Genomic DNA, 72,089 nt, shown 5'->3' with positions numbered 1-72,089 from the left:
GTTGGTTTTGTATATATGTTCTCCCTATCTATCCTTGTCCCTTACCCTTGTGAACCCTTCCTGTTATTTTATATATAGTTTAAAGAAAATTTTACCTCTCTGCTTCCAAACTGACTCCAAATTATTTCTCGGTAGATTTACCTTCTCCTTTTTTTAACTTATCCCACTTTTTTTCCCTTTTTTTTTTTTTTTTTTTTTGAGGAGGAGGAGGGGGAAGTGGGGGACAGATTCTCAGCCTTTCCCCACCCCCATCTGAGCTCTTAAATCCTAGTTAAGGCTCAAACCAACAGCGTAGGGCTTTGCACTTGGCCTTGTTGAACCTCATAAGGTTCACAAAGGCTCATTTCTCAAGCTTATCCAGGTTCTTCTGAATGGCATCCCATCCCTCAGGTGTGCCAACAGCACCACTCAGCTTGATGTCAGCTGCAATCTCACTATATCTTAGATGAAGATACCAAACAACACTGGTCCCTGTACAGCCACATGAGGGACATCACTTGTCAGCAATCCTATCCGGACATCAAGCCCTCTGAAGAATTGCCCAGCCAATTCTTTATTGACACAGCAGTCCACCCATCAAAACCATATCACTCCGGCTTAGAGAGAAGGATGTTGCAGGGGACTACAACAGGGGCTGTGCAGAAATCCAGATAGATGACAACTGTAGCTCTTCCACTCTCCGCTGAGGTACTCTTTCCATCATGGAAGGCCTCTACTATGTTGGTCAGGCAGGATTTGCCCATGATGAAGCCATGCTGGCTTTCTAAAATCACCTCCCTGACCTCCATGTGCTGTTACAGCTTTTAGGAGGATCTGTTGCAAGACATTCCTAGACATAGAGGTGAGGTTGTCAGGCTGGTAGCTCCCAGGAACCTTGAAAGTTTTTCTCTTAAATTCTTGCATTTTTTCCCATTTTCCAGTAACTAGGGACTTCACCTGACTGCCAGAACTTTTCAAATATCATGGAGAGTGGCTTAGGAACTACAACAGGCAGTTCCCTGAGGATTATGGCTTTAGCAGTGAGTAGATTTGGGAATACATTTACAAAGAGCATTTGTAATTATAAATAGAGTCTGTAAAGTAAAACACAGAGATTCCTAAACTGCCTACCTATTTATTCCAACTGTAATCATTGGCTTGTTCAAAGTCACTCCATTGGCACCAGTTTATTCTGACTGAATTAATTTCTTGCCAAAATAAGCCTACATGACATCTTTCTATGTTCTGAAGTTTGATGTTAAGAAGACGGACACAAACGTCACAAATATAGTAAGCATATTTTAGTATGTTTTCTTGTGTGTCTTTGAGGGTTATTTTCCAGACATTCTAGCATATATAGCTAGAATAAGATCAGTAAGGCTGATCTTGTATTACTGTGCAAGCAAAACTCACCATCAAAGTCTGAGGGACTAGGAATACAGTCCAAGTGTGAAGAGTAATTTCTAAGAGCCACAATTCCTAAGTGCAAGATTACAAAAGAACAAAAAAAAAAAAAATCATGGTAAAAGGAAATAGTAGAAACTTGTCCTCTCTTTTTTGCTATAAAGTCTTAAATATAGCATAGGTGAAATGTGCTGCACGTGTTTGTAGATACATCTATTTTAAATCTGTTCTACTGTATATTGTATCTACTGTAGATACATGTCAAGAATGCCCCAGAAGAGTCAAATATACCCTGCAGGATTAGGGGGATTTATAGATTATATCACTATTCTGGAAACTTCTGAATTTTTTGTAATCTCTAGATATTCCTATACAAAGTACAAAGCATTTGCTTGAACAAAAAATCTGCTCATATACACATGCACAGTGTTTCCATTGATTTCTGTGCTGCTCACTTCAGTGGAAGCTGAATATGTGTATTGGAGGGCAATAGGTAGTTATTTGTAGTCTAACCTTCCTAGACAAAACAAGCAAACTGGGTGTCCTTCATCCTCTCATCTATAGTAACCTTAACATTTTCTGAATCATCTTTTACCATTTAATCTAATTCATTACAAATGATCTATAGCAGAAGATACCCTCTAATAAATAAGTGCAACAAAAGAAAAACAGAAAACAAAGTATTAATCAACTAGTTTTGAAGCACATAAACACTATAAGCTTTTTGTTTGTTTGTTTCTAAATAATCTATCTGCAAGTACTCCTAATTTATAAAAAAAAAATGTGCTGTCTAGCTCTCTGCCAGGTATGTCTCAGAATTTCAAAAATTAGAGAAAATCAAAATGATACAAGCAATTTAAAAATGAGAGAGAAGATTCATTTGGGGAAAAAAAGTAAAAGAAAAAGAGCAAGAAAGAAAAACATCAGCACTGTTAATACTTTGAAAGACTTGCACAATAACGTTTTGGGTTTGAACATTCAAAACCAGAGATCCTTTCATTTCCTGTGTGTGAAATTTTGCTTCACTTTGTTTTCCAATCAAAAGGATCCCATGCCTCAGAATTAGAAATTAGGAAGCATCTATGAAAAAATACCTGTATTTTTTTTTCCCCCTGCTTCAATTTTGCAGAGAGAGAATGAATCTGAACTAGGCTTAGGCCACATCAGTAACTTTGTCCTTTCACATAAGGAAAAGGGAAGAAGCAAATTCATCTTGATCACGAGCTTGAGTAAGAACATAGGGGTTCATAAAATGGTAAATGTAAGCAAATGCAAAACAAGGCCAAAGCCCAATTCATCCTGATTTTATCACTTTCAAGGTGACTCAGTTTTATTTTCTTTTAAACCATGAATACTATTGCCATAACAGTTTAGAAACAAGCTGAAAATTTTCACTTACCTAATTTTTATAATATGGTAGCAACAAAGGAACAACTTCTAGCAGGTAGAAAAGCAAAGCCAAGCTATGAGACAGGTGCTCTCTCCAGGTCCTTCACACCTGTCTGAAGTAGCTCTGTGTAAGCCTCTTATATGAATCTTGGATTTTAAAAAAAACGACAAAACTATAAGAATTACTGGAGTCTGCTACCATTTGGCAGAATGAACAGTATTCCTTAGTCCCAACATTAGCCCTAAAAGCAGGAAAAAGCAGTTCTATTAATCTTCTCTCACAAAATGGAAAAGTGGATAGGAATTATGTTCCATGGCCCTTGCTGGAATTATTTACTAAGCTCTCATATTCTCCACCATTATCATCTGATTCCTTCAGCAAAGAAAAGCTAAAGTCCACTGTCTAGTACCAGCACAGTGGTAGGTAATATCCCAGTACCTAAAGCTTGTCCAGATTCTCGCTTGTTTACAAATGCTACAGTATTTCTCTACAACATTTCTCGGTTATCTGTGTTCTGTTGCTAAAACATGTTTTCCTCTACTTGGAATATCAAATATTCATATACCGCATTTGGTACCAAAATGTGTCAGTTTAAAACCTACAATGAAATAATCTTGTCTCACCTCACCTTCCCTGTGCTTGCCCTGCCCTTAGCTGAAAGAGTTTAATTTCAGATTGTTGTACAACTACACTGCGCCCAAAGGAAGAATCCCAGAGGAATCTACAGTGCATGAACCCTGAGAACCCTGAGAGCCCTGAGTCAACTGAGAGTCCCTGTGTTCCTGTTTCCCTTTTCTTTGCTTTGTCTGCAGAGAGACAAGCTGTTTTCCATTTTCTTATTTCCTGACTTTTCTGGACTTCTGAATACACTACATCTGAGTATAGCCAGAATTGACTATGAACTTAACTCAGGAATTGTAAATATTGTTTCCGATTGGATGGACAGTACAAACGACCAATGAAATTGTTTAGAAGGGGTGGACTGTGACCGTTTGAGGCTGTGCCTTTAAGGAAGGGGCACACTGGCTAAATGTTTATAAAATATTTTGTATTCTGAACGAATTTAATTGGCCAATTAAGGGGGGAGGTGAGATTGTTGGACCCAGCGTGGCTGGGACTTTCAGTTTTCCTTCCTTTGCTGTTCCTTTCAGCTGGACTGCTTCTGGGCTTCTTGCCAAGAGATAAGAACGAACTCCTGTACCAGGCCTTCTCTTCCTGTCTCGTTAACCACCCTTTTCTCTCTTTTTCTACCTCTTTGGGGGAGAAGGGAGGTAGGGGGGGTGAAGGGGGCACAGGGGGAAGCCCCCTCTGTTGGGGGGTCTGGTTTCTGACTGTGTTTATTTGCTGTATATTTCTGTACATATTGTAAAATACCTGTATTTGTGGTATTACATATAATCTGCTTCCTATATATGCTTGAAATATAGTCTGCTTTTTTTTTCCTCCAACTGAGTTAGCCGCAGTTTCTTTCTCAGTGGGGGAGGGAAAGCGGAGCCTTTCCTTTCAACCCACCACACCTTGCCTTGCCATTATTTAAGGTAGATGGGGTAAGGAAGCAGATGGAGAATTTTTCTAAGTCAGGCAGTCCTGCAGTTTGGTTTAGGCATGAGGGCAACACTGTAATGTTGGTTTTCTTATTACTGCTGTGTTCAACAGTAAGAATTGCAAGAAAAAGCACAGTGGAACCAAACCATATTTCAGATTTACTTGATATTTTATTAGTCTGTGTGGGGTTTTACATGTTGATTGCAGTTCAGTTTTCTCTTTCTATGATTTCCTCATAGGTTCCTGAGTCATCTTCTAGCCTGGTCACTGAGTTTTGGTATAGACCTAAAAGTTATTTTTCCTTCTTCTCTTTGTCTCAGCTGCTACGTGTGTATTACAAAAGAAACCTCAAAAATCAACAAACACACCAGAAATTACTTCATCTTTTTCACATATATTTTGAAACAAAAAAGCTTTGGAAAAGATTACTTGCTGTTCTTCCCTTTATGAGAGACTCTTTGAGTAAGTATGTTTTTTTAATAGTGAGAACACACAACTGAGTTTTTTTCAGGTTCTGGGTTAGACATGTTTTTCCTATGATTCTCTAATTCGTTCTAAGCTTGAACAGAAAATAATTTTCTTTGGAGGTTCAACTCTCAACTTTGATTATAGGATGCTGCTCTACATGAAATAACACAACATCCAGAGTACAGGTCAGAGTACAGAGTTATCAGTCATCACAGAGAGGGGCAAGATGAAGGATGTTTTAGGTTTAGTTTTATTTGACGTTTGGTGTTTTTTAAATTATTTAATTTTTAATCTTAAAAGGGAGAATATAGTTGGATTCTGAAAATAACATCTGCTTTCTGTGTTACAGAAAGACAAATGTAAGTGGTGAGAAAGAGCCTCACTAGAAAACTCTGGCTCTTTATCACAATGTTAATCGTTGAAGATGAACCAATGTAGAAAATCTCAGACAGACCTCTTAGGATGTCCATGGAGCCTGGCTGATGTCGGGACATTGGAGAACATCCAAGAAAACTTATGTAGGCTCATGGGAGAGAGGGAGTAGATAAGGATGGTGCAATTCATTACTTCAAACTGTAAAACCAGAAGAGCAGGTTGCAGTTTACAATTACACTTTCCACTTTTGGAATAATTCATATGTACATGTTTTCTAGATTCACAAGCCTCCTTCTTCAATAAGTATTAGTAAGTAGGCTCAAACTTGTAATACCAAATAGCAACCAAAAAAAAAAAAAATTGCTGAAATATTCTTTCTCTTCTAATCATGTATGCTACTAGTTATGCTGATTTAGAATAGAATAGGATAGGATAGGATAGGATAGGATAGGATAGGATAGGATAGGATAGGATAGAATAGAATAGACCAGGTTGGAAGAGACCTTCAAGATCATTGTGTCCAACCTATCATCCAACACCACCCAATCAACTAAACCATGCAAAAAAAGCATCCTGTCAAGCCTCGTCCTGAACACCTCCAGAGACGGCGACCCCACCACCTCCTCGGGCAGCCCATTCCAATGGGCAATCACTCCTTCTGTGTAAAACTTCCTCCTAACCTCCACCCTAAACCTTCCCTGGTGCAGCCTGAGACTGTGTCCTCTTGTTCTGGTACTGGTTGCCTGGGAGAAGAGATCAACCCCTGCCTGACTACAACCCCCCTTCAGGTAGTTGTAGAGAGTAATAAGGTCATCCCTGAGTCTCCTCCTCCAGAAAGTCAACATCCTTCCTAAACTGAGGGGCCCAGAACTGGACACAGGACTCGAGGTGCAGCCTAACCAGTGCAGTGTACAGGGGCAGAATGACCTCCCTGCTCCTGCTGGCCACACTGTTCCCGATGCAGGCCAGGATGCCATTGGCCTTCCTGGCTGCCTGGGCACACTGCAGGCTCATGTTCAGTCTACCATCAACCAGCACCCCTAGGTCCCTCTCCACCTGGCCGCTCTCCAGCCACTCTGACCCCAGCCTGTAGCACTGCATGGGGTTGCTGTGGCCAATGTGCAGAACCCGTCACTTGGATGTGTTAAATCTCATGCCATTAGATTCTGCCCATCTGTTCAGCCTGTCAAGGTCCTTCTGCAGAGCCTCTCTACCCTCCAGCAGATCAACTACTGCCCCCATGTGGTGGTTTAGGTGGCTTGGTGTCATCAGCAAATTTACTGATGATGGAGTCAACGCCCTCAATGGATGCGATGATCTTGAAGGTCTCTTCCAACCTGGTTTAGTCTATGTATATGTATTCTATGTATATTTCTGTTGAACATTTTCAGCTAAGAAGTTAAGATGTTTCCTTAGAGGGGAAAAAAAAAGTTTGAATTCTGCATTTTTGAGAATTTCTCTCTCCTTTTCCTCTTTTTCCCATTGAAAAATGCAGTAGAAAAGTCTAAGGCTTTATAACTTCCCTTCAATAATTCTATTATTCTTCTGTGAAGCAAAATAAAGGGAGAATGGTAGCAAAAAACATTGTGAAAAGGAACTGTGAAAAACAAGTCCATTTTAAGTTTCTCTAATAAAGCTAGACTCAGTCTTGACAAATTGTACTGAAAGTATGTTTTCCTGTTTTGCAGACAGGTTTTTTTGATAACAACTGCACATTTTCTGATGATTTGGAATCATACTGTGGCCATAACAACTCTTCACTGCTGCAAATTTTTTAAATGAAAGCAGAAGCAATTAGAAGTCGTTGGCAAGTTTTCTCATGATTCCTAGCAAACCCCACTAAAATATATGGCTGATGTATACATAAAGAATTCTTATTACATCCTAGATTCATAGAATCGCAAAACTGCTTCAGTTGGAAGTTACTTCTAAGATCATTGAGTCCAATCATCAGCCTAGCACCACCATGGCCATTAAACCATGTTTTGAAGTGCAATGTTTACACACTTTTTAACCCCTCCAGTGACAATGACTCCACCAATGGTCTGGATAGACCACTTCAGTAGATAATTTTTTCTTAATATCCAATCTAAACCTCCCCTGAACTACTTGAGGCCATTTCTTCTCATTCTGTCACCTGATACTAGGGACAAGAGACCAACTCCCACCTAACTACAACCTCCTTTCAGAGCAGTAAGGTCTCCTCTAAGCCTCCTCTTCTCCAGGCTGAACAATCACAGTTCCTTGTAAGACTCGTTCTCCAGACCCTTCAACAGCTTTGCTGACATTATCTGGGCATAATGCAGCAACTCATGTCATTCCTGAAGTGATGAGCTCAAAACTGAAGCCAATATTTGAGGTACAGTATCCCCAGTGCTGAGCACAGGGACACAGCCTCTTTCATGGTCCTGCTGGTCGCATTATTCCTGACACAGGCCAAGATGCTGTTGGCCTTCTTGGCCACACTGTGCTGTCACATGCTTGGGCAGAGAGCAACTATTTCATCACAGCATCATACTCAGGAACTTAAGAAACGGTGGTATAGTTAAAACCATATGTCATATGCTAGAGACAATTAAAAGTAAATGATGCTTACTATGTTGTTCTAAGAAAGAGATGAAAATAGTTATAGTGAGAAGATGACATCAGGAAGATGAAGAGATTATTATTTTATTTTTAAAGACTGCTTCATAGTATTTTGTCAGTATTTCTTCTGACATAACATTGTGGCAGTGGTCATACAAAGAGCAGCATTTTCAAAATGCTCCTTTTCTAATGAGGTATCATCTGGAGGCCAAAAATATGATCTTTGTGTAACCTTTGTTGCATGGGATTTACATATTATCTGGAGACTCCACTCCTAGGTTACAGCAGGCATTATTCCTGACCAGGAACATCCCAGATCTGCACAGTGGTCCTCAGAATGAAACTGTTGAAATGAAATGAAAGCAAATAATTACTACAATAGCACAATAAAATACAGAGAAATGCAGAAATGAAGGGCAAACTGTGGTGAGAGATTGCTTCTATATGGTATTTAGGAAGGCTATAGATTACATTAGCAGCAATTCCTAACAACTATTTTTACAAATATACGTGTACAATTCAGATTGTGACAAGTCCCATAACATAAAATGTCTAACAACCATTATAATCAAAAGCCATTACAATCAGCTGCAAGAATTGGTACGGAGATGATGAAATGCCTTTTCTGCCAGGCTGGCATTCACTAAGACTGACATCAGATCACTTTGTTTCCTTGCTGGTTAGACCATCCTTTATCACAGCCAGAATTCCTATTTGATACAAAAGAATAACAGAGGAGTTCTTTGTTGCTCAAAATTTTTTTGTTGTCTCATCCCTTTATGCATACTTCTAACATTTTGCCAATGTCACATATGTAGATCAAAGATGTTTAGAGTGTTTTAATAGATTTGTGTGTGCTGACTGACTACCACTATCTTTGAGGGTTTTGTGTCATTACAATAACAAACTGAAAAAAAAAGGGACAACCTTGCCTCTAAAAAGACAGTGACATGAACCTTCTACAAAGGCACCTGAAAAACCCCACAACTTCTTCCCTTTAACTCCATCCCAGGTTGTCACATGGCAACCTGCTGCTTTCCTGGTTTGCAGATATTTCTGTTGCTGTGTCTGAAAACAACTTAGTAGTCACAGGCTTATCTATTACTTGCTGATGTATTATGCCACTAACAGATTCTGCAAGCTCTACTATTTAATTTGCTTATGAGCACTCTTACTTTTATCTCTGTGAATAATAGAGATACTTTTATCTCCCACGTAACTTGGTAGAGCACAATACAGTATTCCTCTAAGCACACTACAGAAGGGTAATAACCAAATGAACTTAAATCTGCCACAGACAAGAGTGCAGAACCTGGAGATTTTTTTAGTAACAGCAGAATTATGCAAATAGAATTCTGTTGGCATCAGTAAACTCAGAGGAAGTGGGAACAGAACAGGGAATTTCAGCTTTAAAAACAAAGTTGGCTATTTTACCTCTGCAGACATCACACTGGAGATTTATCTGGTACTTATCTGCTGCGAATTAATTACCGTTATGGCTCATCATTGGATTAGAAAAAACAGCTGGCTTGTAAGAGGAGATGGAATTTGAAATGGTGGGGAATATCCAAATTCAGTATTTCTGTTTTTATTTTTAGTTACTTCAGGGATGCAATCTGTAACATATAGTGTGCTTGTTTTGCACCATTCAGAATTTGGGATATACCCCAGAGGAATAAATCATAACACTTGCACCAAATTTGGAAGTTAAATGAAAAGAATATTTACAAAAGTAGATGTAGCTATTTAACCCTTCTCAGAGCCCAAAATTCCAATGGAACAGAATTTAGGTTGCCTCCCCTCTCTCCTTCTCCCCATGTGGAAAAAGTTAGGCAGGAGAGAAAACATGGGTAAAACAACCAAGAACAACCTTGCACCAATTTGGAAGTCCAAAAGGTAATTTTAACAAAAATAAATAGTAATTAAGGGATAGAAAAGTTACAGAGGCATAAGAGAAGGGACAAATAAAAATACATATACAAACCCAGACACAGTTTGCAATAAATTCTCTCTATGAAGGGCCCCAACACATGGAGGTACGCTGGACATGGCCAAATGAAGCACACCCACACCATGGGGTTAAGAGGAGCAGCAGAGGGTGTGTGGTGGGTTGAGAGAGAAGGCCCAGCTTTCCCTCCCCCACTAAGAAGGAATAAAAAAATACCACAGCTAACTCAGCCAGAAAAGCAAAGGGAATGCTGTATTTTACAAGCAATGTGGAAACGCAGGGTATGTACACACAATATATACAGTATTTACAATATATATACAGAAATATACAGCAAAGAAAGATACAGGAACAGGCCCCCCCTTCTCTCCCCCTACCTCCCTTTTTTTCCCAAAGAGGGTTAGAGAGAGAAAAAGGCAGTTATAAGGAAGGAAAAGTTAGTAGGCCTCCAGGATTAGTGCTTATCTGTTATCTGCAGTCATTCTGGCTAGATGCCCAGAAGCAGACAGGCTGGAAGGGGTGAGCAAAGAGGAACACACACTCACTGAACAAGATTCTAACTGCACTAAAACTTAAAGCTGCATTCTACCAATCTACCAATGAAATTCATTTAGAATATCAATGTTTACAAAATATTCAGCCAGAGTGTCCCAGCACTGTCCCTTTCTTAAAGGCACAGCCTCAGACAGTCACAGGGTGCCACAGAGCCAAAGGCAAGAGCAAGATGCCCAAAGTTAAATGCTACTTAAACAGGGTTATGGACAGGAAGAGGGAGTGGAATAAACTTTGACCTGGGGGACCCTCCCCCTGGGAGGGGCCAGGTCTCCCTGCCCACCTGGGGTCATGTTTGCAGCCCATCCCCCCTGGGCTAGGCTTAACCCCACACAGTAGACTAAATAAAAAGATAATGAACATGTAGGTATACATATACATATATATAACCTTACAATAGGCCAAATCTCTCTGAACAAAGCCCGAAGGCCTCATTGCACAGCTGAAAAAAAAAATTATCTCTTCCTGTCCTCACTGCACTAGGACTTACCTCCTACTCAGCAAAACCCAAGCAATAGTTAAGCCAGGAGTGAGAAAGCAAACAAAGCACAGAACGGCAAAAGGGGGGAATAAGAGAAGGAACAAGCTGTAACCTCAGATTACATAGAGATTTGTAGGGGAATGGGAAGCAATAAAGATATGTCCAAATCCCTGGGGAACATACAGCCCCCTGGACTTTTGAATATTCTGAAAAGTTTTTTTATAATAGGACACTAGGACACTAGTCCTAAACCTATGACAATAGTAATTGGAATAACCAATGCACATGAGCACGTTTAGACATGTTACTAAGGCATCTCAATGCAGTATAGCTCTGCTCATCTTTCAGCTTGTTTATTGGATTTGCCTATTTCGATGTAGGAGCACTACAAACTGCATTGTGAAAATTTATTCTTGATAATGCTTATTAAACAGAAAATGGTACTTTTAGTTCTGGCAAAGAATTATTGTATTTGTGGAAAAATCATTTATAAAAGAAAAAAAAAGTTTGTTTTACTCAGAATGTCTCAACCTTCTTGACACAAGAATCTACCTACAGTACTTGTGTATGGGCAAATGAAACTTCAGATTTGTCAGTCTGACCTCAGTACCAGGGAAGATCATGGAACAAATCATGTCAGGCACCATTACACAACATATAGAAAACAACCAGAGAATCAGGTGCAGTCAGCATGGGCTTATGAAAGGCAGGTCCTGCCTGACCAACCGGATCTCCTTCTATGACAGGATGACCCAACCGGTGGATGAGGGAAAGGCTGTAGATATTATCTACCTAGACTTTCAAAAAGTCTTTGACACTGTTCACCACAGAATTCATATAGATAAACTGGCTGTTTTGGGCTTGATGATCTGGTTGTTCAGGCTGAGTGCCCCCCCCAATGCCACCACACAAGCCACACCTGCGGTGTTCCAAGGGTCCAGCCCAGTGGGTGGACACAGGAACCTATGTGTTTCATCCCATAATGCCCTGCTCCCTTATAAAACCATCAGTGGGGGTCCTGCATTTCCTTTCTTCCCTCACCGCTATCTGGTAATGGGGGGAGCTATCTTGCGGCCTCTTGGGCCTGGCTAGGCCCAAGGCCAGGTGGAAGGGCAATCTCAGATTTGGCCAGCTGAGATTAGCCTAACAGTGGAGGAAGGTGGGGAAGAAAGAGCCCTGGGAGTTTTGGGTGTACCCTCAGGTGGGGATGGGATGCTTTTGGGTATGCTGTGAGATCTCTCTTTTGTCACTGTGCTTGTGGTTCCCTGTAGAATTTTCACTTCTTTTCCTTTTAAACGTTCCACCACTTTTTTGCAATCCATTTGTCTGAGTCTCAATTTTTGCCTGTGGTGGAAGGGTCGGCCTTTCAACCCACTACAGATGAGCACACACACGGCTGGATAAAGCACTGGCTGGACAGACAGGCCCAGAGAATGGTGGTCAATGGAATTAAATCCAGCTGGTGGCTGGTCACAAGTGGTGTTCCTCAGCACTCAGTATTGGGACCACTTCTATTTAATATCTTAATAGATGATCTTGATGAAGACACAGAGTGGGTCATCAGTAAGTTTGCAGATAACACCAAGTTGGGGTAAGGAGTCTCTACAGCTGAACATTAATGGGATGAGCTTCAATAAGGCCAAATGCCAGGTCCTCTACTTGGGTCACAACAACCTCAAACAGTGCTACAGGCTTGGGGAAGTGTGGCTGGAAAGCTGCTTGGCAGAAAGGGACCTGGAGGTTCTAATAACAAGCAGGTGAATATGAGCAAGCCAATAGCATCCTGGCTTGTATAAAAAATGCTGCGTCCAGCAGGAGTAAGGAGGTGATTGCCCCCTTGTACTCAGTGCTGGTGAGGCCACACCTTGAGTATTGTGTCCAGTTTTGGGCACCTCAACACAGGAGAGATGTGGAGATGCTGCAGTGAGTACAGAGGAGGGCGAGGAAGCTGCTGAAAGGCCTGAAGAATAAATCTTATGAGGAACCACTAAAGTAGCTGGGGCTGTTTAGTTTGGAGAAGAGGAGCCTGAGGGGAGATCTCATTGCTCTCTACAACTACCTGAAAGGATGTTGTAGACAGGCTGGTGCTGGTCTCTTCCCACAGGTAATTAGTGATAGAACAAGAGGGAATGGCCTCAAGCTATGACTGGGTAGGTTTAGACTGGATATTAGGAAAAAAAGGATTCACAGAAAGAATGGTCAGAATAGGCTTCCCTATAGGGAGGTGGTTAAGTCACCAGCCCTGGATATGTTTGAAGGTCTTTTGGATGTAGTGATTGGGATATGGTCTAGGGGTGAACTTTGTAGAATAGGGTTTGACTTGGTGATCCTGAGGGTCTTTTGCAATCTGAATGTTTCTGTGATTCTGTGATGAATCTATAATGAACACCAGCAGCCTTGTGCTCTTACTCTTTTTTTTTTTTTTTTTTTCCTGCCTTGTGAGGCATTTAAAAATTTCTGGACATCTCATCTACCTGAATATTCTTGAGTCTAGCAAAAATGAATGTATGTCACCACAAGATATTTGAGACTGTAACAAAGATAGCTTCTGTCCCAAAATTAAAGGGTTAGTCTAGGCTTGTAATTTATGACTGCTGTATAAAAATGGAATGTCTTATATTCTGATATATTCTCCTGATTGAAAGCATTTATAATGATCCATATCTGACAAATTTCATTAAGATTCAGGCTCACCACAGCTGGCTAGACACATGCAACTTTTAGATCAAATCATTTTGTTACTCTACAATATCCCCTGAAAGGTCTATTGAAAGGTATGATGCTGGATGCAGCTGTCCTTCTATTACACTGTGGCAGCTGAAGAGAGATCACACTATCTGCGCCCTACTTGTTTCCACCAGCAGTCCAAAGCATTGACCATGAGTGATACGCATACACATCCAAGAATCCAAATGTATTTGCAAGTGCCATGAAGGAAAGGATTAACTACTCTAGTTCAAGGACCAGAAAAATAGCAATATCATAGTAACATAGTATCGGTCAGGGTTGGAAGGGACCACAAGGATCATCTAGTTCCAACCCCCCTGCCATGGGCAGGGACACCCCACACTAGATCAGGCTGGCCAGAGCCTCATCCAGCTTGGTCTTAAACACCTCCAGGGATGGGGCCTTAGACCTGCAGGCATATTCTGTGTTGTATAGTAACTTGATTACATAAACAGAACAGAACCTATTTCCAGGTTCCATCAACATGGACAGTGGCATCAAATGGATCCTCAGAAAGTTCACTACTGACACCAAGCTGTGTGGTGTGGTGGACACACTGGGGGAAGGAATGACTTCCAGAAGGATCTTGACAGGTTTGAGAAGTGAAAATTGCATGAGTTTCAACAAAATCAGCGTTCAAGGTCATTCATCTGGGTAGGGCCAATACCAGACACAAATATAGGCTGGGAGTAGAATGAGTTGAGACTATCTCTGAAAAGAAGTAAGTGTATTGACCAATAAGAAGCTCAACATGAGCTGGCAGTATGGTCATGCAACCCAGAACTCAAATCATATTCTAGGCTGCATCAAGAAGAATGTGGCCAGCAGGCCAAGAGACCCACCTCAAATACTATGTCCAGTTCTGGTGTCCCCATTATAAGAAGGACACAGAGCTGTTGGAAGTGGGCCACAAAAATTATTTAAAGGCTGGAACACCTCTGCTATGAGAACAGGCTGAGGCAGTTGGGGTTGTTCAATCTGGAGAAGAGAAGACCTTAGAGCTTCCTTCCAGTACCTGAAAGGATTTTACAGGAAGGCTAGAGATGGACTTTTCATAAGAGATAGGACAAGAGGGAATGCTTCCAAGCTGAGGGATAGTAAGTCACAGTATCACAGTCCAGACTGGGCCTTAGGAAGAAGTTCTCCAGTATGAGGGAATAGGCTGCTCAGAGAAGTTGTGGATTCCCCCTCCTTGAGGGTATTTAAGGCCAGGTCAGATGAAGCCTTGAGCCATGGAGAGGAGGTTGAAGTAGATGATTTCTAAAGCACCCTCCAACATAAGCCATTCTATGATATGACATTTGAAAGGGGAAAACAAACAAACAGAAACCCCCAAGCTTCTCTTATGGTACCAATATTCATACAACTTCATACTTCATACAACTACCAATTAGGTATAACAAACCAGATTTAAATTTCTATGATAGCTGCTTTGTTAGCTTAACTGTTTCATTGTAGACTGTGCATAAAGAGAATCCTTGACCTGTGAAAACATGTGAACCAGCTTCTTTATTTGTTTGGAAAAAAAATTAAATCTCATTTCTAGCATACGTGCATGCCAGACTGTATTTGAATAGATGCAACAGACCTATATTTTACAAATTCTATGCATTTGAAAGACTATTTCCACCCAGCATACATAATTTATCTCACTTCTGCATAATTTTACAAGTAGAAATATCTGGAGATTTCTACAATTTGTATGCGTAATACAAGGCTTGGGGGATACACAAAATTCTACCTTATAAAAACCCTTTGTTGGATTCCTATGACTCAGCATCAGCTGAAAGGCTTAGCCCCAATGTATAGCCCACATGTAGAATAGAATAGAATGGAATGGAATGGAATGGTATGGAATGGAATGGAATAGAATAGAATAGAATAGGCCAGGTTGGAAGAGACCTTCAAGATCATCACATCCAACCTATGAACTAATCCAACCCACCTAATCAACTAAACTATGCAACCAAGCAGCCCATCAAGTCTCCTCCTGAACACCTCCAATGACTCCACCACCTCCCTGGGCAGCCCATTCCAAAGGACAATCACTCTCTCTGTGTAGAACTTCTTCCTAACATCCAGCCTAAACCTCCCCTGGTGCAGCCTGAGACTGTGTCCTCTTGTTCTGGTGCTGGCTGCCTGGGAGGAGACCAACATCTGCCTTAAGGTAGTTGTAGAGAGCAATAAGGTCTCCTCTGAGCCTCCTCTTCTCCAGGCTAAGCAACCCCAGCTCCCTCAGTCTCTCCTCACAGGGCTTGTGTTCCAAGCCCCTCACCAATTTTGTTGCCCTTCTCTGGACATGCTCCAGCAAGTCAATATCCTTCCTTAAACTGCGGGGCCCAGAATTGGACACAGTACTCGAGGTGTGGCCTAACCAGTACAGCATACAGGGGCAGAATCACCTCCCTGCTTCTGCTGGCCACACTGTTCCTGATGCAGGCTAGGATGCCATTGGGTCTCCTGGCTGCCTGGGCACACTGCAGGCTCATGTTCAGCCTACCATCAACCAGTACTCCCAGGTCCCTCTCTGCCTGGCCGCTCTCCAGCCACTCTGACCCCAGCCTGTAGCTCTGCATGGAGTTGCTGTGGCCAATGTGCAGAACCAGGCATTTGGATGTGTTAAATCTCATGCCATTAGATTCTGCCCTTCTGTCCAGCCTGTCGAGGTCCCTCTGCAAAGCCTCTCTTCTCTCCAGCAAATCAGCTCCTGCCCCCAGCTTGGTGTCATCAGCAAATTTACTGATGATGGACTCAATGCCCTCAATGGATGCGATGATCATCAATAAGATGTTAAAGAGCATGGGGCCCAGCACTGATCCTTGGGGCACACCATTAGTGACTGGCCGCCAGAAAAAGAAGAGAAAGAAAAAGGAGAGTTTTGAAACAGGTGCAGAATTGCTGTTCATAATAAATTACTAGGCTTTCACTTGAGTGAGCGAACACAGACCTGCAAGACATACAGAGATGACACTAAAGATTTACAAGGGCAAGACCATAAAAGAGTCATCAGCATTGAAGATCAAGCTTTCAGACAGAAAAAGAGAAGACTCCAATGACAAAGAGAGATCCAGAAGTCAATGTCTGAAAGGAAAGATAACACAAATAGAGCAATACAATGTTAACGAAGTAGAGCCAAATGCAGATATGTCTTTCACAACAAGGAAAACATCAGAAGGAATACTGACAGGGGGAAAGAGACTAAGCCAGTGATCCTTCTTTTTGATACAGGGTAGGAGGGAACAGGAGGTGGGTGGATTCTCCACATGCAAATGGCTTCAGAGAAAGTGCTGGACAAAGGAATATAGGACTTTTCTACAGGTAGGGACTGAGAAACAGAAATTACAAAAAACAAACAAACACACCCCCCCCCAAAAAAAAAAAAAAAAACACAAAAAACCCCCAAAGCCAAATGAACTCCAAAAGCCACCCACTGTTGTGAATATGCCCTCAGAAAATGAGCGGCAAATACACCAATGAAAATATATGTTAAATTTATTTATAAACTCTGTAACGTGGTATTTACAGTCACCCTTCACAGGTATCAATATCCGGTTAGTGAAACAGTATTTACAGAATGTTTAAATGTGGGCAATTGAATCAAACAATTCACAGAACCTAAAATCGAAACTAACTCAGAAAGCGGCGGGGGGAGGGGTTGGTCGGTGACCGGCAACCCTCCACTCGGAGAAAATCCAAACGCTACCTCAACTGGAAACTATAAAGAAAGGCTTGACTTACAAGCTGAGGACTTCGTGAGATCTCTCTTTAATAATATTTATAGTCCAGAAACGTGGCACGGATGTGCCGTAAGACGGAGACAGGAAATGGTGCTGGCCGCGTGGCTGCACCACGTGGCTGCTGCTCCTCCCAGGACACAAAGGTCTCCCGCTCGAGGTGCGGCTGTGGCAGGTCAGCGATGCTGGTTCACACGGGCTGCTGGCGCTCCTCCTCCAGCAATGGATCGCGTCGTGGTTGATCCCACGGGATACTGTCCACGGCACCGCACGCAGCTTGGTGACGGTGGCAAAAGAGCGTGAGGTCTCTTGGGGCACTGGCTTGAGTCTCAGGCAAGGTGGACTACGGCAGCACTGGCACGCACACACTCACAGGCTCCAACGTGATGTGGGGGGGGGCTCGTTTCCCAAACGACCCCTATTTACCATTTGCCCCAGTGAATACTGGCCCAATGAGCATTCTGTTGCTAACGCAAGGTTAACCAATGGACTAACACCTACCAAATATGGTGTAAGTATATGCTATGCCCAGGCTGTTTACCTGGACTCAGTGGCGCCAGGATCCCCCCTGTTGCCCCCAGAAAGAAGCGGGAAACAAAAAGGTTTAACACTCAGAAGAGTATGTTCCAGAAATGTTTGGGGCACAATCCTGACCATAAGCATCCTTCACTACACCCACCCAACCAATAAAAAAACACCCAACAAGCAAACAAAACAAAAAACCCAAACAACTCATGAATGAGGGGAGTGAGGGAAGAAGATAGGAGAGAAAGGAAAAAGTAGAGGACAGAGAAGTAGAGGACAGAGGGGAGGGGAGGCAAGACAAGGAGAGGAAAGAGAGGTGAGGTGCGGTGGAGGGAGGAAAGGAGGGGAGGGGAAGGGTGAGGTGAGGCGAGGCAGGGCGAAGCGAGGAGACAATTGTGTTATGCTGACAATGTATGTGCACTACTGGCTGGACTAGGCATTTGCCATCTAATGTCTAGACAAGGTATCAGTGCTTCTATGCAAATCAACTGGGCACAGTGGAGGTTGAGTATCACATATAGATCTAGAAATGTTGATATAGATGAGTTCATGTCACAAGAGCTCCACTAAAAACTACACAGTCACAGAAGCACAAATAAGAACAGGAAATGGGCTCAAGGGACAAGTAGACAAGGCAGAAGATGAGTGTTACATGACAGGTTATTTGTATCTGCAAAGTGTTTATTTTCATTCAGGCAGGAGTGTAGATGCCATTTTTCAACTATTAGTTTTCATGTGTAATGTGATTCATGTTAATAACAAATGAAACACTAACAGTACACTAAACCCAAATCTTCAAACATCTTTACTAGTAATATTCATAGATCTACAAGCACATGTGCTTGTCAACAGTCAATAATGCCCTTCTAGGACTGTCGCTTCATTATATTAATTATTTGTTTGCATTTATCAACTAGAAATGAAAAGTAGTATATAGACCTCTGGCTTCAGGGTTGTTTTTTTTATCCACAGGACATGAATGAGGCCTAACAACCAGGAAAATGAACAACACTGTCTGCTACTATGTTCATCCTTTCTGTCCTCTTCTTAAAGATACATTTTATAATTATGCATTAGAAAAGCAATTAAATACATGCCTGTGAAATACTTCAAAAACTAGTATAGCAGATTGGATATGCTTATAAATTCATTTTATGTGAAAGTGGTAGAACAGAGTATGAAAGACCTCTTATGTGTCACTGAAAACAAAACCTCATTACATATTTTAACTCAGTTTTGCAAGTTTCCCCAAATATATTGTCAACTGCTCACTGAATTCAATAATCTATACAGATTAGTAGAAGGCTTCTAATTTTAGGGATTCATCTGGTATTGTGGTAATTGTGGTAAGTGCAGCTGATTGGATTACTCCTACATCCTAAAATGCACTGATGCTGCAAGAGAAACCTGTGCTACATGGACTCTGGCTACACCAGGCCAATGGCTAGAATCCTGTATACTAATTTCTTTTCCAGAACCATTACTTTAAATTATTTCATGAACACATGTTACACTTTATTGTTTTGTATCACATATAATGGAAGAGGAACTGGCAAATTCATCAACTGTGAAAGGTGTTTCCTAACATTTTAAGCAAAGTCACAGTATGAAGATTTATTTTTTAAAAAAAAATAAATCCAAAACATCACAGAAGACCCCCAGTAAAATACCTGCTTTCGAGGGGTGCAGCAGGGGCAGTGGGGAATAATTGGCAAGTGACTTTCTCCTCTAAATGTCAACAGCTACATCTAGTGTTTCAAAGCGGTACAGACAATTTCTCCTCCAGCCAAAATATGTTAGGAAAATATTTTGCACACTGCATAAATCTTCTCCAATGCAGAGCAATGTAAGTAACAACAGAACTAATTCTTCATTGAAGCACTGAATGTACTTTTTTTGTTGTTTTATTTCTCTTGTGCAAACTAATCTATCGAGGATGGAATTTCTTTGTTGCAAAATTTCAGTTATTATTTGTAAAAGTTTCACATACTGTATTTGTGCATTTTCCTTATTAATAGGCTAAATACATATACAGAAGAAATGAACAAGACAGATTCTAAGATTTGCATTTTGTGTAGTGGGATTAAAGAAGTTCAAATCATTTGCCACAAGTACATTCAACAAAAAGGAAAAACATCTAACTATAGCATTGTTTCCAGACCTAGTTGATTTATGCTTGACTAACCAAACACTCAATTTTCCATAAGACCAAGTATCAAAATTTTCAGTAGTAAGACACGTCTTCAGGACAACTGGCTTCCTGAGCTGGTAGATGGGGTCAGGGAGCAGTATAATTCCCCTGTAATCCAGAAAGGATCCATCCTAGGGTGCTGAGAGAGCTGGCAGATGAGCTGGCCAAGCCTCTTTCCATCATTTTTCAGCAATCCTGGCTCACTGGAGAGGTCCCAGATGACTGGAAGCTGGCCAGCGTGATGCCTATCTACAAAAAGGGCCAGAAGGAGGAGCCTGTCAGCCTCACCTCAATGCCAGGCAAGATTAGGGAACAGATCATCTTGAATACAATTGCATGGCATCTACAGGATGGCCAAGGGACTAGACCCAGTCATCATGGATTTAGGGGAGACATGTCCTGCTTGATGAACCTAACATCCTTTTATGACCAGGTGATCTGCCCGGTGGATGTAGGTTACCTGCATTTCATCAAGGCCTTTGACACCATCCCCTGTAGCAAACTCCTGGCTAAGCTGGCAGCCTGTGGCTTGGACACGTGCAATCTGTGCTGGGTTAGGATCTGGCTGGAGGGCCAGGCCCAGAGAGTGGTAGTGAATGGTGCTACTTCCAGCTGGCAGCCAGTTACAAGTCATGTCCCCCAGGGATCAGTGTTAGACCCAATCCTGATTAACGTCTATTGATGATGTGGATGAGTGGATTGAGTCCGCCATTTGTAAGTTTTCAGGTGACACCAAATTGGGAGCAATTGTCCATCTGCTAGAGGGTAAAAGGACTCTGAAGAGGGACCTTGACAGGCTGGACAGATGGGCTGAGTCAAATGGCAAGAGATTTAACAACTCTAAGTGCTGGGTCACTTTGGCCACAACAGCCCCATACAGATCTACAGGCTAGGGACATAGTGGCTGGAGAGCAGCCAGGCAGAAAGGGACCTGGGGGTACTGGTCAACAGCTGGATGAACATGAGCCAGCAGTGCACACAGGTGGCCAAAAAGGCCAATGGCATCCTGGCCAATATCAGGAATAGTGTGGCTAGCAGGGCCAGGGAAGACATTTTTCCCCTGTACTCAGCACTGGTTAGGCCACACCTTGAGTACTGTGTTCAGTTCTGGGCCCCTCAACTTAAAAAAGATGTTGAGATCCTCAAACATATCCAGATAAGGACAACAAGGCTGGTGAGGGGTTAGGAGTACAAGCCCTGTGAGGAGAGGCTAAGGGAACTGGGGTTGTTTAGCCTGGAGAAGAGGAGGCTCAGAGGAGACCTTATTGCTCTCTACAACTACCTGAAACAAGTTTGTAGCCAGGAAGGGGTTGGTCTCTTCCTCCTGGCATCCAGTGACAGAACAAGAGGATACAGTCTCAAGCTGTGCCAAGGGAAGTTTAGTTTGGCCATTGGAATGGGCTGCCCGGGGAGGTGGTGGAGTCACCATCCCTGGATGTGTTTAAAAAAACACTGGGTGGGGTGCTTGGCGCCATGGTTTAGTTGATTAGATGGTGTTGGGTGATAGGTTGGACTTGTGCTCAAAGGTCCTTTCCAAACTAGCTAATTCCGTGATTCTGTGGGATGACCTCAAAGCTTTTTTAGCTGTTTGTCGGTTTTGAGTGGTTTGTTTTTATTGTGTTTTGTTTGGGTTTTTTGTTTGTTTGCTTCCTTTGCTTTATATATGTAAATATATATTCTGTGATTATATGTGCTTTGAGAAGCCTCTTTGTATCACCTATGAAGAATAGGGTTAGTCAGCTGGACTAGTCAGTTAGTCCTAGTACACATTCCCCTTTCCTTGAAGTCAGAGAAAAAAGAAAAATAAAAAATAAAAAGGTTCTATTTTCTATAATAACATTAACTGTTCTCAGTTATCACCCCAACAGCCTGGTAACCAGTGCCTGGATAAGATCTTCATTTGTCTGAGACTGAATTTCTTCTGTAATACATTTTCTCATTCTTGATCTCAACAAGGTGGCACCACAGCTCAAATTTTTGGAAACATCATTCAGAAACTCCAGATGTGTTTGTTTAGCTTCTTGCTGTTTTGTCATGGCAAAGCCAAAAGGGCCAGAAAAAACATTCACAGTGAAAGAGAAACAGATAAACAGTCCAACTGGAGCAGGGAATGGCTGATCAGAAAGTAACAATATGTAAAAATGACTCTAGCATTTCCAGTTTTAGCTGATTGAAAACTCACTGTCCCTTAAAAAAACTTTTCCTGCCTTGCATCATTGAAGATGAAATATGACTTTTTCTTTTACAGATTTGCTTTGAAGACGTGTTCTCACAGACCTTTTATGCTTATAGGCTACAAGTGCTCAATGATGAAAAACTCACACTGTAATCTTCATAGTGTTTTTTCTGTGACCATTTGTTCACCTCCCTTCCCATCAACTTATATCAATGCAAGGAAGCCTTTTTATGAATTTCACTATGGCCTTTACTGTATCATGTTTATTGACATTTCCTTTCCTCCTGACTACATTCCTCACCTCCCCTTCAGGAGCTTCAAATGGATGGATGGCCATTACCCATTAAGTAAGTGGGCTTCGATTACTCAGAATTCTTAGCTGAATGCAAAATGTCCCACCCTACTGTAACACTCTTCTCTAAAAAGTCTTCAAAACATGATGAGCTGCTTTCTTTTTGTCACCTGTTTACACTTGTTTAAAGGCTTCTATATTTTTGTAGGCTGCTATAAATTACTTCCTCCACCTCAGAAGAGGAAATACAAAATTCATATATATGTCTTACTAAAATATTGGTGAAAATTCCGGCATGCTGACTTATTCCCGAGCAAGCCTTCCTCCAGACAGCCTGAGTGAGTACTGAATGGTTCTTCACAAAGGTTCTGACTTCGGTACGGTGGAACTTTTGTTTGGTTTTGAGGTAAGTTTAGAAAGACCTGGATGTTTTTCCCTCCCTTCATTTTATTTTGTCCCTTAATTTCATTTTTCCTTTTACCAAAGTTTAATTTCTAATATTGATTAGGAAAACAGCTGTAGAAAAGAATGGAAACATTCCTCTTTGGTGTCATGCAAAAGAAGCCAGCTACAGAATTGAGTCTTTAGGGACTTACATTTCAATATAATCCAAATGACCTTTGTTTACTTATTTTCTGTGGTAACCCAGCTTCTCTGATAATATTTTGACTAGAGCGACTTACACAAAGTTTTGCTTACATTGTTCTGTTGATGCCAACCCATTTAACTCTCTCTCTCCCCACTTGATTATGTAGCCTAGCTTGTTAGGACAAGGATTGTCTTTCTTAATGTCAAGAAATCATCTTACTACTTCAGTGTTGCTATAGTTGAAAACCGTATTTATTTTTAGTTTAGAAATATCCTCCCTTTTGACTCAGACCATCAGGAAGGCTTCTGGCAGTGAAACAGATGGTGCACTCACTCTGTTCCGCAAGTATTAACTCAAGATCTACTTTTTGCAATACTTAGAAATATTTCTGGAAATTTCCCACAGGAATAAGGAGTAAGGAGTTGTGTCATAATACATAAGACATTTGCAAAATGGCCATATAAATAGAACTTCTTTTTAGAAACTTCTGGGGTTTTTTATTACATGTGTAAACAAGTACCTCTACCATATAGAAAGGTGCACGTCTCAGAAATCATTTCCTAAGGGGTTTTAGCTGGCTTGCAGTGGTAGTACACCTGTGACTCCTTACCATGACACAGCTCCACCAATCCTTCCTCTTCAAAACAAGCAGCATTTGTATGTGCAGAATCACAGAACCACAGAATTGCAGAACATTAGGGGTTGGAATAAAAACCATCTAGTCCAACCTCCCTGCCAGAGCTGGATCACCTAGAGTAGGTCATACTGAAATGTGTGCAAGAGGGTTCTGAATGTCTCCAGAGAAGGAGATTCTACAGCATCTCTGTGCAGCCCATTCCAGTGCTTTGTCATCCTCACAGTGAAAAGGATTTTCATTATGCTCACATGGAACCTCCTACGCTTCACCTTGCATTCATTCTCCCATGTCCTATCATTGGATTCTTTCAAGCAGTTTCCTGTCCTTCTTGAGCTGAGACACCCAGAACTGGACTCAATATTCCAGATGTGATCTCAACCGGACAGAACACAGAGGGAGGAGAGCCTCTCTCAACCTACTATTTACACCTCTTTTAATATACTCCAGGATACCATTGGCCTTCTTGGTCACAAAGGCACATTGCTGGCTGATGGTCATCCTTCCATCCACCAGGACCCCCAGGTACCTGTCTTCCATGCTGCTATCACGTCAGTTCCCAACCTGTACTGGTCCAGGGGTCTGTTCTCTCCCAGATGCAAGACTCTATGCTCACCCTTTTCATATTTCATTAAATTTCTCCCTGTCCAGCTCTCCAGCCTGCCTAGGTCCTGCTGAATGGCAGCACAGGCTTCCAGTATTGTGTCATTAGCAAAATGAAGTACAATCAAAATGCAGCTACTTTTTGCCTCTACAGGCACAATATTTTACAACAGTGAAATAAGTTAAAATTGGGAGCGCTCTATAGAGTACAGCATTATACAGTAATAATTTCTTCCTGCTGTACAGTCCAGAAAAAGTCATGATCATGTAAGAAAAATTTTTGTATTTAAGAACATGTTTAACTTCAAACCATCTCCTCCTTTATGGCAAATTCTAGTTGGTCTAGTTTCCATTTTTAATTTGAATAATTAGGCTGGGCTTTCACAAAGAACATGCTGCTGTGAGACCCTCTTAAACTCATCCTAAAGGAAAATGACCAGTTCAAATAAACTTAAATTTTCAGTCATCCCTTCAGCTACAATTGGAATAATTATTTTTTTTTATTACTCTAGCGGTTTTATGAATTTTTGGGTACTTTGTTGAGTATACTTCTTGAAAAAAAATATTTTCTATGCTGCATAGCTACAGTGACTCTCAGTTTCACAATGACTGAAATGTTGAAATAAAACCATCACCATTAGTCCTAATAATCTACCAGTTACAAGTTAATTACCTACAGCCTATCCACTGAGCACAGGTTTGTTCTGTGGCTTTCTTATTTCTTTAAAGGTCCTGCCAACAATACAGGTAGTATCTTGAATCCCATTCATTGAAGGTTCTTGACTTTTAAAAGGTTATTAGCCATACCAAAGTTAGCAAAACCCTTCCAACTCATCATATGGACTAAAGGACTGGGGAACTGTATCCTCCTGATATCTGCCTCTTTAAAAAAAAATGCTTATTTTGGTAGTGCCACAATCAAAGCATACAAAGTTGCTTGGTTTTGTTTTCTCTGAAGCTTATAATTAGCTCAAACAGATCCCTTGGCACATGACCTCTGTGTGTACGCCTGCTTATTTATTTGCTTTTTTTATTGATACTTATCATGTATGAGTTCCATAAACTTCTTATATCAGAATCTCTCTTTTCCACTTAGCATAGAATCTTAGAATGCTAGGAGTTGAAAGGGACTTCCAGTGATAATCTTGTCCACCCCCTCTGCAAAACAAGACCACTTAGGGCAAGTTACACATGAGTGTGTCCAGGCTAGTTTTGAAGTTCTCTAGAGAAGGAGACTCCACAACCTCTCTGAGCAGCCTGTTTCAGAGCCTGAACTCCTCCTGCCTTACTGTTGAAAATTGAGGCAAAGAAGGTATTCAGAACCTCAACCTTTTCCTCATCTTAAGTTAGAGTGTTACCCTCCAGGTCCAATAAGGAGTGCAGGTTCTTCTTGCTCCTCTTTTTAGCATTAATATATTTATAAAAATGCTTTTTATTATCTTTCACAGAGGTGGCCAGCTTAAGTTCTAATTGGGCCTTTGCCTCTCTAATTTTTTTCCTACATATTCTAACAACATCCTTAAACATATCACAAGAAGCCTTCCCCTCCTTCCAAAGGTGATACAGCCTCTTTTTTCCCCTTAATTCCTTCAGGAGCTGCTTGCTTATCCAGGCTGGTCACCTTCCCCACTGGTTCATCTTTTGGCACATGGGAACTGCCAGTTCCTGTGCCTTCAAGAGCTCCTGTTTGAAATAGATCCAACCATCCTGGACCCCTTGGTTCTTAAGGACTGCTACCCAGGGAATTCTCCGAATAAGTTTCTGAAATAATTTGAAGTTTGCCCTCCAGAAGTCCAAGGTGAAGGTTCTGTTAGTGCTCCTCCCTATCTCCCTGCATATTGAAAACTTCACTATCTCATGATCACTGCACCCTGGACAGCCTCCCACCATCACATTTCCCACCAGCCCATCTCTATTTGAGAACAGCAAGTCAAGCAGAGCCTGACCCCTGGTAGGCTCACTTAACAGTTGCATCAGGAAGCTGTCCTCCATGCGCTCTAGGAATCTTCTGGACTGCCTCTTCTCTGCTGAATTAAGTTCCCAGCAGATATCTGGTAGGTTATAGTCACCTACAAGGACAAGATCAGATGATCTTGAGACAGCCTCCAATTGCTTATAGAATATTTCATCTGCCTCCTCATCCTGGTTGGGTGGTCTGTAACAGACTCCAACCAGAATGTCAGATTTGTTAGGCTGCCCTCTGATTTTAACCCACAGGCTCTCAATCCTTTCATCCTCCACCTCAAGCTCTGTGGCAAAGAGCGACTCCCTGGTCTACAGAGCCACCCCTCCTCTTCTTCTCCCTTACCTGTCTCTCCTAAAGAGCCTGCAACCCCCCAGTGTAGTATTCCAATCATGTGTATTGTCCCACCACGTTTCTGAAATGGTGACTATATTATAGTCTTCCTGGTGGACCAGCACTTCCAGTTCTTCTTGCTTGTTGCCCATGCTGCATGCATTGGTGTACATGCACTTCAGCTGGGCTCTTGATTTCTCAATTAACCCTGATTTGTGTCCCACTCTCTCCTCTTCAGAGAGACTGGTTTCCTCACCCACCCCCTTCAGACCTAGTTTAAAGCCCTCTTAATGAGCCCTGCCAACTCCAGTGCTAATCTGGAGTGTGTGGCCTTTCCAGCAAATATCTGGGTGATTGAAGTCACCCATAAGCACCAGGGCATAAGCAACCAGAGGTTATCTCCAGTTGTTTGTAGAAGGCTTTGTCTACATCTCCTTCCTGATCTGTTGGTCTGTAGTAAACAACAATTTCTCCCATTTTAGCCTGCCCCTTGGTTCTTACCCATAAGCAGTCAACCAGTTCTTCATCCCCTCCTAGGCAAAGCTCAATAAATTCCAGTTGCTTACATACATGAAGAGTAACACCACTGCCTCACCTGCCTGGTCTATCTTTCCTGAGCAGTACATAGCTGTTCATGACAACATTCCAGTCACATGATGTATCCCTCTGTGTCTCAGTAATTGCAACGAGACCATGGCCTTGTGAACAAACACAGATCTCCAGTTCCTCCTGTTTATTGCCCATGCTGCATTCATTTACAAAATAAACTATGCTAGTGTGGGAAGTATAGAACTTGACAAATAATGGAGGTAGATTAAAATTTGGCCCTGTAGAAAGCACATGGGAATCTTCTCTCAACTCTTCTAATGCCAGTATTTCTTCTAGAAGAAGACTTCTCCTTTTCCAGATACTTTATTTTGTTATCCTAAACCATCACAATATGAAGCAAACTGAGCCTGTAGTGTTTAGTGCAAATTCATCAAGACAACCTCTGATTTCCCAATAGTTTAGCATGCTGTTCACAGAATCACCGCATGTTAGGGGTTGGAAGGAACCTCGAAGGATCATTGAGTCCTAACCCCGCCCCCTCACCACCACTACACCTCTACAACCATTCTGGGCAGCCTGTTCCAGTGCTCCGTCTCCCTCACTGTAAAGAAGCATCTTCACGTGTTGAGGTGCAACCTCCTGTGTTCTAGCTTGCATCCATTTTTCCTCATCACTGGGCACCACTGAAAAGAGTCTTGCACCTTCATCTTGACACCCATTCCCCAGATATTTATAGACATTGATAAGATCCCTTCTCAGCCTTCTCAAGATTAAACAGCTTCAGATCACTCAGTCTTTCTTCATGGGAGAGGTGTTCAAGTCCTTTAATCATCCCTGTGGCTCTCCATTGGACTCTCTCCATCACATCTGTCTCTCTTCAACTGGGGAATGCTGCTGTTCAAGTGAGTAACAACGATCAGCAATGTCTGCATGTAACAAAGAACCAAGGAACATCTAATTCCATCAGCTCACCTAAAGACTATAATGAACTCATTAATACATCACCTGGAACAATCAGGAGGGTAATGCTAAGCATGAACTCTGTTCAAAAACAGAGCTGGTGATATTATTTATTCTTTACTTCAGATATAACAAAAAATTGGCATGATTCATCAGAAGAAAAATGAAAGTCCTGTATGGGCTGAGAAGAGGGGTTTCAGTTATCTTTTATAAGTAGGAAAAAAAATGTAACAGGTTTATGTACTCTGAAATATAAACAAAAATTAACAAGATATATTGTTAACTTTTTGGGGCTTTTAATAGTTATTTTTAGTTCTTTTGATTAGATCTGGTTTACATATGACCTATCTGAAGTTAAATGAAAAGATACACTCTCAACTGTACTGTCTTACATTGCCACATACTTTCTTGATTAGCTGTTTACTGATTTTTCTCTCATGCACTAGAGACAGACAACTTGAAGTGCAGAAAAGCAACAAAAGACAAAGTTCCGCTCAGGTTGCTTTTATTTTTAAAAGTTTATTTGCTCAGCATTGATATAAAATTTACTTTTGTCACAATTAGTCAAGCAAATAGAAACTTGGTGGCATTCTTTGACTTTGGATAAATACTGACAATTAGAGGTATTAAAGCCACTCAGAATAAAGATACTGAAAAAATACATTAGAGATCACAGGTTTTTGATGTCACACACGTGGGCTAAGTACCATTCCAGAGAAATCTTCCTGTTTAAAGCCTTATATAAACAGCTGAGGCAAGTATAAATATCTTCATTGATAGGTCTTGAACACCTCACAGGAACATGAAATTTAGTTATCACTTCCACATAAAGCCACCAGGATATTTTCATAATCTCCTTTGAGTTCATCCTGTTAATTCAAGTACAAAAATGCCACAAGTGTTAGGATAACAGTCTCAAGTGAAATACTTTTCAGAAAGTGTTCAATGTACGTGAACTAAATATCAGTCCTTCATGTAAATAATCACTTGAAGCATTAGCCACAGACTGAGCTTGACCCAAGTACTTTCACTGAAGTTGCTTGTGTGACCTAGAAATAAACATGCATTTCCAGAGTAGAGAAAAGGCAGACAAAGCTGGGTGGTCTCATGACATAAGTAAAGAAGAGAAACAGAAGTTTTCAACCCAGTCAGAAGCTTAAGCTTTTCTTTAGATAAAGTGAAGATGTTTTCTTTGACCAGTGATGTCCATTGTTTATTAATATTAAAACACTATATATATTGTATCTAGGATTATTGCAAACAGAGACTAATAGTACAGTGACTTTTGATTCATCACAGGGTTGCTTATCCAGCTTGGGGGAAAAAAAAAAAAAAAAGAAAGGTAATATGCATTAATTATGCAGTGTCACTACTAACATACTAGATTTTCTCAAATTTCAATCTACTTTGCAGAGACATAGAAATTGTGTAGTCTAACCACACTACACCTCAAGCTGCTTGGGTAGAATCAGCTTTTTGGAACAACATGAGTTGATGTAATTGCATACCAAATCACAGATCACATGTATGTATGAGGGAAGAATAAAAATAATTTTTGGTGCCTAATTGAAAATACAGCAGACACCAGTAAAAATAAAAAAGACATTTTTATACTTGTGGGGAGTATGTTTCTACTCCAACAAATACTTTCTTTTTTTTTAGTGTTGTCTACTAGGCTTCACAAAGCTGCTTTGCAAGCTTAGCTTTCTTAATTCTCTCACTGATTTAAACTTCCTTGAAAATACATTGGTGGGTGGGGGTCTCTCCTTTAAGAAAATATTTTTTGTTAGTTTGATATATTTACTTGAGTCACATGGAAAGCAGGCCAAATAAAACTCAAGCTAACAAGATATTTGCAGATGTACTTCAAACATTATACTCAATAGCCAGTTGCATCAAATAGGTCCCACAGAGCTGTCAGTTCAATCATCTCCATTTTCCTGCAAATATATCTCATATATGCCCAAGTACTGAAACCTGGGGATACTGTAATCTCCATTCAGTTCTTGCCTCTTGCTGTAAGAAGTTATCCTGGCATGTACCACCACTAACAAATTGCTATAGGTTTTGTAACATAAACGTTGCCCCAGAAATCAAATTAGTTACACCAGCATATGGCTCATGGGTAATGTGAGTTACTTGGCTACAATAACTTACTTAGGACAAACTGGTGACTGAGGAGAAAGAGTTAGCAAACCATTACTGGACTTCCCAAACAATTTGGTTGTTTTGCATTTGATGTGTTACCTGAGATAAAACCTACCATAATGGCTTGGCGGAGAGAGATGCCATACATCCTCTTGTAATGGCCTTTGATCTCATTCATATCCACTTCATGGCGAGAAACCATGATTCTGATGAGTTCTTTGTGCCGTGTTCCCATCCCCTGTTAAGAGAAAAAAGAATAAGAAAAAAACAAAAATTGGAAAAAAAAAAAAAAAGAAGAAGAAGAAGAAGAAGAAGGAGAAGAAGCTACTAAGCTAAGAAGCTATTAAGAAATGTTATGGGTTGGAAGGGACCTCTGGAGATCATCTACTCCAACCCCTTTGCTAAACTTACACCAGCTTATGCCTATTTATATAATGGCAACATCTTAAATCAAGATTCTGTATGTTATCTATCAGACCTCATTGTGTTCCTTTAACACCTCTCATGAGGGGCCCCCCTTCTGTTCCTTATGAGCACAAATAATTTCTGACAGGCTACTAGCATGCCTGGATTTTTCTTTATATATTTCTTATAGCTTATTCATAAAATGATGCTTGCTAAACATCAGAGACAGGCTAGACTTCAGTGCCATTTAAAAATTATTTTTAAATAGTGCATTTTCATAGTGTTTTGCTCAAATATTTCATATATTGATCCTAACCTAGCCTCAGGAGTAATGAAAAGACCCACTTACTAAACTCTTTGAGGACCTCACTCAATTCAGGTTCCAAATTTGCTGGAAGGACCATGGATGCCTTGTGAAAGATTAGACTTCTACAGCGTTCTTGTCCAGTGTGACTGTTTGAAGCTCTATTTACTTTTAACTAATATTTATGTGTTTTTGTAAGTACTAAAAGTTGCAGTTAGCTTTCTATAACTGTCTAGAGTAAAAGATGCCTTTGCCTATAGCAAACAGACACCTCCTCCTGTGGAAAAACCCTTAGAGGTTTCAAATGAAGGAATAGGAGAGAAAGATATGCACTGAACTTTCTTCTGAAGTCCTTTTTTATTATATAAATAGCTTAGAGATTGCTGGTTAGCTTGTGATTTTTCAGTTAATAAAACACCCTCCTCCTTAAGAAGATGAGTTCTTTCTTCAGGTTACCTTCATTGCCAAATGGAGTTTCTCAGCAAAGAAAGCTGGCTTGCTTGTGGCACACTTCACTGTAATAAAATGAGATATGATCACATTGTTATATGTGAAACAACACAAACATCTGGAAAGAAAACACTTTAAAAACAGTCTCAGAAATCCTACCAGCATATCCTATTTATCTATTTCCTTGTTATCTGTCTTCAAAACACGGGAGAATAATCAGTTCCTTTCCTCTGTCTATTCAGAAAGTAATTCAGTCAGGGAAGAAAAATGACTGTAAAGATAAGATTGTGCTACTTAGTTTACAACCACAACATTATGAAATATATTGTGGATCACAACAAGAAAAATGTGAAAGCACTTCTGTCCTCTAAAGCAGAGCTGGAGCTTGTAATCTAAGGTTTTGTAAACCAAGTTATACTAAGTACTTGCCCTCAGCTTCTGATACTAAGAGGGGTCTGATAGGACATATTCTTTCATCTAAAGTATGCCTAACTGTAATACAAAATACACGAACAAGGTGGGTGTTTAGTGTTGTAGTGCAGGTTGTTGGGGTCAGCATTTGTGGTAATATAGCATTGTTTGACCATCTAAGCACAGCTTCCCAGACAAGATGTATGCAGGGGAAGACATTTATTACGTTATACAGCAAAGTTATATAGTCTGTCTGAAGGCACATGTCACACTTTAACTGGTTATTTTCTACTGGCATGCATGCAATTAAGGCATACAATAGGCTAAAATAACAAAACAATATTTTAACACATCCAACCAAGCTCTGCCCAGTTTCTTCTCCCCAGTCACAAGATCTTTACATCCTTTTCCGAGTCAAAGACTAAACATAGCCTTTCAAAGCTATCCAGAACCAGCCGTTCTCCTACAGTTTAGCTCTTGATTTCATTCCTGGTCTACTAATAAGGGTAATTTAAGTGAGTCTTCACCTCACCTTATTGTTCATGAGGAACAGTAAGGTTAAGGGTCTGAATATACCTTTGTCACAAATCTTATAAGAATATTTTCTTGAACAAAACATCAAAAGACATTTGTTATCTTTTTTATAATCATAAATGTTTTTGAAAAACAAAATATACTAAAGATTTGGTTTAATTTTGTGTTTTTGAAGACAGATTTAAAACCATTAACTTTTTGATAAAAATTGTGCCTGTTCCGATAGATCTTTTTGACTTACTGGTTTCTTGTAAAGTTCTTCCTACACTGGTTAGACATCTACTCTCCTTAAATCACCCTTTTACATATCAGAAGATTATTTCTACCCATTCATTAACTGATTACAACTAACTCCATCAAATCACTATTCTAGACCTAGAATTTTCCAAAATATTATTTAGCAAGTTTTTCAGTGAATCAGGGTAAACGCAGAATTATCATCTATCAGAACAAACATGACAGAATGAAAACCACATTTTCATATGGTCACATTTTCATATTTAGTAGATTGCAATCTGCAGAACCACTTACCAAGGGCAGTCAGGCAGTTCTCAATATCACCTTTTAGCTCCAAATCTAGTACTTTGTTCATGTCGTGCTTGCTGTATTTGGCGTACTTCTGAAAGACTAAGTAAGTAAAGAAAATTCAGTGAATAGTGATGAAAATACAGTATTCTCCCTACATTGACTCTGCCTTATTCTGCTTTTACTGTTGGCCATGTTTCTTATTTTCTTCATCCAGCACACAGCACAGTAAAGTGCAGTATTGGCACATGGACTGGTGCAGAATGGAACTTTGTTAGGATGGTAGGACTTGTGCCCTTTGATAGGGATAAAGAATGTTCAATGACTTCACTGGAGCCCATAACACCAGGTGATCTCTCTTTACTCATGGCAAACTGGCTGAGAGTTAAGATCACATAGCAAAGCATTCAGAACATCTGCCACACTGATCTTGTGACCACTAGCTATGTGATAACCTCACAGTAATGGTTCTGATAACCATCTTAGCTATAGGCCCCATCAGTAGTATGGAAAGAACAGACAAACTGCCAACTGCATCCTTAATCAGCAAGTATGTGTTCAATTACAAAAATCTTTGCAGCATCAGTCACTTGTTGATAATCTATCTTCTCTGAGTTCATGAACAGGTCATGTTTGAAACATCATTCCAGCAAAGGACAGTGTCATACAACATACCCCTTCGGAGATGTGGGTAGCTTCTTGCAGTAAGAAGAGTAATAAACACATTAATATCTATTCCTTTCCTTTTCTCTCCTGCTTCATACAAGGCCTGTCATGAAGAAAGTAATGTAGTAAAGTTAACCTCAGTATAGCAAAACCCAAACAGAAATACTGTACTTCTGAGACTACTAATCAGAGGCAGGCCATGTCTTGTAATGAACTCTAGCCCTTGATATATCCCCATAATATATCAGCAGTACTGGCGAACTCTGGAGGTCCCAGTTGACTGGAATTGAACAAATGTGACACTCCTCTACAAGAAATACTGGAAGGAGGATCCAGGGCATTACACACCTATTAGTTTGACCTCAGTAACAGGGAAGGTTATAGAAAAATAATCTTCAGTTCTACTATGGAGAATACATAGAATACATAGAATACATAGAATAAACCAGGTTGGAAGAGACCTTCAAGATCATCGCGTCCAACCCATCAACCAATCCAACACCACCCAAACAACTAACCCATGGCACCAAGCAGCCCATCAAGTCTTCTCCTGAAAACCTCCAGTGATGGCGACTCCACCACCTCCCCAGGCAGCCCATTCCAATGTGCAATCACTCTTTCTGTATAGAACTTTTTCCTAACATCCAACCTGAACCTCCCCTGGCGCAGCCTGAGACTGTGTCCTCTTGTTCTGGCACTGGCTGCCTGGGAGAAGAGACCAACATCCGTCTGTCTACAACCTCCCTTCAGGTAGTTGTAGAGAGTAATAAGGTCACCCCTGAGTCTCCTCTTCTCCAGGCTAAGCAACCCCAGTTCCCTCAGCCACTCCTCGTAGGGCTTGTGTTCCAAACCCCTCACCAACTTTGTTGCTCTTCTCTGGACTCGTTCCAGCAAGTCAACATCCTTCCTAAACTGAGGGGCCCAGAACTGGACACAGTACTCAAGGTGTGGCCTAACCAGTGCAGTGTACAGGGGCAGAATGACCTCCCTGCTCCTGCTGGCCACACTGTTCCTGATTGAGGCCAGGATGCCATTGGCCCTCTTGGCTGCCTGGGCACACTGCAGGCTCATGTTCAGTCTACCGTCAACCAGCACCCCCAGGTCCCTCTCTACCTGGCTGGTCTCCAGCCACTCTGACCCCAGCCTGTATCTCTGCATGGGGTTCTTGTGGCCAATGTGCAGAACCCGGCACTTGGATGTGTTAAATCTCATGCTGTTGGAATCTGCCCATCTGTCCAGCCTGTTGAGGTCCCTCTGCAGAGCCTCTCTACCCTCCAGCAGATCAACTCCTGCCCCCAGCTTGGTGTCGTCAGCAAATTTACGGATGATGGACTCAATGCCCTCATCCAGATCATCAAGAAAGATGTTAAAGAGCATGGGGCCCAGTACTGATCCCTGGGGCACACCACTAGTGACTGGCTGCCAGCTGGATGTGGCACCATTCACCACCACTCTCTGGGTTCGGCCCTCCAGCCACTTCCTAACCCATTGCAGTGTGCTCCCATCCAAGCCATGGGCTGACATCTTGGCCAGGAGTTTGCTGCGGGGAACAGTGTCAAAGGCCTTGCTGATGTCCAGGTAGACTACATCCACAGGTCTCCCCACATCCACCAGGCGGGTCACCTGATCATAGAAGGAGATCAGGTTGGTCAGGCAGGACCTGCCCTTCCTAAACTCATGCTGGCTGGGCCTGATCCCTTGGCCATCCTCTAAGTGTTGTGTGATTGCACTCAAGATGACCTGCTCCATATTCTTGCCTGGCACTGAGGTCAGGCTGACAGGCCTGTAATTCCCTGGCTCATCCAACCTGCCCTTCTTGTGAATGGGTACCACGTTGGCCAGCTTCCAGTCATCTGGGATCTCTCCAGTGAGCCAGGACTGTTGAAAAATCATGGAGAGTGGCTTGGCCAGCTCATCTGCCAGCTCTCTCAGCACCCTAGGACAATTGGGCAATCATGCTTATCTCCTCTCTATGACAAGGTAACTTGCAAAGTGATTCAAGGTAAAGCTGTCAATGTTGTTTTACCCAGACTATAGTAAAGACTGTGTCCCACAACATCCACCTGAAGAAACTAGATGTTTATGGTTTGGATGGGTGGACACTGGATTAAAAGTCATGTTTCCCAGGGCTCAGTATTGGGGCCCTTTCTCTTTGATATCTTTATGAATTCTCTGGATGGAGGGATTGAGCACACCCACAGTAAGTTTAAAGACAGCAAGCTGGATGGGAGTGTTGATCTGCTTGAAGATAAGCAGGCTCTACACAGGGATCCGAGCAGGGTGAATCAATGGGTCAAGGCCAACTGTATGAGATTCAGTAAGGCCAAATACTGGGTCCTGCACTTTGGTCACTTCAGTGCTGCTGGCCTGGGGAAGAGTGACTGGTAAACTGCCTAGGAGAAAAAGACCGGGGGTTGTTGATCAATAGATGACTGAGTAGAAGTCAACACTGTGCTCAGGTGGACAAGAAGGCCGATGGCATTCTGGCCTGTACCAGGAATGGTGTGGCCAGCAGAACCAGAGAAGTGATTGTTCCCCTGTGCTCAAAGCTGCTGGGGCCACACCTTAAGCACTCTGTTCAGTTTTGGGCCCCACACAAGAGGAAAGACATCAAGGTGCTAGTGGTCGTCCAGGGATATCAATGAAGCCAGTAAAAGGTCTAGAGAACAAGACCTATAAGGAGAGGCTGAAGCAGCTGGGGTTGTTTAGTCTGGAGAATAGGAAACTGAAGGGAGATCTTAATGCTTTCTACAGCTACCTGAAAGGAGGTTACAGCAAAGCAGATGGGTACCATAATGAGAGAAAATGGTCTTAAGCTGCACCAGAGGAAGTTTGGGTTGGAGATTAGGAAAAACTTCTTCATTGAAAGGGCTGTCAAGTGCTGGAATATGGTGCCTAGGAAAGGGGGTTGGATAGCATCCCTGGAGATAATTAAAAGAAATGTAGATATGGTGGTTAGGGTCATGGTTTAGAAGTCGTCTTGGTCGTGTTGGGATAACGGCTGGACTCTATGATCTTAAAGGCCTTTTCCAGTCTAAATAATTCTATGACTCTAAACCTCAAACTAACTGCAGCTCTACCAATGCTTCACAATTCTCTTATAACACTACCTAGAGATCGCTATGCAGACAGAAAGCACATTTTCAGGTATTTGTGGCCAATGTCAATTTTGTGGGATTGAGAGCCCTTTCCTGGAGGAGTAAGTGATTATCTATCATGCTCTAAGTTTGTAATCGCAGGTGACTAAGTAACATACATGAAATACTTAGTGTGTTTTTTAGGCTGTTATAGCCCATTCTTGCTTTTAAGTTGTGTAATAGCACATTCTTCCATTGTATCTGTGGAAAGCTGCAATAGTGACATATTAGATCTCCAAGTAAAGTTCAGATGTTTGCTTGAGCCTTGAAGTGAAATCTGTAAATGAAGCTTACATAAATTGTTTGCTTGAACATTGTAGTCTAGTCTCTTTACATTGCATGAACTAGAAAAGGTCTTGCAGAAATGTTTCTGAAGCTAGATATTAGGGTGAAAATCTAATTCCCTTCAGATAGTACAGTTTACATGAAATTTGCAGAGTAGTATCCTCAGAGACAATTGCTACATAACATACATATTTCTGTGAGGTCTGCCACACACAAGATTCAAGGGGAATAATCACAGTCAGAATTCATAATCTCAAACTAAATGAAGAAGCTCTGGAAAGTGCCAAGTATGATCTTACCCTGGCATCATTGTCAGCAAGCTCATCATTCACATGAACGTCTTCGCTTCGGTCAGCCTATATAAATAAGCAAATAAGATTGCAATGGTACTCACAATCATTCCATTCAGCAACATTCAGCATTTTAGAGTTCTGCCCCACCATTCTCATGCATAACTTAATACATATTTGAAGTCAGATACAGTTACAACTATCTTTCCACTAATAAAGCTATGGTCTTTGTAATCTATCAGAGCTCATACTTCTAAGGTCTTCAGCAACATAGTTCTGAAGTCCTACATTAAAATCTGTATCACAGTATTGTCTCCTAAGGTGAAGTTACAGGCTTAGAAGCTGCAATTTTCTACCTAATTACCATTTGAGAAACCCTTTTCAAGTTGGTTTCAAACCAAAACCTGAAAATCAAAATTGTGCACATGGACATCATGAAAAAAAACCAAACAAACCAAAACCAAAAAACCCACCAAACTTGTGTGCATGCACAAGCCTCATATGCATGTGCTCAACAATCTCAGAATAAAATATTTCTGTATTTTTAAAGGGTCTTTTTATTAGGCAGCTTCAGTGTTAAACTCATCTGCTATTGAATATAAATCACTATGGTGGGTTGAAAATTTCCTTGCCAACATTAAATTTGCCAGACTAGCTCAGTTGGAAGCAAGTGAAAGCTGTTTTTACAAGCAACCCTACAATCTACAATGAAATGCAATGAATATGCACAAATATACCATATTTACAGATATTTGCAATTAATAAATAGCACAAGAACCCCCCTGGCCAAGGACCAGGAGAAGCTACTAACTTCTCCCTCCCTGCCTCACCCTTACACCCCTGCACAAGAGACAGAAGCAGAGAAGTTAATACCAGTAACAACAGAAGCAAATTAGTATCACCCATCCCGAGAAAGACAGAAGAAAGAAAATTATTACATTACTAGCTTAAGTCTGTTATCTTTCCAATGGGATTGTTTAGAATAGGATAGAAAAATCTTTATTTTCCTTTTTATGCCCAATAGTGATTATTTACATTTTACTGCTTTCTGTTCAAGATCTGTGAAAAATTTTTAAAGGCATAGCCTGAAACTACCACAATCATGAAACACTTTGTCCACTTGATAGCTCCCTAACTCTGCCTCATTATCTAACTACTAGAAATATATCTTAACAGCAAGAAAAAAAACAAACCATTTGTTTCTCTAATTGCAAGCATTCCTTTTTTAAATATTTCCAAACAATTAACATGACACTATGTTTGGTGTTTTTTTCAAGTACTTATAGTTACCACAAAAATTCTTAAAATCATAACTGAGAAAAAATAATAAATACATCTGTTTTTTAAATACAAGTAAAATAAAATATCTTAATCACAGTATCACAGTATGGCCAAGGTTGGAAAAGACCTTGAGGATCATTGAGTCCAACCTGTCACCACAAACCTCATGACCAGAACCATATCATATGGCAGATGACACGTCAAAAAAAAGAAAAAAAAGCAAGGAAATAAATACTGCATAAATCCTTATTATTTTATGTCTTTTTTAAAATAGTCTTGACAGCATTAATTTTTTTTTATGGGTAGTGTCATTCAAAATTCTTAAGCACATCATACCTTTGCTAGAGCAACCAAAGCTTTCTGAAAGTCTCCAGATGTGTCAGAGACAATGTCTTGTGTCAAATCTCTCTTCAGCACTGAAATCAAAATAATTTGAAGTGTTTAGACAACTAAGTTGACGTAATTATCATTAAGGGTCCCTTCTAAATCCAACTGTTCTATGCTTGTATTATTCTTTTTGGGCCATTCTTGACCTTCCTCTCAGGTATGACAACTAAATACACTTATTCTTAGTTTCTGTCATCAGCTGTTGGAGGAGTGTGTTTGTAATATGTCTTACAATCCCTGAGATGTTCTGTGAAATTGGAGGATACACCCCAAATATCCTGGAAAAAAAAAAAATCTTTATCTAAGATTTTGTGGATAGCATTGTCTTGGGCACTTGCTTGTGAACTACAAAAAAGCTTGAAAGTGTTCCTTATCCATTTGTCTTTCATTATTATTTCTGTTCTCATCTGCATTGAAGTCAGTCACAAAACTCATCTGAAAATAACCAAATATACATTTGGGCTTCTAACTAAGACTCTTTCAATGGAAATCTCTGGGAAAAAATAGTCCATAAACTCTTGAAACATGATTTATTTAGACAACATTGATTGACTGCAGTTAATATGTATATATTAACTACACATACAAGAGACGCCACATTGCATATCAGTCACATCCTCAAAGATTTTCCCTATTTAGTTGACTGGTTGTTCCTATTAGTAATGTTATCTGTATTCATAAAACAATAAGCTTCTTTTCTCAAGCCTAGTGAGATCTTAAGAAATCAGTTAAGGTTTAGTTAGAAGAGTAGCAGCTGGATTTTGCTTGCATCCTAGAAAGCATCTAAATGAATGGTCTATTCTGAGATAGATCCAGAGTTCTGCCTGTAATGACATGTCTTCTTTTGTATTGGAATCTTTGTAAGTCAAAAGAAATTATTACAGCCTCCCTTTCCTGCAAATCTTTAACTTTAATGTGAAGCTTTATTTGCCTACTGGAACACCCTTCTTACATTGAGAAAAGCTTTTGTGACTGTAATCTGTCTTCTACAGTATTATGCCATTGGTGTCTCTGTTTTACAACTCAGTTACCTTCTTTGTAGTATCTGCTGGCCTCTTTGATCTCTCTGTTGTTTCTTGAGGCTAGAATCTCGATTAAGGTATCTTCATCAGTTCCAAGTCCCTGATAAAAATGATAGAATTTTTAGGGATGTTCTCTGACACAGGAAATTTAAAATTTAGAAAAGGGTAAGATGAAAATTATGGACTTGACTATAAAAGCCTCATGTGAAACAAGAAAGAAAAAATAAAAACTTTATGCTTCCATGCAATATTATTATTTCATTTTTACCTTCATAGAGGCTCTTAATTCTTCAGCATCAAACTGAGCTGGAGTTTTGAGCAGAGCCACAACGACATCTTCCAGGTGGCTTTTGAGAACTTTTTTCAGGGCTTCTTCTAGACTCTGTGACAGGACGAACAAGAAACATGATAAACTAGTTAATGTAGCTGCTGTTCAGCTACAGTAAAAAAAAAAAAATTAGTCTGATCTCTGATGTTTATTTACATCACTCCTTCATACTAGAAAGAATTATAAAGCCCTACTTTAACTTTTTGATTTACCTCCTTTATGTCAGTCAGTGTCAGAGTTTATCAGCAAGTGTTCAGGAGGGCTTTCACAAATTTCAGTTCAGCTCTATTCATCCTTTTACAGTATCAGAAGATGAGTCAAAATAGGCTGCTTTTTGTTTGAGTTGTTTTTTTGTTTTGTTTTGGTTTTTTTAAGACAAGGTAATCTATTGCTGTTACAACTATAACTGAGTTGCTTATCTGAATAATACCTTACTTCATGCATTAATTGCACAAGGGACACAGAATTTAGAATAGAATAGAATAGAATAGAATAGAATAGAATAGAATAGAATAGAATAGAATAGAATAGAATAGAATAGAATAGAATAGAATAGGACAGGACCAGGTTGGAAGAGACCTTCAAGATCATCGCACCCAACCCATCAACCAATCTAACCCACCTAAACAACTAAACCATGGCACCAGGCACTCCATCAAGTCTCCTCCTGAACACCTCCAATGATAGTAACTCCACCACCTCACCACCATTTGCAGTGGAAACTCTGTGAGCATTCTGTAATATCACCCTTTATGAAATTTCAAGTCCTGAAGCTTAGTATTGGGTTATATTTTAATGTGACCTGCATTTAACTAAAAAAAACAAAAATACAAAACAAACCAAATACACCAAACCAAACCAAACAAACACTCTGACTTTTTTCTGCCTCTTATCTGGAAATGCTCAGTACTCTTGCTCTTCACCAATCATGCATTCAGATTGTGACTGTAAGAGTAAGAAGATCAGCTTGCTTTGACAGGACACCTAAGTCAAAGACATTATTTCAGAAGCAAATAGTATGTCTATAGTTCTGTTCTGGTTTTGATGGTGTACCAGGGTATCTAGCAACCTAAATGCATTATTCATCCTGTGACTTTGAAATTAGACTTTCATTTATGCGTTTAAAAAATATAATTGCAATGCTCGACCTTCCCCTGATGGGGGAGACAGATGTGATAATCACAAGTAAGGTTCCCTGAATAGAAACAGGAAATCTAGGCTCTAAGACTTACTTTCTGAGTTGCTCTTTAAAAGGAATCACTTTCCAAGGAGCAAATGATCAGTAACTCTGGTGTGCTGACTATGGAATTATAATTACAATTTAGAGATAGAAGTTCAACTAGAGAAAATTTTCCAGAAATGTACAGTGATTTTCAGCATTCTTATTTCCAAGGACAAGGAGTCTTTATCACTCAGAGGCAGAACAATACTGCCCTTTGTACACCCATCCCTATACCAGTGTTGGTACATTTATGAAGTATTATTATGGTCCTTTAACTTATTCTCTAGACTTAAATATTCACAGAGATGCCTCTAACTACCTTTCCTCATCTCTACCTTTCTCTCAGCAAACTGTCTCCCAGGTGGTAGTGAAAGATATGCATTCACAGTAATTTAAAGGATATCTGCAACATCCAAAAAGCTGGAAAATGAGAAGTTTTTTGGGTTTTGTTTGGTTGGTTTGTTGTTGTTTTTTTTTTTTTTGGTGTGTGTTTTTTGTGTGGGTTTTTTTTGTTTGATTGGTTGGTTTGGTTTATTTCAAAATAGTGGGCACTGTATTCAAAGGCTCAGAACTGGCAATATAGTTCCAGGACATTTCCATTCTGTCACAATTTTCACAAAGGCAGAAGAATGTAACTTTTGGTTGTATGAAGCTAAAGCTGTATGTGCCATATGAGCCAGAAGCAGCACTGATATTCTGAGCATTAATTTAAGCTTCCATTGAGTGTGTGTGTGTATATATATATATATATATATATATATATATATTACCTTTCCTTTAGCCTGTTGATAGGCAGCTTTGATCTGCTGACGCTGAGCATTTGTTCTTTTAGTCAAGATGTCAATGATGGTGGCTTCATCCACACCTATAAGTCAACAAACAAAGAAATTATCTAATATATTGGAAATACTATACTTGTTTCTAGTGTAAAAACTTCTGTTTGTACAATTTCATATAGGAAGTATTGTGTTCTGAATGCAGAATGTACACTACAGAATAACTGAAAATTAAAATAAAACCCAATAATTATTAGATGGTAGTTGTTTGTTTTTTTAATCTCAATAAAACAAATTGGAAAAAAGGTTTTGATCTACTGACAAAATGCCAATTTTCAATTTCATTATTAAAAGTGAAAAATGCAATAGAACTATATAGCGCATTATCAGCATTTTCTCTGCCTCTTGCAGAGATTTTATGGAGATGAAAAGTACTAGTATTAAACTGTATGTTATAATACTCTTCCATTGTCTAGAAATTATTTTTTTTACCCTTCTGTCAACACATTCAAAGACTTCAAAGTAGTGTTAGGTTCCAAAACTGTAATATAACCTCAACATATCAAAGAGTTTGAGATTCTTTACCAAGTGGTATAATTTTATGCTTTGGTAAGCATGCTATTCTCAGAATTTCCTAAGGAAAATTTCTAATGTAGCACATTATGCATTTACTCCTCTTACCCTTTACAGTAATAGCTTTGTCCAAAGCAACAACATCATCTGATGGATTGAAATTTGGGTATGACTGTACACCAGAACCACCTTTTGAAGTTTTCTGCAGAAGGAAAAAAGAATAATTTAAAGAAGTATTAGGTAATAGGTTGGACTTGATGATCTCTGAGGTCTTTCCGACCTTGTTGATTCTATGATTCCATGATTCTGTGAAAGACAAAAATCATGCTCACTCCACAGAATATTTTTGCAAATAGCTAATACTTAATAAACCCTATATTTTGGATTTACTATTTTAGCACTATCAAGGAACATACAGAGTTTTGTAACTACAAAGAATTACATAGACTCAGTAGTGGATATCCATTAAACCTGTTCCTTTCACAACTCAGAGAGTACTTAATATATTGTTTTAGGTAACTGAAGATTATTCCACAGTGTAGCCTCCATTCCATGAGAAAATACTTAACTGCCCCAATACAAAATTATGTCCACATTTTAAAGACTCTAAACCCACAACCAAATACTACAAGTACTGCCAATATAATGCTAATAATTTCTATGCTACTCTTATGCAAATTGACTGTACATCATATTATATGACTTCTCAGATGACATATGTCTATAGCTCCAAGCACTTCTTACATACAAGATCTTGAAGAAGAATTGAAGCCTAATCTACAAGGAATGATAGAACCCAGCTCTTTGAAACTTGAGGTATAAACCACAATTTCTTCACAGCCATTATCTGTGGGTCACCTTTGATGAATCCACTCTTAGGTGGGCACTCCCTAGTCAATTTCTAAAGGGTTCTGAGAGTACCTACAGGGGAAAAATTTCACTGTACTATAGATTATGTGCCCTACCCTAAATCAGCAACGTGACAAATCAAGTTACTGGTAGGACTTATTACCTAATAGCAATACCTAACAAACTTCTGCTTCTTTCATAGGAGTTCTAACATGCCTTAAGTTTTTTAATTAAACTTGCCACTGATATGATATTAAATGGGATTTCTTATTAAAAACAAAACAAAAACAAAAAAACAGCAGCAATGGTTTAGCTAAACCTTTTGAGAATTGTCTATACTCTTTCTCCTTGAACAACTCACTATTTAAAAAAAGATCTTTTGTTGCCTAAACCATCAAAGAGGAATAGCAAGATTTTATGGATATATATTTTACTCACAGAATTCTGTACAATTAAAAAATCAGATAGTTAAATATTCATTACCTTTCACAATTACAGCACTAGGAATTGAAAGAGAGCAGAAGGACTGCATCCTTAAAGCATTGTCTTTGAATAAAAATTGTTCTGACTTCTATGATAAGTCAGCAGAGGAATGAAACTTATTCCCAGGTGCACTGGGTTAACTTTTGGATACTGGTTTCTATGGTAAACTTAGTTGCTAGCAATTAAAAAAAAAAAAAACGGTCTGCAACCAAAGGACCCTGATAGTGCATTGGGGATAGAATGGTGGCCCTAAAAGTTTACATACAAAATTTTGTGGAGCCAAAATTACAAAATCCACAAATGTCTAGAGCAGGAAAATGTATTTGCTGAAATTTCACCTCTGTGTTAAATTTTTCTCAAGAAGAAAGTTCTGTCTGCATCTCCTAGAACTTCACATCACACTGCTTAATCTTTCCTGACAGTCATTTTAATATCTTAATCAACCTCATTATCACAAATACTTGTAATACTTTGCGTAATAACTCTTGATGTCTCACCACTATAAGCCTCCCTTCTAATCAGTATCCATGACGATCATCTAGGATATTTTATCCAGTGACTCTTTCCACCATAAGCATGAGACATGGCATGATAACTAGGAGATATGCTAGTGACTTTGTTTCCCCCTTTACATTCCTGAGTTCTAAATCATCACTTCCAGTACCTTCAAGCCTCTGGTTTTCTCTTTTATATCATGCAAACATGTTCACACACCTGTGCATCAAACAACTGTCTTAAAGATGACAGCTTGAGTCATTCAGTGATTGGCCTCTTGGAATTACAAGTTCACTAAAGTGACTAGTTCTGCCTAGGAAGAGGAATTGATCACTAGACTGATACATGCAAATAAGAGTAGTTATCCATCTGATAGTAGACGTACTATGTTATTACATTGCAGTAGATTATAAATCACAGTAAAACTGGAATCACTTCTATCCTACTTTCCTTAACATATACATGACATATACATGACAATCTCAAAAGGTAGTAATACTTACAATACATTCCTGCTCCTGATTTTCCATGAACCATGCCTGTTTCAAGAATTCTGATACCATAGCCATGTTGACAGATTTTCTGGGAAGAGATGCATTAAGTTACAAAATTCTTTCATCATATTCATCAACAGTGCAACTTAAGGTTCTCCACTCAAAATCCTTTCTCCTGAACTATGATATGCAAAAGTTAGTTTCCTAAGTAGTAATTGGCTTGTGCTGTTGGAAGCATGTATGCATTAATACATACATGCTTGGACATACATGTTTGTACATGTATACATACATGTTTGGACAGTGATGCAATGCTCCACAACTGCTTGCCCATTCCCACACTCCTAGCTGCTATCAGAAGTTTTAAGGTAGAATTAGAAGAGTAAACTAGTTGGACTATTTGCTTATTTACTATACTTAGGCAATACCTAAATATTATCATTGACTTACAAAAGCACGTTACCAGAAACAAACTAAGCTATGTTGTTACCCATTAATTATATTATCAGTTATGATCATTTAGCTTACCAAATATTTGACCCTATTCAAATACAGGAATAAACAAGAGTTCTTGACTGATTATTTACTGAGGTTGAAACTCTTGTTGATTACATCGGAAAAAAAAAAAAAAAAAAAAAAAAAAAGAGAAGATACTCCCTTCTTAAATACATTCCCATGTAATTTCTTTAAGTAGCCCTATCCTAATGAAGACAAATAAAGTTGAATAGTTTCATCTACATTGTTCCTTATTTATTATATATTTTGTCCATTTTCTACAACAGAATTAAGAATTACTCCTTTAATAAGTATTGGGGGGAAAAAAGCAATTTTTGCTTTTTATCACTCAAAAGGAAAATCCTACCAGCTTTTCATAAGATACCATGCACAATGGAAATAATGACCAATGGTGATGTTGTGTGACACTGAGCACCCAAAAATAATTACTAGATTGCTTCATAACAACCTTTGTGTGAAGAAAATTCAGTTTGTTAATAAAAACAGTGAGGGAACATAGAGAAAATAAAAATATTTTAACAGATAAAGTCTTTTTAGTCTGATCAAAATAGATTTTTTTTTTTTTCCCCAAAACACACTTTCATAGGAGACTTTAGGGAAGGTTTGCTTTTAAAGTGTATCTACAAACAAGTAACTAAAGATAATGTTGCTGGATAAACCATAATATCTTAGAATCTTGTGTAAAGATGCTATTGGTGGTCTTAGGGTATAACTCATGTAAAGCAGATCATATGCATGAGTATACAAAATGATGTAGCTTAAGCTGCGAACACGCCTGCCTTATTTATGCCCTAAAGAGGCATAAGCAGTCTCCATACTAGGTGCACTGACTCACCAACAGTGACATATGCAGGTATGCCTGTTGAGTGGTAGATTAACAGTGTATAACTGTTTAAAACTAAGGAACAATATTCAGTCTTACGGTACCAGATCAGAGAAAAAGTGGGACCAAAACAGTGGGTTTGATTGGTAATGTAGCACTTGTCAGATAATGTTTTCTTTCACATCAAACTGCTAACATACCCATTTCTTCTGCCTGTCCCCACACCTTCCCCCCAGCTCTGGAAGTTTTGCTGTCCTTGAGAATGACTAGATCAGAAGGCTGCTAGCATACACTGAATTGGATTTATTAAACCTCCTAAACCTTTGTGTCTATGCTATTTAAATTAAAGAAATATTGAAATAATTATGTGCCTCAAATCTGCTTTAGTTTTTCCCCTCCTTTTTAAATAAAGACATTTTGGCAGGTCAATCTATCTTTTTCCATCTAGTAAACAAATCATACAATAGCAACAGAAGTCAAAGCAAGCAATGGCTTTTAAGAGGGCTTAAAGACCTTATGTACTTGAATTGGCTCAGAAAATTAAGAAACAGTCTTACATATAAAACTGTAAGAAACTGTAGCTACCAAGACAAAAGAAGACTGGAATCTAGGAAAACAGCCAACCCCTGACTAAGTCAAGGTCTTTCCAACTGCTTTGACTCATGCCACTCTTAAATGCAAACAGCTTGTGTAAAGAATACTTGGATCCAGAAGGGGCAAATTCAGACAAAATATTATTTTAATTTTGTATGAAAATAACTGGGAGAACTGATGTCTTTCTGCCAGAAGTTTTCCTCTGCTTTTGAGTTTAGGACAAAGTGGTACAAACAGAAGATATCATAAAAGAGTGTCACACTTCTTTCTGGTTGCACTTCATCAAATAACAATTTTAGAGTTATTCTATTTAATAAAATAATATCCAGGCTATGTGTCCCAGTTCCCAAATTTGGATTTATAGAACATCCTATTTAAAAAGAAAAAGGATCAAGAACTTAAAATTTCTCATTTTGAAAATCATTGCAATTTTTATGCATTTTATTTTTCTTAGCTAGAAAGATCAACATTGCAACTGGAATTACAAAAAAACCTAACAAACCAGAGATGCAGACTGAAAGCCTTAACCATTGCTTCACAAGAATTACTCCAATGTTGCTTCCCAGTCTGACTCTCAGTCCCAAGAATAATGGACCCTGAACCTGGGAACATGTAAATTTTAAAAAGTTTTGAGAAGACTCAATACACAATATTTATTGAAAATACTTAAAGGCACAAGCTAGACTTTACAGTCTATTTTATATTTTCTCCCAAATGACACAATTTCTCCACGCTTATTTGACAATATAATATATATCATCTTGGATTACCCTCCAAGAATAGTTACCAGGATCTCAATGTAAAATATGGTCATTGCTCTCTATTAGAAAAATAGGCAGTAGATTTCAGTAACAATTTATATGACAGTGGAAAATATACTGATTATGAGTGAAGCCATCAGACAAAAAAATTATCTTATCCTTGGAAAATCCAGTGGAAAATTTTAGCAGAAAAAATTCCAGATGATGCAGTTTATGTAGTTTTGCCTAAGTTCTTTGTCACAAACCCACGCTTTTGCTCTTGTATTTCTAAAGTATTTCCTTGACTCATTTTCATCACTTTTATGAACAAAAATATTTTTACAGTCCTAAAGCCACAAGCAGTTGTTGAAGTAACAACATCTACTTCTTTTTTAAGTTTCCACAGAAAGCACATTAATTTTCCAGGAACAGCAGATTACCACATCAGCCTACTACAACAGCAAAGAAGCAGCATAGGAAACAGTCAAATCTAAGTAAGTTTACTTTAAATCTTTAAAACTTGTTGTTTGTTTTAGTTTCTTGCACACATTAAAGAAAAGCAGTAATTTCCCAAGACCTTTTGTGTACCTGAAAAATCACAAAAAATTTCTCCTGTCCACACCCATTTCTTTCTTACCTTGCCAGCAAACCCAAGCCACAGAAAAAAGGCACCAAGTTACCTGACAAATTTAAAGTGCTTAAACTTTGTCAGGTCTAAAGAGAGCAGAAAACAACTATAAAAATATACCTACCTTGTTTCTCAAAAATACTACTTTCGAGGGTGGCACAGTCAGAAGACAGAGCGCTGAGGGCTCTTGTTGCTTTTATATTTCTCTGCAGGAGACCCCACCTAGCAACCAGTATTTCCACAGCCCAAACAACCATCTGTTCTTTCCAGCAGCTAAATCTGGGTCCTGTCCAAAACCCAGAACCACCGAAAAGAAAAAAAAAAAAAGCAGCCTTGCAAAACTATGTGCTGGAAATAGCAGTAGCATATTTCAAAAGGGAAAACACAATGAGTGCATTGTAATAGCTCTCCTTCTCTGCCATGGCCACATCCCTACATCCCTAACTGAAGCAAATTGCCATAAATTTTTCAGGATAGAATCACAGAATGCACTGGGTAGAAGGGACCTTTAAGGGATCATAAGATTAAAATATTTAAAAATGGAAAATGAAAATCAAATTCCTCCTTTCACTTTTTGTATTTCTTATTCCATTTCAAAGGAAATATATTAAGATGCATTATTTCCTACTGAAACTTTGAGAGAAAAAGGGTGAATAAGACTCAAAGTGGCTTCCACACTTCACTGAACTTAGGTGGTTATAAGGTCTTCTTTTTCACATGAGCCCATGGCAAAAATGCCCCAGGAATCACACATGACTAAAAACTAATCTCAATATTTTTACTTTCATTTTTTTATTTTTGGGAAAGAAACACCTAGACACTGGTAGGCTTAATAGATGGGGAATAACTGGCTCCTACATAATTAGAAATAGGTGAAAGCAATCAGATTAGAGTTCAAATTGAGAGTGGTTTGCACAAAATGACAAGAGTTTATCAACCTGCTAGAAGCAGTGTTCCACAAGCATTTTCTCCAGCAAAACAACTTTTCCAGACTACAACTGGCACAGCACACCACTAATATCACAAATTAGCCCAAAACATGATGCCCACTTCCTGAACAGAAACATTTAAAAATATTCAGAAGCAGCTGATTGTCTTCCTGCTATCTGCTGATCTGGACCTGCTGCTATGCACTGGTACCAACAGAATGAGGAAGTATGTCTGATCTGCCCCTCATAAATGTACATGAAATGCTGGGTAGCATTAGAAGGGACAAGTGCAAGTGTTGGGTTTCATTTGGATTGGTTTATTTCATTATGATGTGTGAAACTCAGATAACTCCTGCCTTCCTGACTCTTTCCATGTCGGTACAACACTTCCACTTCACTGCTGTCAGGTGTTAGCCCAAACTAGTCTACACTCCTTTTCTGAGACAGTTTTCCTTGTCTATTAGTGAGTATGGGTAATTACAGACTTTTTCTACAGAAAAGCTGGAAGTCTATGCATATCCCCAATGCACCTTTTGAAGTAGAGAAATAACCTAGAATGTTGGTTTTAAAAGGCTAGGAGCATCTTTATATGGTTTCATTATTTTCTCAGGAAATAAACCCAAAACACAACCAATCAATCAAACAAACAAAAAAAACCCCAGTATTATTTACTGTAGACCTGTAAGGGTAGGAATCAGTATGTTACAAATATTTACTAATACACACTTAGACATCAACTTTTTTCTTTAGTACATTTTCTCAGCAATTGGACTGTTATCCTATTTTTGTCATAATATTATTTTGTCTGGGGGTTTTTGATGGGTTGTTTGGGGGTTTGGGCATTTTTTGTTTGGTTGGTTGGGGTTTTTTTAATTATATTGTCTTTCAGGCCTGTAATTCTACTTTCAGAATGATCTGACATGAAGGCATTGTGCTAATTGCAGAAGCTGTTTGCGTTGGCATTTTTCTCTCTTAATGGGTGGGGAGATGCTGACTCATCATCTTCCTGAAGCTGGAGTGAGTCATCATCTGAGCCAGATAGTTTTATTGTACAAAATGCTTACAGTTGAAAAATTAATTAAAGGAAGCTTTCGTGCTTATTGTTAAATTTTTAGCTTTAACTCCACCATTTGTTTCATAAAGCTGCAATAGTTTAAGTATTGTTTATTGTTGACCTAGTATTGTTTATTCAGAAGTTGCAAGGCATGTAGCTACTGCTGTATTATGAATGAGGCAGAAAGTATTTGGGATTTTTCCTTTAATACTTAGTGTGAAATCTCTCAGATACTGCTAGTATCACTATTTTGATAAGATAGTCAATGTATTGTGGGATAGATTTGCTGTTGAGAAAAACAGGAATGTTCAGTAAAAATGTAAAACTAAAACAGTTGCTTTTGGTAAACTAATAAATTCAGCCTTGTCAAATATTTTCTTTTGAGGATGGTAATAACAATTCAAGTATGCAGATGAATTTTCCTCAAACAATTAATCCCACACAAGATGACAGCAAAATGAGTCAGGAATTTTGCTGGAAATTAATAGAGTATAGAATCATAGAATCATAGAATGGTTTGGGTTGGAATGGGCCTTACAGTTTATCTGGTTCTGCCACCCCACCCCCACTCCACCCTCCCACCTCCCTCCCCCTTCCACCCCCCACCATGGGCAGGGATGCATTTTATTAGACCAAGTTGCTCAAGGCGCCATCCAATCTGGCTTTGAACTCTTGCATGGTGATATCATCCACAACTTCTCTGGGTAATCTGTTCCAGTGCCTCACCACCCTCATGGGGTTGAATGTCTTCCTAATGTCTAACCTAATTGTGCTTCTTACAGTTTGAAGTAATTAGCTCTCATTCTGTTACTACATGTCTTTGCAAAAAGTCCCTCCCCAGCTGTCCTGTGGGATGCCTTGAAATACTGGAAGGCTGATACAATGTCTGCTTTCACAGAAATATTCAGGTTGGAAAAGACCCTCAGGATCACTAAGTCAAACTGATAACCCCATTCTACAAAGTTCACCCCTAAACCATATCCCCAAGCACCACATCCAAATGACCTTTAAACACATCCAGGGTTGGTGACTCAACCACCTCCTTAGGAAGCATATTCCAATGTCTGCCCACTCTTTCTGTGAAAAACTTCTTCCTAATTTCCTGTCTAAATCTACCCAGTTGTAGCTTGAGGCCATTCCCTCTTGTTCTACCACTAATTACCTGTGGGAGGAGACCAGCCTCAGATTCTCTCAAGGTTCTTTCATGTAGTTGTAGAGAGCAATGAAGTCTTCCCTCAGACTCTTCTTCTCCAAACTAAACAGCTCCAGCTCCGTCAGTCACTCTTCTTAAGATTTATTCTCCAGGCCCTTCACCAGCTTCCTTGCCCTCCTCTGCACTCACTCCAGCTCCTCAACATCTCTCCCGTATTGAGGTGCCCAGAACTGGAGCCAATACTCGAGGTGTGGCCTTACTAGCACTGACTACAAGGGGACAATTGCCTCCCTACTCCTGCTGGACACAGCACTTCTAATCCAAGCCAGGATGCCATTGGTTTTCTTGGACACCTGGGCAGACTGCTTGCTCGTATTCAGCTGTTTTTTGATTAGAACCCCCAGGTCCCTTTCTGCCATACAGCTTTTCAGCCACATTTCCCCAGGGTTTCTCCAGGGCCTTCTCTTCTCCAGAATGAATTAACCAAACTCTTTCAATCTTTCTTCATAGGAGAGATGCTCCAGCACTCTGATCATCTTCATGGCCCTCCTCTGGTCCCGTTACAACAGTACCATGTACTTCTTATGCTGAGCACTCCAGGTGGTGTCTCACAAGAGTGGAGTAGATGGGGAAAATCACCTCCCTCAGTCTTCTGGCCATGCTTCTTGTTATAGATGACTCCAGGTAAAAGTTTCTGGTCACAATTTTATTGGCAATAAAAGACCATAAAAAGGCAATCAAAAGCAGTAAAAGCAAGAAAAGCAACTGGTTGGGCATGCCAGGATACCAAACATCACCCCACAGCAGCTTTACAATAGCTTTCTGCATCTTATATAGTTACATCATCTACATAAACAAACTTATGCTAAATATAAGGCAGGCATTTGATGAGTCTTAGAATAGGTGGTCAGATCCCTGCTCCCATGCACTCTGTGTGGTAAGGGTCAAAGTATCCACTTGCATGCATGCTCAGTCGTCCAGGCTTCTTATCTAAAAAAAACCAAATTCTCAGTTCTTCTCAGCCTTGGTATCTCCAATTAGCAAAACACACTGTCTCTGTTTAAGTCTGTAAAATATGCAGCTTTCCCTTTGTCCTCGAAACAGGCTCTTGTGAGCTCCTGACCCCCAAGTCCCAGTGCACTCTGAATTCTCTACCTTTAACACAAATCACAGAATCACCGATATATTGCAGATGAGCTGGCCAAGCCGCTCTCCAGCATTTTCCTTCAGTCCTGGTTCACCAGTGAGGTCCTGGATGACTGGAAACTGGCCAATGTGATCCCCATCCACAAGAAGGGTTGGATGGAGGAACCCAGAAACTACAGGCCAGTCAGCCTGACCTCAGTGCCAGGGAAAATGATGGAGCAGATTATCTTGGCAGCAATAATTGCGCACCTGAAGGATAGCCAAGGGCTCTGGTCCAGCCAACAGGGATTTAGGAAGGGCAGGTCCTGCCTCTCCAACCTGATCTCCTTCTATGATCAGGTGACCCACCTGGTGGACATGGGGAGGCCTGTGGATGTGGTCTACCTGGACTTCAGCAAGGCCTTTGACACTGTCCCCCACAGCAGACTGCTGGCTAAGCTGTCAGCTCGTGGCTTGGACCACAACACTCTGTGCCGGGTTAGGCAGTGGCTGGAGGGCCAAGCCCAGAGAGTGGTGGTGAATGGTGCCACATCCAGCTGGCAGCCCGTCACCAGCGGCATCCCCCAGGGATCAGCGCTGGGCCCCATGCTCTTTAATATCTTCATTGATGATCTGGATGAGGAGATTGAGACAGTCATCAGCAAATTTACAGATGACACCAAGTTGGGAGCAGATGTTGGTCAGTTAGAGGGTGGAAGGGCTCTGCAGAGGGACCTCGACCAACTGGACAGATGGGCCGAGACCAACTGCATGAGATTTAACACATCCAAGTGCCAGGTGCTGCACTTTGGCCACGGCAACCCCATGCAGAGCTACAGGCTGGGGAGAGCAGCCAGGCAGAAAGGGACCTGAGGGTACTCGTTGATAGCCGCCTAAACATGAGCCAGCAGTGTGCCCAGGTGGCCAAGGTGGCCAACGGCATCCTGGCCTGCATTAGGAGTAGTGTGGCCAGCAGGAGCAGGGAGGTCATTGTGCCCCTGTACTCTGCATTGCTTAGGCTACACCTCGAGTCCTGTGTCCAGTTCTGGGCCCCTCAGTTTAGGAAGGACATCGAGATACTTGTACGTGACCAGAGAAGCGCAACAAGGCTGGTGAGAGGCCTTGAGCACAAGCCCTATGAGGAGAGGCTGAGGGAGCTGGGATTGTTTAGCCTGGAGAAGAGGAGGCTCAGGGGTGACGTCATTGCTCTCTACAACTACCTGAAAGGTGGTTGTAGCCAGGAAGGGGTTGGTCTCTTCTCTCTAGCAACCAGCACCAGAACAAGGGGACACAGTCTCAAGATGCACCAGGGGAGGTTTAGGCTTGAGGTGAGGAGACAGTTCTTCACTGAGCGAGTCGTTCGTCATTGGAATGTGCTGCCCAGGGAGGTGGTGGAGTCACCATCCCTGGAGGTGTTTAAGAGGAGATTGGACATGGCACTTGGTGCCATGGTCTAGTCATGAGGTCTGTGGAGACAGGTTGGACTCGATGATCTTTGAGGTCTCTTCCAACCTTAGTGATACTGTGATACTGTGATATTCATAACAATCCCCCCCCCCCCCCCTTTTTTTTTTTTTGGTCACCATTGATTTGTGTCAAAATTTCCAGATTTTTCAGAACCTCCTTAATTGGATCATAATTAGGTTCCTCTATACTGATCACCTTCAGATCATAACCATCTACTTGTAACTTATTGGCATAAACAATTTTGCCTAAAGATCTTATAATTTTAAAACAAAAATTACAAAGAATTACACAGATCAGTATTACAATTATTCCAACAAGTATTACAAACCAATGTTTAAACCAACTTGTGTTTAATATCCAAGATGTTAACTTATCCCATATTTCTTTAAACCCACAAGAAGTATCATCCAAAGAAATCTGATGTAATATTTGATTGTGATCTACAATCACTTAATATAACTACAGATTAACATAATTACAACAGCTTACGTTTATGACTACACATACAACATGTAAGAAATCCAAAGCTAACCTATTTTGAGTAGATATTTTCAAGACACTATTGCCTTCAAGCTGTTGAGCTTTTATTGCATCTATGCTTACATTCATCATAATTTCAGCTGTAGCAGAAAAATTTACCATCACTTTTTCAAGTACACTAAACCCAAGCCAAGGTAGAAACCTCCTAGCAAAACTATGAAACTTGCTATGCCTGGTTACTAGTGGATTCACTCCCCTCTTGGTTCTTCTTGCAAAGCTCCTGAGTAATCCTTGTGGCTGATTTACTACAAAGATATGAGGATAGACTGGTCCTATAGCACATCTTCCTTGCCATCCTAAGGGTAATACCTTTAAGCATTTTCACCACATATCCAATACCACCCTGATCCAATAGGTATCAGCCATCCTTTAGGTATGTGTCCTTTCTTTCTGGTCTGATCAAGGTTCCACATATTTGCTTCTCCCTAACTAATGAATTGTGAACACTTTGAATACTGCCCTATAAAAAATTACATTCCCACATCCAGGGTCAGTCCTATTTTCCCCTGTATCCTACCTACAGTTGTCTCCCAACATCACTGGATACAAGGCACCAGCATATTTACATCCAAGGGTTCTTCAAATTGTAACTTCCACCTTAACTGAGATTGTGGAATATCCATGTAATCCTCAAGTAGCTGGGCTTTTGGAATGCTTTTTGTATTTCTGTTACATCAGGAAAGTGCACTCTGAATTCTCTATCTTTAACACAAATCACAGAATCACCAGTATATTCATAACACTTCTTTTGCTGCAGCCCAGAGTATGGTTGGTTTCCTAAGCCACAAACACACATTGCTGGCTCATATTGAGATTCTTATCAATCAGCACCCCTAATTCCTCTTCAGAACTGCTCTCTATCTATTCTCTGATTAACCTGTATTGTGTTTTTTATTGCCCCAACCCAGGTGCAGGACCTTGCACTCATCTGTGTTGAACTTAATGAGGATGGCTCTGGCCCACCCCTCTTGTCTGTCTAGGTCCCCATGGATGACATCCCTTCCCTCCACCATGTTGACTGAACCTCACATCTTGGTATTATTGGCAGACTTGCTAAAGGTGCACTGAATTCCACTGACCATGTCACCAACAAAGATGTTAAACAGCACTGGTCCCAGCACCAAACCCTGAGGAACACCACTTGGACATCAAGCCATTGACTACCACTCTTTGATTTGCATTACCAAGTAAATCCCATATCCACTGGGTGATCCAGCCATAAAATTAATGCCTTTCCAATTTAGAGGCCAGGATGACATGGGGGACAGTGTCAAAAGCTTTGCACAAGTCCAGGTACACTATATCAGTTCTTCTGCCCTTGTCCATCACAGCTGTTAGCCCATCATAGAAGGCCATAGCTCAGCAGCCCTTGTATCTTGCAAGTGATACCAAGCTGAGTGGTGCAGTTGATAAGACTGAAGGACAGGATGCTATCCAGAGGGACCTGGACAGGCTGGAGAACTGGGCTGAGGAAAATCTCATGAGCTTCTGTGGTGGTTTGAAAGGAAAGGCTCTGCTTTCCCTCCCCCACTGAGAAAGAGACCATGGCTAAACCCAGTCGGAGAAATGAGATTGTATTTTACAAGGAAACAGATTATATGTAACACAACAAATACAGGTATTTTACAATATATACAGGAATATACAGCAAATAAACTCAATCAGAAACCAGACCCCCCACAGAGGGGGCTTCCCCCTGTGCCCCCTTCACCCCCCTACCTCCCTTCACCCCCAAAAGAGGTAGAAAAGAGATGTGGACGGTTAACAGGGCAGGAAAGGAAAAAAGGCCTGGCACCGAGAGTTTGTTAGTTCTTATCTCTTGGCAAGAAGCCCAGAAGCAGATCCAGCCAAGAGGGACAGTGGAGGAAGGAAGACTGAGAGAAAGTTCCCAACTCCCCTGGGTCCAATCTCTCCTCCCACAATTCTACCAATGAAATTCGTTTAAAATACCACAATATTTTACAAACATTTAGCCAGTGTGCCCCTTTCTTAAAGGCACAGCGTCAAACGGTCACAGCTTCAATAAGGAAAAGTGCAAGGTCCTGCACCTAGGTCAGGGCAGCATTTGATATCAACACAGGCTGAGGAATCATGAAATTGAGGTATACAAGATCAGGCTCAATATGGTCTCTGGGCAGCCTGGACTAATTGGACTGACTGCAGGGGCATTGGACAAGATAACCTTTGAGGATACCTTCCATCCCAATGCAATCCATGAATCTATTTGAGAGTCTGATACCTCACTTGCTGTAGCTGTGTGTTTATTCTACCTGGGAGACCTTAAGGAAGGCTTAAGATTTGGAGTATTTTAAAAATGACCATTCAACCCATGTTTAGCCAAAGAATCCCATTTTACAAGTATTCTTAAGATTTTCTGTGAGATAAACATTAAGTGGAAACTGATGCTAACAAATTGCATTGTTATGAAATAGCATCGTCCTGCAGGACTTAAAGTACTGAGTGAAACAATAAATCATAAAACAGAGCTATATCTAATTCCTACCATAAGAGTTATCCATTTTGAGATAGCTAATTTCAAGTCAGAGCCACGCAGATTTTGCCTCTCATATTTTGCACCTTGTGACTTCATTTTATCTTCAGTAGCTTTTATCCACATCCTATAAAACTGAGGAGAAACGTTATTCTATTTCCTGAGACAGACAGGACCTTCAGGGTAATTGGCTGTTCTCAGATTTCAAGCAAGAGAGACAGTGATACAGGAAATGTATATCTAGGAGGGTGCAATGTCACTGCTGTCTCAGTTACAGTAGTCCTACCAAAAGCAGTAATACACAGAGGGTAAAAGATTCTAGGAAGGGAAGGGCTGAAACCAGTCCCCCTAGACAGAAGTCTGAGGGTGGTAAGCTGGAGTCAGGGGTGAAACCAGCAGCCCAGCTGAACTGCATGTACACTAATGAATGACTTATAGGCAACAAACAAGAGGAGCTGGAATATTTGTTACAGCAAGAAAGTTATGATGTAGTTGCCATCACTGAAATGTGGTGGGATGACCCACATGACTGGAGCACTGTAATTGATGGCTACAGGCTCTTCAGGAGAGACAGGAGAGGGAGAAGGGGTGGAGAGGTGGCCCTGTACATCAGGGAGGATCTAGATGCGATGGAACTAGAGATCAAGGATGATCAGGTTGAGTGCCTGTGGGTGAGACTTTGAGGGAAGGCCAACAAGGCAGACATTCTGGTTGGAGTCTGTTATAGCCCACTCAACCAGGTCAGTTAGAGGCTGCCTCAAGATCACCAGACTTTGTTCTTATGGACAACTTTAACCTGCCTGATATCTGCTGGGAGCTTAACAGAGCAGAGAGGAGGCAGTCTAGGAGGTTCTTAGAGTGTATGGAAGATAGCTTCTTATCCCAGCTGCTGTGTGAGCCTACCAGGGGTAAGGCTTTGCTTGACCTTCTTTTTACAAACAAAGAAGGGCTGGTGGGAGATGTGGTGGTTGGAGGCTGCCTGGGGTCCAGCGACCAGGAAATAACTGAGTTTTCAATATGCAGTCAAGCTAAGAGAGGCAGCAACAAAACCTCCACTCTGGACTTCAGGAGGGTGGACTTCAGGTTACTTAAAGAACTAACTCAGCAGGTACCTTGGGAAACATCCCTTAAAAACAAAGGGGTCCAGGAGGGCTGGACCAGCTTCATGAAAGAAATCTTGAAGGCACAGGAACAGGCTGTGCCAATGTGCCAGAAGATGAGCCGCTTGGGTAAACGGCCAGCCTGGATGGGCAATGAGTGAATTAAGGGAAAAAAAGAGGGTGTATCATATTTGGAAGGAAGGAGAGGTAACCATGAAATGTTTAAGGATGTTGCTAGGTCATGCAAGAGAAAAATTAGAGAGGCAAAAGCCCATTTAGAGCTTAGACTGGCCTCTGATGTGAAGGACAACAAAACAATCCTTCTACAAATATATTCATAGCAAGAGGAGGGGCAAGGACAACCTCCACTCCTTAGTGGACATGGAGGGGAATATTGTAACAACATATGAGGAAAAGGCAGAGGTACTTAACACCTTCTTTGCCTCAAGTTTTAATAGCAGAAAAGGTTGTCTTCCATACAACTGGCCTCCTGAGCTGGCAGATGGTGGCAGTTCCCCTGTAGTCCAGGAGGAAGCAGTTAGAGACCTGCTCAGCCACTTGGATCCCCAAAAGTCCATGGGATGGGATGTGATCCACCATAGGGTGCTGAGAGAGCTGGCAGATGAGCAGGCCAAGCCACTCTCCATTATTTTTCGACAGTCCTGGCTCACTGGAGAGGTCCCAGGTGACTGGAAGCTGGCCAATGTGATGCCCATCCACAAGAAGGGCTGGATAGATGTGTCAGGGAATTACAGACCTGTTAGCCTGACCTTAGTGCCCGGAAAGATTATGGAGCAAATCATCTTGGGGACAGTTACAGAGCACTGACAGGATGGCCAAGGGATCAGGCCCAGCCAGCATGGATTCAGGAAGGGCAGGTCCTGCCTGACCAACCTGATCTCCTTCTATGATCAGATGACTGCCTGGTGGATGTGGGGTGGTCTGTGCATGTAGTCTACCTGGACTTCAGCAAGGCCTTTGACACCATCTCCCAGAGTAAACTCCTGGCCAAGCTGTCAGCCTGTGGCTTGGACAGCAGCACTCTGTGCTGGATTTGGAACTGGCTGAAGAGCCAGGCCCTGAGAGTGGTGGTGAATGGTGCCACATTCAGCTGGCAGCCAGTCACTAGTGGTGTCCCCCAGCGATCAGTGTTGGGCCCCATCCTGTTCAATATCTTTATTGATGATCTGGATGAGGGCATTGAGTCCATCACCAGTAAATTTGCAGATGACAGCAAGCTGGAGACAGGTGTTGATCTGTTAAAGGGTAGGAGAGCTCTGCAGAGTGACCTTGACAGGCTGGACAGGTGGGCAGAGTCCAACAGGATGGCATTTAACAAGTCCAAGTGCCAGGATCTACTCATTGGCCACAGCAACCCCATGCAGTGCTACAAGCTGGGGTCAGAGCGGCTGCAGAGCAGCCAGGCACCTGAGGGTACTTGTTGATAGCAGGCTGGACATGAGCCAGCAGTGTGCCCAGGTGCCCAACAAGGCCAATGGCATCCTGATCTGTATCAGGAATAGTGTGGCCAGCAGGAGCAGGGAAGTCATTATGCCCCTGTACTCAGCACTGGTTAGGCCACACCTTGAGTACTGTGTCCAGTTCTGCGACCCTCAGTTTAGGAAAGATGTTGAGTTTCTGGGACATGTTGAGGGAAGTGCAAGAAAGCTGGGGAGGGGTTTGGAGCACAAGCCCTATGAGGAGAGGCTGAGGTGGCTGGGGTTGCTTAGCCTGGAGAAGAGGAGTCTCAGAGCCCATCTTATTGCAGTCTAGAACTACCTGAAGGGAGGTTGTAGACAGGTGGAATCAGGTCTCTTCTCCCAAGCAACTAGCACCAGAACAAGAGTACATAGTCTCAAGCTGCACCAGGGGAGGTTTAGGCTGGATGTTAGGAAGAAGTTCTTCACAGAAAAATTGATTGGCGACTGGAATGGTCTTCCCAGGAAGGTGGTGGAGTCACCATCACTGGAGGCGTTTAAGAAGAGACAGGATGGGGTGCTTGGCAATATGCTTTAGTTGATTACATAGTGTGGATGATAGGTTGGACTCAATGATCTCAAAGGTCTTTTCCAACCCTGCCTATTCTATTCTATTCTATTCTATTCTATTCTATTCTATTCTATTCTATTCTATTCTACTTCCAATAGGATATTCCAGAGCAAGCACAGTGCTTCTTCCAATAATGCACATTTATCAGTTCCTGTAGAAACACCTGTATTTGGAAGCATGCTTCAGCATCATTATTCTGAAAAAAAAAATCTTTTCTGAAAACTGAGTATAATTGTTCCTTAGATTTTAATTTATTCCTTTGACATGAAAAAGAAAAATTTAAATGTCAGTGAAATCACTTACACATTTCATTTGTACCTAATCTGCAGGAGTCAGATTGTGATCATGAGTATCTCCACCATGATATATCATGGGCTGAGTAGCAGAGATCTTCAAATATAAATACACAATTTATCTTTTTTTTTTTTTTTAATTTTAATCACCTCTGAAGAACAACAACAACAGAATATATTCATAAGACACGTAATCAAAACTGTATGATATCTCTTCTGGCTTTATTAAAAGATTTATTTTGATTAGTGTGATATTTTCCTTCTAGACACTGTTTCAGCTGCAGCCTTTTAGGAAGCTTACAAATGAGGAAAAGTACAGATAATGTGCATTTGTGTCTTGATATTGATTCAATATATTTCATCAATATTTGGGGGGAATTTCCTAATTGGCATTAATTCTCTTTAGTTTTGTGCAATACCAAATATTTATCATTCACCCATGTCTTCGTAGATTGGCCAGTATTCCATTAGTGCTGTGTGAAATACCGTATTGGCATTGATCCTCTGGCAACAGGAACTCTATGCTTTAAGCACTATTTCCAATACTTACTATTCAGTTAGTTGGCATAAATAATTTTCTGTACCTTCAGAGATTTCTAGAAGTGTAAAGGGATTTTCAGAGTCTGATGGTAAAGCTTGGTTATGCAGATAGTATACATGTTAATGAACTGCCACCTACATTTAGGGAAAAAAAACCAACAGGGAGAATACCTGTATGAAGTCATATTAAGAGACCATCTCTATAGGAACTGGAACTCCCATTCATCTTAAACAATCTCAAGTTTTGCCATTCATTTTTATAACACCAGGAATTCATGTTAGGCATGCAGATTGAGAAACATTTCCAGAAGCTTTTTCAACTTGCTAGACTGCCTTCCAGGCATAAGCCCTGGCTCTATTATAATTGTGTGCCAAAGTAATTTAGATGAGGAAAATCTAGACCTTCTAGGAAGCCTCTAAGGAAGAAAAAACAAAACAAACAAACAAACAGAAAAACCCCAAACAAACAACACAACCAAGCAACCAACAACAAACAAAGCAAAACAAAACAAAACCACACACACACAGAAAGAAAAGAAAAGAAAAGAAAAGAAAAGAAAAGAAAAGAAAAGAAAAGAAAAGAAAAGAAAAAAAAGAAAAGAAAAGAAAAGAAAAGAAAAGAAAAGAAAAGAAACCACCAAACAACACCTTTGGAAACTGATTACACAAATTCTTCTCTAAATCAGAGTAAACCAAACCAGACTTCTGCAAAGAAGGAGTTGTGACAAAAATAGTAAATAACTGAGGAAGTTATTATTCAGTACAACTCCCTCAAGACAAAACAGGAAGTTCTAAGAATACAAAAGGGACTGCATAAATTTTTTCTGTCCTATATGAGACCAAAAAGCAGGATGAGATGTCCTGTGTATCTCAAACTCGTTTGAATTCTGTTGTATAATTATGTTGTTGTAACTTCAAAGAAATAAGAAGCAACACCAACTAGGAAAAAGTTAATGAGCAGAGGAAGCACCTGTGGTATTGCAATACGCAGGTCAAATTCAACTGTTTGGGGTTTTAAAGCTTATTTGGCATTGTGAAATTGATTGGTTCTCCAAAGTAGTTTCCTTTAAAGAAAATTAATATATTAAACATTTCCAAATATCTCCTGTGCTGCTTTAGTTGTTCAAATGCATACCAGTGAGTGGATCTATTTGCAATGAACATCTAAGTTAAAACAATAAGGCATATCTTACTCTCTGTTTACATAGTAGAGTATCATATCCTGAAGCTTCAGAACCACTTCAAGTCAGGCTGAGGCTTGTTTGGAGTGGCATAGCCCAGGCTTGGCTCCCATTACCTCACTGACACAGGAATGGCATGACAAATGAATAATAATAAACTATGTTTTGCTCATTGTTGACTTTCAGGGTGTGATAAGAACAGTCAAAAAATACTGAGCAAACCAGACATATTTTCTCTGGTAATCACAGAATAGTAGGTGTTGGAAAGGATAATTTCCAATCCTCTGTTACAGTAGGCTCAGCTAGACCAGGTTGCACAGGAACACATCCGGGAGAGTTTTCAAAGTCTCAGGGAAAAAGACTCCACAACTTCTCTGCAAAGACTATTCCAGTGCTCTATCACCCTAAAAATAAACTCTTCCTTTATGTTTAGGTGGAAATTCCTGTATTATATAGTTTGTGACTAATGCCCCCTGTCTTATCACTGGCCCCACCTCCCAACAATCACTCTTTCGATATTTGCAAGTATTGATAAGATCCCCTTTCAGTATTCTCCAGGCTAAACAGCCCCAGGTCCCTCTCCTCAGAAAAGCAAGACTCTGGTCCAGCCCAAGGTCTCCCCTCAGCCTTCTTTTCTTCAGATTAAACAACCCCAGTTCCTTCAGCCGCTCCTTGTTCTCCAGATTCCTCACCAGCTTTATTGACTTTCTCTGGAGCCACTCTAACACCTTGATCTTTCTCTTGTAGTGAGGGGCCCAAAACTGATCACAGTGCACAAGACATATGGGAAACAAACCCTTCCTTGGTCCCCCTGGCCACACTATTTCCTGATTCAGGCCAGGGGATGTTGCTGGTCTTCTTGGCCACCTGAGTGCACTGCTGGCTCATGTTCAGCTGGCTGTCAATCAACACCTCCAAGCCTTTCTCTCCTGGGCAGGTGTCCAGCCACTCTCCCAATTTTACAATTTTACAAGGTATTGTTGTGAGCCAGGTGAAAGACCTGGTCTTGGTGGTGTTGAATTTCATACTACTGGCCTCTGCCCATTGATGCAGCTGGTCCAGGTTCTCCTGTAAATCGTTCCTACCATCAAATAGAGCAACACTCATTCCCAACTTACTGTCATCTGCAAACTGACTGGGAGTGCACTCAATTGCCTTGTCCAGGTCATTAAAAAAGATATTAAAGAGAATAAGTCCCAGTGCTAAGCCCTGGGAAACACCAGGGCACATGTCCTCTAGGACAGGTTCTTCGTCCCAGGTCTTTCTCAGCAGAGTGGCTTTCCATCAGATCAACACCTAACCTGTACTGGTATGTGGGGTTATTCCTCACCAGGTGAAGGACTCTACACCTTGTTGAAAGTCATGAGATTCTATTCCACCCAACTCTCCAGCCTGTTGCACTGCCTTCTGATATGTCAACCACTCCTTTCAGTTTTGCATCATCACCAAACTTTCTGTGCATACACTTTGTCCCTTCATCCAAGTCACTGATGATGGTGTTGAACAGGACTGACCCCTGGGGAATACCACTAGCCACAGGACTCCAACTAGACCTCACAGCACTGACAACAACACTCTGAGCTCAGAATGTCAGCTAGATCTCAATTCATTGTCCACTCATCTAACCCACACTTCCTAAGCTTCCCTGTGAGAGTGTTTTAATTGAGACAGTGTAAAACATATTGCTGAAGTCAAGGTAGAAATCACCCGCTGCTCTCCCTTCATCCACCCAGCTGGTCACACTATCACAGAAGGCTATGAGACTGGTCAAGCACAATTTTCCTTTTGTGAATCCACAATGACTGCTCCTGATAATCTTCTTTTTCTCTACATGCTTGGAGAGGACCTCCATAATGGACTTCTCCACCTCCTTTCCAGGGGTGGAGGTAAGACTGTCTGGCCTGTAGTTTCTAGGGTGGCTCTTCCTGCCCTTTTTGAAGGCTGTATTGGAAATCTATCATCAGTTCAGGAACCTCATGGACTGTTAGTGCCTAACCATGTTGCTGCTCCAGCATATATCAGGGTGGTTAAAGTCCCTTTTGAGAATTAAGATATGTGATTGTAAGTCTGTTTTCTGCTGTATGTAGAAGGCCTCATCAATTTCCTTTTCCTGCTCCAATAGTCTGTAGGTAACACCCACAACACTCAGTCATATTAGCCTACCCCCTTTCAATATATTCTTCATGTCCTCCTAGGCAGAGCTCAATACATTACAGTTGCTCTCTCTAAGAGCAGCTCCACCACTTCTGTCTTTCTAGTCTGCCTTTCCTAAAAGATATGTATCTATCCATGACAGCATTCCAGTCATGCACACTGTCCCAGTCTCTGTAACCACAATGTTTCCTTGTTAATGTGAGGTTGCTGTGGTTAGACAAAGCTGTTCAAGACAGCTTGGATGTTAGCCTTTCACTGAGTAGCTCTACTGCCAAAATTAAGAATGAAATATCTGTGCAGCACAAACAAAACCAATTCACAGTTAGTGCCTGCAAAACTGATTTGGTTCTATGCAATACTAGAATAGTTTTAACTCATACAAAATAAGTTCTAAATATGATTTTTCCTCAAACCTTCAGAAAAACAAGGTACAGATAGAGAACAGTTGAAATTGCAGTATTTCATCTTCTTGTGGGTTGGATTTGCCCCCCCCCAACTGTAACACATCTGAAAACACACTTTTTCTGGCCTTCTCTATTTTATGTTTTTTTTTCTCCCCAGTTTAAATATAAGCTAGTTGTTGATTTTCAGCAAAATAATATACATTGGGGATATTTGTCATCAGCTTCTGTATTCCGATGTTGAACTGCAACAGTTTGTTTTTCCAGCTAAAAATCGAGAAAACTGCTGGGCAGCCTAGGCTGCCTCAAGGTTGCTGCTGCTTTTGGGGAATACCCCATAGAACACAATGGAATGCATCTTGTAGGCCATACTTATTCATGAGCAGTTTTAAAAGGTTTAAGCTTGTTTCAAAGAGAAGAAACTTCAAGGCATGTTTATATCTATTGAAATTTGTCCCATTAAAAACTGCTTAAAGGTACAGAACTCAGAGCTTGATGTGAGTTTCATTAAAGGGGACAGGTGCAGATGTCACATTATTAATGTGGCTCAATTTTATACTAAAATAAATTATTTATCCCTGGATCTGCTACAAGGTTTTCAAGAGAATCAAAGTGATTAAGAATATACAATGAGAAACATAAGATTCTTAAACTTTAGAAATTTACCTTCCCGTAATTATGCATGAAATAATATTGATCACTAAATACCAGAGTCATGAATAGCATAGTGAGTCCCAAGATGACGGTTATTTAACAAAAAGACATATAGTATACTTTATTAATAAAGGATTTTTTACAAGTTGGGATTTTTTTTTTTTTAAATTAGAATTATTTTAAATTATATTTTGAAACTTAATCTGTCAATTATTTTTTAGCTATTTTTTAAAATCAATTGCCCTCAGCTGTTCAGATGGTTGAGTTTTTTTCTTTTTTCTTCTTCTTTTCCATTCTTTTGCCTTCTTTCCCCCTCTGTCAAGAGGCAAAGGGGAAGGAAAAAAAGGCAAAGTGTAGATTTACATTTGTGTTTCCATAAAAAGAAAAATTTCACCCAAAAAAAGTTTTACATAAGGAAAACATTCTTTTAAAACATTTTTTCCCCCTGGTCCCATACACTGTATTATTCACATTACTGTGAAGCTATAACATATTAAAAACAGAACACCTGAGAAACTAGTCATGCAAATTAATTAATTGTGAATTGTTTGGAAGATTTCCAATGAAGCTGCATCTTAAAAACCCACAGTGAAACTGCTTGCTGAGTTAGCAATATCAAAAGACTTCCTTTTGGACTGCAATCTAAAGGCAATCTTCTGTTTTTAATCCTTTTTGATAGACCCTGGGTGGAGTAGAGAACAATAGCAGTGAAGTAGAAATCATGAGCCATTGGTCTCTACCTGCCTAAGGTGGATCACACCAGTCTGCAAAATGTATTTTGTATTTGCTTTTGCAAGTGCTGAGCAGTACTTGCTTCTCCCAGCTCCTGCTGCTGTGTCATTCATATTAAATATAGGAATGGATTACAAGTTATGTGCCTGGAGTTATTCCAAGAGCACAGCATATACAATCTACAGTTCAAGATGAGGTGTCTGACTCATTAGATGAGACCAGTCTCAGCACAATGGTATTGGCACAAATAAATTAATTTTTAAACATTTAATTAGCAGAAAATGGAGACAGCAATACTATTTGATGAAGCAATCCTCCAAAACAGACAAACTTTGCTCTAATGTACTAACAGTTTCATCTGAAAGCATTTCATAACTCTGTTTATGTGAAATTAGGGCTGAAATATCATAAAACAACATTATATCTTTGCAGTTTCACCACTACTGGAAATGTAGCAAGAGTATCCTATTTCACATTCTTCCTGCTGAAACAAGGAAGTGTGAACATTTGCAATATATTCTAATGCAACTCATCTAGTCTTGTGTGTGTTTGTGCTTTCAGGTATACAACATTATCCTGCATTCTTTTCAGCTGCATTTAAGTTATCTACAGCTTTGAGACTTATTCACTAAGTTTTAGTTTTCTGGCAAAACAGACATTGCTAGACACAAAAAACAATGAGAAGAAACCTGATCCATATCTCTCATTCTGCTTTCTGCAGGTATCCTGTGGCATAGTGAGACTCCTGCATTTTTATAAATATTTATGTACACACTGTGGGAGGCTGTCAGGTACTATCAGAACTCTTACTTCTGTGGGAACACTGGCCCTGAGAATCATACCAGTTATAATGGATGAAGGTAATTTTTAGGACATAATGTGCATTTAGTAAAATATCTCTATTCATGCATGTTGTATTACAGCACATAGCTGTTGAGAGTAGAAGGGTGGAGCCATACCAATATTATATTAAATAATCCAAGTGAAAAATTTGAAGAGGATGACTGTCTGGTTTTAACAGGCTAAGTAGGTAGTCCTACTTTTATTTTGTGTTTTATTTGGGAATATTTATTTGAAGCTTAGATCTTTGCTCAGATGGTTCTGTCCCTGTTCCATATGTCTTCCTTAAATTCTTAAAATCTGTTTGCTGAAAAAAGTAATTTGTGAGGCAAATAATTTTACTAGAGGACACTGCCTCAAACAAGAGAATAAAATGCCAACAAAAGGATAAAAAAATGTCTATTGTTGAATTTTGTGGGTTTTTTTCTACTAGATTTTCCACAGAGATAACATAGTCTAACTGTGGCATCTTAAATTCACATTAAATTGCACCTGTACTGTTAAAATATTTTTGTTACATAGAATGCCACTTTTAAGATACTATTGTGTTTAATTATTAAAATTTTTTTAATATACACCCTGAGGTGGCCATATTTGGGGACTAGCAGGCAACTAATGTTAAGCCATAAAGTTACAGCTTTTAACATCTACAGTTGTTTTTAGTTTGAGGCTTTTCCTGCATATGTATTTAGAGGTTTAGATAAGTGAAAGAGAAGGCCAGATTTTGAGTGTGCCATCCAAGGGTGTATAACTGAAGAATAAATGAACAGTTATGCAAAGCCTATAATAAAAGCAAGACAGTGAGCCTTGCCCTGCCTTGGGGAGAAGGCTGCTGAAAACATGTGTAACAGAAAGATGGGGACAATTTGTGGTTTTTTCTATGCAACTTGCAGAGGGAACAGTCTGCTCTTACCTAATATTAATGAATATATTTGAACCTTTCCCACACATATTAATGAAAGTAATTAGTTCTCAGATGTGCAAAATACTTCTCAAGTATTATGCTTCAAATTTAAATATACTGCTAAAGATTGAAGGATGTTTTCTGTGACTGATTAAGAGATGAATAACATTCCATTAGAGTAGCACTGTGATCTATTGGTGTTCTCAGGCAGCTGACTAATGGATGACCAAAGGCTGGGAATACCATGGAATATCAAATCTCACTATTATGGATGGAGTAGCTATGTTTATAAATAAACATGCAAATGCACATGGTTTTCCAAGGAAACTTAAATCCAGTTTCTCATCTTCAATCCAGTATCTCTGTGAATTGTAGTATGAAATACATGCCTTTACTTTGATTTTCAGAGTAAAATAATGGTAACACTGACATAATACAGCTGGAAAAAGCTTTTCTGTCTGTGGGAACAAGCTGTAATACTAACTGTTGACATCAAATTTTCTTCCAAATCGTTAGGTGGCAGCTTATATATATGCTTTAATTCATGATGATGTACTATATTAAGATAATTAAGGATTTTTAATGTTAAAAGATGTCATGTGAATATTTTGGTCACGCCACACAGTAAGAGTAACAAGTTGAACCACACCTTTCACTGCCAGCTCTGTTAGGTAATGCCATTGTGCAAGACTGTTGCTTAAGGCAGTGTAACCTGAGAATGGTCAGAGAGAAAAATATGTTTTGACTGGAATGAATAAGAAGAAAAAAGTGTGCATAATGAATTTTCATTTCTAAAAATTCTGAGTTGTAGGTTGTGACAGTGTAAACAAACTTCTAACTGTAAAATAATGTCAGAGTTTCTTTTTGAGTTACTTTCAACAGATGAGATGGAATTATAGAAGATACTTCTGAAAGGGTGAATCTTCATATTAACAATACAAAGGAAGAATTCATAAAGCAGCAGTTACTATTATAAATTCAGATTTAAATATCCTAGAACAAGATGTTATCAATGTGATGCAGTGCCTAATGAGAAAGAGGAACCTGGGAGAGGCAGCTACCATTCCATCCATAAACAAGAGACAAGGTCCCAAAAGGCCCATTTCCAAAACAGGGAATACTGAATACTGCACTTGTATTCTGGCTGCTCGCATGAGTTACAAACAATAGCAATAAAAATGACAATTTACACTTTTTTTGTTAGTAAAAAATTAAAACAATGTAGTCTTGATTATCAGTAACCATTTATTTGTTCAGGGCATCAAAGATGGCTATTATTTATGCATATCCAGTTTCATGACTCATTTTCTACATAATAAAGAGGAAAGAAGTCTGTAGATCTGCCCAGGTCAAGCAAGCAGTCTTCTCTTTACTGTGATTCTTCTATTGAACCATACTTTAAGGACACTCCCACCAAACCCTGAAGTCTCTCTCACACAGCCCTTCCTTGTATTGCATCAGAGCACAGAGGGTATGAGAAGTTCCATTCAGCTTGTTCATGCTGGTATAGCAAGGCCTAGTGTATGCATTTGAACTATGGGTAATATCAGATTGCATATAGTCTGTGCATTGGTAGAGCAGTCCTTTAACAAGGAGCAATTAAAAAAGTACTCTCGGACGGCCACTCCATACAAATTTATTAGAAGAATAGAATAGAATAAAATAGAATAGAATAGAATAGACCAGGTTGGAAGAGACCTTCAAGATCATCGTGTCCAACCCATCAACCAATCCAACCCACCTAAACAAGTAAACCATGGCACCAAGCACCCCATCAAGTCTCCTCCTGAAAACCTCCAATGATGATGATTCCACCACCTCTCCAGGCAGCCCATTCCAATGGGCAATCACTCTCTCTGTATAGAACTTCTTCCTAACATCCAGCCTAAACTTCCCCTGGTGCAGCCTGAGACTGTGTCCTCTTATTCTGGTACTGGCTGCCTGGGAGAAGAGACCATCATCCATCTGTCTACAGCCTCCCTTCAGATAGTTGTAGAGAGTAATAAGGTCATCCCTGAGTCTCCTTTTCTCCAGGCTAAGCAATCCCAGCTCCCTCAGTCTCTCCTCATAGGGCTTGTGTTCCAAACCCCTCACCCCTCACTTCATTGCCCTTCTCTGGACATGCTCCAGCAAGTCAACATCCTTCCTAAACTGAGGGGCCCAGAACTGGACACAGGACTCGAGGTGCAGCCTAACCAGTGCAGGGTACAGGGGCAGAATGACCTCCCTGCTCCTGCTGGCCACACTGTTCTTGATGCAGGCCAGGATGCCATTGGCCTTCTTGGCTGCCTGGGCACACTGCTGGCTCATGTTCAGCCTACCATCAACCAGTACCCCCAGGTCCCTCTCTGCCTGGCCACTCTCCAGCCACTCTGACCCCAGCCTGTAGCTCTGCATGGGGTTCTTGTGGCCAATGTGCAGAACCCGGCATTTGGATGTGTTAAATCTCATGCCGTTGGACTCTGCCCATCTGTCCAGCCTGTTGAGGTCCCTCTGCAGAGCCTCTCTACCCTCCAGCAGATCAACTCCTGCCCCCAGCTTGGTGTCATCAGCAAATTTACTGACGTATTGGTATTTCCTTCTCTAAAAGTGAGTAGGTAAAATTAGAGTCATTATTCAGAACATATAACTAGGGCCAGCATGAAACACTGATTATTTGTCCCAGGTGTTCCTCAGAAATCATGTATTTCAACAAACTACTTCATTAGTAAGTTTTGAGAAATTTCTGTCATGAGCCCACTAGTATGTTGCATCTCTGCCTTGATGTCCTGATGAATAGTGAGCCCACCGAGCTGAAAACATCTCACCTCAGTGTTTCCAGTTGAGATCAAAATCAGAGTCCGTGTATACTTGAGAAACTTGCAGCTAGATCTGCCTGATGGTTGTGTTGTTGTGCCTCAGTAGCTTTGCTCTTAGCAATGTGGGCATCAATGTGTCTCACCTTCACTGGAATTCTCCAAATGTGAGCAGCAATGTCCTGCCACAGATCAGCTGCCAAATAGGTTTTCCTTTCCTCTGCCAAGCATTCTTTTTCTAGTCCTTTAGCTAACCTCACAGAGCATTGGCTACCATCCTTGAATCAGTGTAGAGATAAAGCTTGAGCCATCTCTCATGTTCAGCTATGTTAAGAGATAGCTGGACAGCTTTTACCTCTGCAAACTGACTGGATTCTCCTTCTCCATCCTTCACCTCTGCAACTCGATGTGTTGGACTCCACGCTGCAGACTTCCATCTCCGCTTGTTTCCAATCAGATGACAGGAACCATCTGTGAACAAAGAATATTTCTTTTCATATCAGAAAGGTCATTTTAAGGAGGAGATTCCTCAGCACGAGTTACATGTGATCACCTCCACCAGACCAGATCGTTCAAGATTTCCCATTCAAGCTCTCTGTGTTGTCAGAGCCATCCAGTTAGACCATGTGGTATCTGTGGCATGATGTGGTATAGAACCTTTACCTTTGAACATCCAATTCAAAACTGGCAATCTAGGAGCTAGAAGATGTTGTGATTCAGCTCCAATTACTTCAGAAACTGCTTTCACTCCTTCATAGGCAGCTAGAATCTCTTTCTCTGTTGGACTATAATTTGCTTCTGAGCCTCTGTAACCTTTACTCCAGAAACCAACGTCCATGCATCTCACCTGGAGCTCTTTGCCACAAGCACCAGGTTGGACCATTGTTACTAACAGTCATGTATAAAATGTTCTTTATGTCTGGACCAGTTCACACAGGTCGCAGACCCATTGCTTCGACCACTTCTTGCTTTATCTGGTCAAAGGCTTCTTGTTGCTCAGGTCCCCACTGGAAACTGTTTTTCTTTCGAGTCACATCATACAGAGGTTTCACAATCTGACTGTATCCAGGAATGTGCGGTCTCCAAAATCTCACTGTACCCAAGAAACATAGTTTCTTTCTTGTCCATGGGATTTGCCATGGTAGAGACTCTGTTTACCACATCCACTAGAATGTGTCCATCCTTCCACTGCACTCCCAGAAACTGGATCTCTCTGGCAGGTCATTTCACCTTGTCTCGATTAATGGCAAAACCTGCTTTCAAGACAATGTCAATGAAGACTTCTTCATCAATTTTACCCCAGACAATGATATCATC

The 72,089-nt window shown here is 40.4% G+C and overlaps 1 protein-coding gene across 1 annotated transcript; it reads right to left on the bottom strand.

Annotated features, from left to right (window-relative positions):
• Positions 1-28,682: 28,682 nt before the first annotated feature.
• ANXA1 (annexin A1) lies at positions 28,683-48,614 on the bottom strand. Its single transcript, XM_054178205.1, has 13 exons — positions 48,495-48,614; positions 45,079-45,157; positions 42,857-42,950; positions 42,170-42,264; positions 40,118-40,231; positions 39,859-39,949; positions 38,777-38,856; positions 37,169-37,225; positions 33,457-33,550; positions 32,788-32,883; positions 31,318-31,376; positions 30,268-30,390; positions 28,683-28,873 (listed from the first exon to the last, which is right to left on the bottom strand). Exons 2-13 carry the CDS (start codon positions 45,142-45,144, stop codon positions 28,814-28,816), a joined length of 1,029 nt encoding a protein of 342 aa, XP_054034180.1. The 5' UTR covers positions 45,145-45,157; positions 48,495-48,614; the 3' UTR covers positions 28,683-28,813.
• Positions 48,615-72,089: the final 23,475 nt, after the last annotated feature.

The sequence above is a fragment of the Dryobates pubescens genome, chromosome Z (genome assembly GCF_014839835.1).
Source record: "Dryobates pubescens isolate bDryPub1 chromosome Z, bDryPub1.pri, whole genome shotgun sequence".
Classification (NCBI taxonomy): Eukaryota; Metazoa; Chordata; class Aves; order Piciformes; family Picidae; genus Dryobates; species Dryobates pubescens.
This window is presented reverse-complemented; position numbering and strand designations above follow the sequence as displayed.

Coding starts and splice junctions, on each gene's coding strand:
- ANXA1 (XM_054178205.1), bottom strand. CDS start 45,144: ATGGCTATGGTATCAGAATTCTTGAAACAGGCATGGTTCATGGAAAAT. Junction 37,226..38,776: donor CTTTGGTTGCTCTAGCAAAG/GTATGATGTGCT, acceptor TTATTTATATAG/GCTGACCGAAGCGAAGACGT. Junction 28,874..30,267: donor CTCTCCGCCAAGCCATTATG/GTAGGTTTTATC, acceptor TTGAATTAACAG/GATGAACTCAAAGGAGATTA.